Source organism: Typha latifolia, chromosome 6 (genome assembly GCF_019914945.1).
Source record: "Typha latifolia isolate L0001 chromosome 6, TyphaL0001v2, whole genome shotgun sequence".
Taxonomy (NCBI): domain Eukaryota; kingdom Viridiplantae; phylum Streptophyta; class Magnoliopsida; order Poales; family Typhaceae; genus Typha; species Typha latifolia.
Genome location: NC_133091.1, coordinates 9,528,717 through 9,600,805, shown reverse-complemented (window position 1 = coordinate 9,600,805; position 72,089 = coordinate 9,528,717). Strand labels below are relative to the sequence as shown.

Here is a 72,089-nt window from a genome sequence, read left to right as displayed (position 1 = left end):
TAATAATAATTTATTATTATTGGTTAATTTTTTATAGATATCTATAAAAAAAAAAACTAAGTGTTATGTATAACAAAAAATCTCATCTTCAGAAGATATACATAAACAAAGGATTTTAGAAAGGAATATATGCACACAAAGAAAGATATTTATTAAACCGGAATATTGTGATTAAGACATGGTGAAAACTTAAAACATTAAGATAAGATTAAAATCAACTTCTCTATCAATTTACTTAAATATTTTAGAGAAATAAAGGACTTAAGATGGTGCAAATTAAAGAATATGTTACATGAGGTACCTAATTTGGATGCCGGCGAACATGTATATTAATCTCTACCTGTGTTATTCAATCCCAGATCTTTTATTTATTATAATGTCTTAAGCTCATGGACGCTGTGGCCTTAGGATATAAATCAGATTGGCCGCTCTCTCTGTTAATAAAAGTTATAGAAAATTTGCATATAATATTATGTCTTTTAATAAAATTATAGTTTACATCCTATATTTTTATTATTTATAAATTAAACTCTATAATTTATATCCTGTCGTTAAATCAGTTAGTTAAACTTAATTAAGTTTCTGAGTTAAATTAACTATACTAAAAAATTATGAAAATACCCTCAACCAAATCATACTAAGGGCATTTTAGTCATTTTAAAAATAAAATACCTCTATTTTACGGAATATTCTCAAGGTATTAGTTCAAATCTAACACATGGTGTTTTCTACATATATTCGTTCAATTATAGGACTCAATTTATAAATAGTGAAAATATAGGATGTAAATCATAATTACATTATAAAGCAGGATGTTATATACAAATTTTTCTAAAGTTATATGCTTATGATAATTTAAAGGAATTTTTGCGTGTTTATATATACACCCTGAAAATTATAAAGTTAAGTCTTAATTATTTAATAGACAAAACACAAACTACACTTAACTAAGAGAAATATATAAAAATTAGAATAAGTATATTTTTATTTTTTATATTTAAATTGTGTAAATTTTAATAGTTCATTAATTGTATGGGATATTTATGCAAAAGATAAGGGTTTTAAAATGTGTATATATGAAAATCGTGTGTTTTGAGCGTATAGATGCTACCAAAGTTAAAGTAAGTATTATTACTATTTAACAATAATTTCCTTCGATTTTTTTAATTATTATTATTTTTTATGTATACTTTCTGAACTCTTTTATTACTCATATTCACCCTTCTGAACTAATAAAATATCTACATATACTATTTGAACCAAGTAAATGAGTACTTATAAAGACCTCTAAATAAAAAATAAATTAGTTCGGAAAGTATATGCGATAAAAAAAATATTTAGAAAATATATGTATAAAATAGTGACCATTCTGAAATTTTAAGTGAAATTATTCATACTATTTAACCATCTCAGTAGAATTTGAGGGCCTTTTAAAGCTAATCATAGCAATATGATTGATCTAACTAGCATTTAATATAGTAATATTAATGTTCTTTCAAGGAATACTTTTTTTCTTTTTTAACTCAATGAATTTTTCATGAAAATCAAGGCGAGTAAAGTAACCTTTGCTTATATATCATTTTATATAGCATGACAAGGCTCCTGCGGATTCATTAAGCTGCATCAAATGAGAGTTGGACATAGTAATTTCTAAATATCTAAATCAATGTGGAACAAATCCTAGAAGCATTGAAATCCTAAAGCCAGTATCAAAACTAGACCTAGCAGAAATTGGACACTGATCTGTTTTATAGCCCCGATCACTTGTAGAATAAGAATAAGGTTGGAATAGGGCTAATACTAGTATAAGCTATTATGATATTTAGTTTAATACTAGTATATGGAGTGATAATTACATTTAATATAACATAAAGTTAATATTAAAGTACTCAAGAATAATGAATTTGTATTAAGAATTAGTGATATTTTATACCAAATAATGAGATTATCCTTAAGTATATGTTAAAGTAGTAGTAGTAAATAGTATTTTTTTTAAATAATATTATTTTTTATTAAAATTGTGGATTTAAAATACTTTATATAACCAATAACTATGCACTGCGCAGATAATGCAGAGTTATAAGTCCGCACTACGGAAAAATAACTTCACACTCTTTATATAAAATAACCATGCACTAGATAAAGAGGCACTACAGGTTAATACAATGTAATAAGACTGTACTACGGTGTAACACAAGGTTACAAGCCTGCAATACATGTAATGCGAGGTTATGGGCCCGCACTTAATATAAAATAACCATACACTAAAAGAAATAAATGGGCATTGCGGGTTAAAACAGGGTTGTAAGTCTGCACTGCGGTGTAATGGTGAGGTTATAACTCGCACTGCAGTGTATTGCGAGGTTATAAGCCCATATTATAGGAAAAGTATGCGGGCTTGATATTTTTTATTTTTATTTTTTTAGAATTTACTAGTTCGAAAAAAATAAAATCTCAACTATAGATGAGATGACTAATTTTTAAAAGAAGAGATAGATGGAAGAGAAAATATAAACTATAGTTAAGATGACCGATATTTAATATAAGAGATAGTGGAGAGAGAGAATTTCAACTATAGCTGAGATGATGTGTAATTAAATATTATCTAATCTATACAAAAAATAGTAATTATATGTTATTATTAAATTATTTTTTTAAAATTGTATGGAATAAGATGAAAGAAAATAGTGGAAAACTATGCTAGAATAAGGTAAGATGTTGTTTAGTTATAATACTAAAATAAGATGCTTCTTATTCTAGAAGAAGGAGGGCTTAATATTCAATGTTCGATGTGAATATTCATTTTACCTTGGGTCTCACATCAAGTGAGATTTATTTGAGAAACTCGTATACATATTTTGTTAGTTAAATGATTCTTATATGTTATATAGATAATCTCTAACTAATCCATTTATCCCTTTAGTGGTCCATTGTCTCATGTTCATTGAACCTGATTGATTTGAGTCAGCTCCAAATTTTTAATCTATTGGAGATATTTATATATCACATCAATAGTAATTATGCCCGATGAAATAGGTAAAGGGGAAGAAGCTTAGTAATCAATAGTGCTTATAGATCTAAGATATGGAGACAATCACTTTTGCATAAAAAAATTAGCGTAGATCGACATTCTATCTATCATGTTGATACGTAAGTCTTTGATCTGTAGAAAAAATTATATTTTCTTGTGATGTATTTTGGGATTTCCTTCATCTTGTTTGTATAGATTTATCACATATAGAGATTCTTAATTTTATTTCAATATATTTCGTTTAGATTGAATTTATTTATTATGGGTTCTTATTTGTCTTATCATGCATATCTCCATATATGAACTTCATAATTTTCGGATAGTTATTCTAAGGAGATCTAAGTAATATATTTATGAAAAAGATTCAAATCTAGAAGTCTTTGCCGTGAATATTTTTTCTAAATGGTAGATGCACAATTATATTTGTCATAAGTTATTACATTATGATAGGCTCTGATACCACTTAATAAGCACTGATACCAATTGATAGACTACGCAATGATTCCTTCAAGATCTAGATGTATTATGCAACTTTCGTATTTATGCCCTTCGTAGATTCGAACTGTAAAAGGGGTAAAATTACAGAGTAACGTGGGTGATGGTAGTGGTGACGGGTGGAGTGGATATTAGGGTTATGGATGGGTATGGAGATGAAGATGGATTGTGGAAGTGGTTAAAGAATGTAGACGAAGAGGACGAAGTTGGTGAGATCTCAAAGAAGAGGGGTGTCTCGACAGTCGAGGGAGATTAAAAGTTAGGTACTCCACTTATGGTACTCCCCATAGGCACTTGGACTTCTTGATCTTCAATTGGTTTTGCTTCAACAAATTCAGCACATCCTCCAAATACCGCCAATGCTCCAATTCAGTCCTGCTATACACCAAAATGTCGTCAAAAAATACCAAGACATACATTCGCAAGAGAGGCCAAAATATATCATTCATGAGACCAAAAGGCATCACTCAGAACTTGTAATGCCCATCCGAAGTCCGAAATGCAGTTTTGTGCACATCCACCGGGTGAACTCTAATTTGATGATACCCAGCCCTCAAGTCAAGCTTGCTGAATATAGTCACCCCTGCAATCTCGTCCAGCAACTCCTCGATAACTAGAATAGGATACCGGTCCTTAACGGTAATAGTGTTTAGTGCCTGATAGTCAACACAGAAATGTTATATCCCGTCCTTTTTTCTCACCAATAGCACAGGAGATAAGTATGAGCTATGACTTGGTTGAATGAGACCTTGCTCTAACATCTCGGCAACCATCTTTGAGATAACTTCTTTTTGCACATGTGGATATCGATATGGCCTCACGTTCGTCGGTGCAATTCCGGGTACAATCTCTATGCGATGGTCCGCCGCTCTCCTCGGTGGCAACTCTTGTGGCTCAATCTAGAAAAGTTATCTAATAAATTAAATAATTCAATGGTAGTATCTGAACTACTTTGAGGCTCATCTCCTACTGGTCCTAACTAAAGAAGATAGGCCAAATCATACGCACAAGACAGCCCCATCATAGGCTACATCACAGGAATCGGCGAAGACCGAACACCATCAAGCCGCATATCTTTGTTTCCTTATTTATATTTCATCCATATGTTGCAGAAATCAAATGTGACGGGTTACAAACTTTATGACCATTGAGCACCAAGGACAATGTCCGCTCCTCATAGCACCAACGGATACAAGTCCATAATGATGTCATGTCCTTGTACCCGTATACTAACCCGGCGACACAAGCTCTCTGCCTTAAGCTTCGTGCCGTCTCCAATAGCAATGTCAAATTCCGTGGTCGGTTTGGGATCCAAACCCAATCTTCTCACTAACCTCTCATTTAGAAAGTTGTGTGTACTCCTCGAATCGATGAGGATGTGCACACAATGCTTTCTAACGAGTTCGTCTATTCGTAACGTCCTCGGCGTAAAAGTACCCGAATATGCATGCATCGATATTTCAGCTTGGATATCTTCCTCCAGGCCCTCCTCAATGGTATCCTCATAGACCTCCTATGGACACTATCCATCATCAACAACCTCATCATCCTCCTCAATACTATCGATAAGCATCACACTCTCGATCGATTTAGAACACCGATGACCATGGGTGAAACGCTCATCACATCGAAAGCAAAGGCTCTTCGCTCTTCTCTCCTCCAACTGGTAGGTGTGAGAGTTCGAATGGTGGGTCTTGTGCCTCCTCTAACATTGGAAGGTCTCAAAGATGGTCGTGGTCTAGTACTCGCAGCCGCTGTTTTTGAAATCGTAGAATTTCCAGCCAGCGTTCTAGGTGCAAACTGCCCATCTCGGTTGCCCTAATTTATTTTCACAGCCATATTTAGAGCTTTATGCTTTTGTTCCATCCTCAAAGTCTTCTCAAAGGCCTCCTCAAGAGTAGTAGGACATAGAGCACGAACATCCGCTTGTATCTCGTCCCGCAACCTTGAAATAAATGTACTTATGAATATCCGTTCGGGCCAAGGTGACTCACAACGACTACTAACTCTCTCAAACTCAGCTTGGTACTCCAATACGGTCGTCCTTTGAACCATCTTGCTTAATGTGTCAGCAAAATCTTCATATGCCGCAGTCCCTTGTTGGTGTACTCTCTATATGTCTCCTTATTGATGTCATCTTCTTTATTTTAACCATTCATGGAGGTTTGAGGTTTATCTTCTCTAATACCAATTGATAAGATCTAGAACCAAAGATAAGCTACGCAACGATTACTTCAAGATCTGGATGTATTATAGAAATCACTCTGCATGAGCATGGAAAAATATTTTTCAAATATTCTCTGGTATTCATAAAATTATAAAACTAATTGGATTAGATTCATAACTTTATGATCTACAACTTTCGTATTTACGCCCTTCACAGATTCGAACTGTAGTAGGGACAAAAATATAAAATAACGTGGGTGATGATGGTGGTGACGGGTGGAGTGGATGTTAGGGTTATGGATAGGTATGGAGATAAAGGTCGATTGTAGAAATGGTTAAAGGATGTAGATCAAGAAAATGAAGTGGTCGATATCCCAAAGAAGAGGGGTGGCTCGACAATCAAGGGAGATTAGAAGTTAGGAGAAACTTTGCCAACGATAGAGGTAGAAGGATGGTGAAGAGGGAGGAGGGAGAAGTCTAGAGGGAAGATAAAAGGCAAGAAATCAATAATCCAAATTGCATAATGAATTTGACTGCCATCCATATATATATAGAGGCTAGCCAATAAGTCCTAAAACAATATGAAACCCTAATTCTAGAGGATTTTCGTAGATCACGTTCGAACGCGCTCGATCGCGTTTGAACGCACCAAAACACGTTCTCTATATGTGCGAACGCGATGTAGGCGTTCGAACTCGCCCGACTGCGTTCGAACGCACCATATGTGTTATCTGTATTTGCGAACCTGATGCAAGCGTTCGCAAGGGCGTTCGAATGCGACCCCTCCTGCGTTCGAACGCGACCTACAGGAATTTTATTTTAATGAAAATAAACACCTAATAAAATAAGGAAAGGTCCTATCTAAGTGTATCAATATCATGATAAATGAGAAGGGAGGCGACCAATAATAGACGAGCTCGAGCCCTAATAATACCCTAATGAATCGTGCTTGAGCTTTTTGTCATCAAAAAGGAAAAAAATTAGGATTATGGAGAAGAAATTAGGAGTTTTAGAAAGGTATAAAATTTCAGTTTCAGTGGAGAAGATAGTTGAGAAAAAAAATATCAAGATTGTTTAATATTTAATACGAATGAAGAGAGAGAAGTAGAAAGAAAAATTATTTTTATACTTTATAAAGGGTATGAGATCTCTGTGCATTTAGTGCGAAGAGATATTTTCAAATTTGGTGTAAAGGTACTTTTGGTATCTTGAAAAATATTGGATAAAATTGCAAAGTAAATGTAGAATGAGTAAGAGTGCAAAATCATAAATTATAATAGTTTACAGTGCAAATTGCCCTTAAATTAATGCATGTGTAAATGAATTGTTTTACATATTAATAAGACGTTGATGTTTTTTAAAATATGTCACCTATTCTATCTGCACTAAAATTTTGTTATGGTTTACCATAAGATATAAGATTTGACCATTGTGTTAAAATTTTCAAGCATAATATTAAAGAAATCATCTAGCTTTTGGTTATCGCGCATACATAAGGAAATTATTGTAAACATAAAGCTTTGTTTGTTAATGTAAATTATTGGCATGTTAGTATAAGAACATCATCAATGTACAATAGCAAAGCTAAGAAAGAATCTGATGTGTTCTTAGTAAACAAACAATGGTCATGTGCACTATATAAATCTATATGCCTAAAGTTTTGCACAGAGCTTAACATTCCATTTATGAGAAGCTTGGTTCAAACCATACAAAGACATTTTTAACAAACAGATTTCATTAGATTTTGCTTTGATATAACCTTATGGAGGCTGCATAAAAACTTCTTAATCAAGATAACCATGTAAAAAGACGTTATTAATATCTAATTAATATAAGGGCCAATTTTTTGCAGAAACAATAGCCAAAAATATCTGCAGTGTAACAAGCCTTTTGCTATCAACCTTGCTTTGTATCTATCAATTGTATCATCCGACAAATACTTTACTTTATAAATCCACTTTGACCCAATGGTCTTTTTCCATTTGGTTGAGGAACCAACTCCCATGTGTTATTAGACTCTAAAGCTTACAACTCTTTGTTCATTGCCTCAACCCACTTTTCATTTTTTTTTTCTTGCTTGATAATATGAACAAGGTTCAAGAATAGAGGACACATTGGCAAGAAAAGACATGTAAGTATTAGTGAAAATAGGTGATTTATGGTAGGGAAATGTTGGTGAGGTATATGTTGAAGAACCTGGTGAGGAAGCTATATCTGAAGCAATACCAAGAGTTGGTAAATTAGTTGGAACAACCACATTAGATGTGAAATTGTTCACCCTGTTGGTTTAAATTTTTGTCTAGTGTTGTGTCTTAAAATAGGAATCAAAATATTAAAGTTAAAGTCGAATTTCGTTGTTCAGGTGAAGATTGAATGGAATTCAAAAAGTGTATAAGATTTGAATTAATATCAATAGGTACAGAAGCAATATCAATCAAAGGAGGGACATTTAGATAATCATAAATATTCTCAACAATGTGGTTAAAAGAGTGGATGGCAAATGATTTGAGTCAAAGATAAAAGAATCATGAAAATAAATAGGTAAGGATACTTCACTGCTATCATGTGTAACATTTGCAAATGGAAATACATTCTCATGAGTCTAATGATGAGTACTGCAGTCGATCGATAGTTTTGACTCAATACTGCTATAGTACAATATGAATTTGACACAAAATATTGATATTATTAATCTGCTTGCCGGCCTACCTACTCCTTTAAGATATACTGGCGGCAATTTGCATGCTGGGATGCTATTTATGAGCAAAGAAGAAGTACAAATATATCTATAAAGAAATACAATTAGCATACATAATTCTTTTAAAGTTAAGACTTCTAAATATAATATTTTATATGTTAAGTGTAAACATGAGAATGTATGTCAATGGAGCTTACGAGCAGTGTTACGTAAGAGTCATGGAATATGTGAAATTACTAAATATAATGGTCCAGATATTTGCCTCAATTTTTTTTGAATAAAAACTACTGTCTATTGGATATAAAGTTTATCACATATAAGATTAAAAGGCTCGTCAATAACAACAAAACCATTAATACTGCTTAGTTGCAAACTCACATTCTTGAAAAGTATTTTATTATTAAATTTTATATCGAAAGATTTAGAAGGCAAAACAAAAGGCCATTGAAAATATATTTGATGGTTAGGCTGATTCTTATAGCCAATTGCCATCTTTCATGCATGAATTGCAATATAAGAATATATGTATAGTTGTGTTGTGAAAGAAATCCATTCAGATGAACTAAATTTAGAGTTATTCAAACGTATCTTTTGGTCATTTGGTCCTTCAAGTATTAAAGTCCTATACCTCTATGGCAAGTATAAAGGGAGGGACTTTGCTTATTGCAGTCGCCAACCACCATCAATGATGGTGTATTTTCTCTCGCATATACTATTGTTGAGAGTGAGAATGTTAATAGTTGGGGTTAGTTCCTTGTTACTTGCACTCTAGGTTGAGCTTTAGAGAGAAAACATATGTTTGGTTTTAGATCGTCACACTAAAATCATAACAGCAATCAATGAAGAAAGAAATGAATGGACAGAGCTGTTAGGCTATCACCATTTTTGTTTTCGACATATGATTAGCAACTTTAATAAAAAAATTCTGGGATAGAAGCTTAAAGAACTATATTCATATGACTGCTTTGCAAAATCAAATTAAAAAATTTAACTTTTACATGGGCCAGATAGCTTAGTGTAATCTAGATGCAAAAATGGGTTGATAATATACTACTGGAGAAGTAGCCTTTAGCACATGGTGATGGTCATCAATATGGCGTCAGTATTACAAACCTTTCAAAGATATTTAACAAAGCATTGGTGAAAATATATTTTTATCGTGTAGTAGGTTTCTCATATACTAGATAGAAATTGGGAGATAAAGCAATGACTAACCTAAGATTTTACTCCTTTTATCACTATAATAATGGCAAGTTCCAATGAGAATACTAGAATTCATATAGTTTACGAATTCAATCATTGTCGTGATGCTTTTAAGATTACTATTGCACTATTTAATTTGAGCAACTTGAGAGGTGAACGATGTCAAATTATTGATCTAAATAGTCAAACTTGCATATGTGACAAAATATAACAACATAAATTCTCATGCACCTATATACTTCCTATATACAAAACTATGACCTTAGATTGAAGATTATTTATTGATCATATATATACTGTGCAGACGTATGTAAGTACATGAGAGCTTTATTCTCTTCATGAAAAAGATTATTGGCCTTATTAAGGTCCAATATTATTACTTGATCTATTTACAAAGTGTGTGGGCAAAGAAAAATAAAAAATGCCAAGGTTTTATAATAAGATAGACAAGCGAGAGCCTGCCGAAAAAAAATTTATGCAGCATTTATAATCGACGTAGCTGTAAGAGTAAAAGTACTGTTGCTTGGCCTTCCTAGATCATCGGTAAAATATTAGATTATGTTACTTTTATGTTCATATGTTATGTACACTACTTACGTATATTGGTAAAAAACACTTATAATTATCTTACCTTTTACATTGAATAAAACACTTATGTTATGTATACTATTTATGTTATATAGACTTCTGATGACTGAAAATGAGGATACAAAGCCTATCGATGCATCTGTGTTGAGATTGTAGAGACACTGTAGATTTGAGACAATATGGATAGGCGAGAATTTTATCGTTGATTATGTCTACTTTTTAATTTATAGTTAACATATTTATTTTTAGGATTGTTTTATGCATACTATGAAATAGTAAGAGCCTAATCTACATTCTAGATCATACTAGATTTTACTATGTATATTAACTTTCCATAATATAAATTGATTGGGCGTTGAACCGCATTAGGATACATTTCATATGATGGTTGGAGAGGTTATTATTACGTTACAGGATGTTGCTATACTATTAAGTTTATACATCCATGGACCTGTCGTGATAAAGACCACAACTATTCAGTGGGATAATGTATGTCTAGGAGTTCTTAGGAGTTATCCTACTTCAAACAGCAAGACATGGTTCAGCATGCACTAGTTGAGAGAGATATTTGGCGCCCTTCCTACAGATGCTGATATTCAGATGATTAGCCAATACTCTAGGGTTTACATTTTGGCAATCATTGGAGGCTTAATTTTTGCAAACAAGTTTGGAGATGCAATGTAGATGATGTATCTTTTACTATTATAGGATTTAGATTAGACAATTAGACTTAGTTGGGGGAGTGACGTATTAGTAATACTTTATCGAGAGCTATGTTGTTCTAGTCAACAAGATTTACTACAAGTATTTATAAGTTGATCTCTTTTAGTAAGTATTTGCATATAATTTTATTTCTCGGTTATGCTATTAAAATAATTATATGAGCAACTACATGTAGGCAGGCCTAACAAATAGCTAGCTCCTACTAAGATTGTCGATGCTGAGCCCTAGCCATAAGAGCCCTAACTAGATCAGCCTAAGTTGGGTGATGTACTTGGGGCCAAATGGAAGTAAAAGTAAAGTTATGATCAAAATTCAGTACCACATATGTTACATTTTTATAGAGATCAACTAGACTAGCAACACGATGATTAGGATAATATTTGAAATATGTATAATTATTTCTAACATGATATATTTAACTTTTTTTACCGATGTACAGATTATATGAGAGCCATATGTAAAAGAAGTATTAGCTAGATTACCAGCAATATGTATAGCAATATATTTAACTTTTTTTACTGATGTACAGATTATATGAGAGCCATATGTAGAAGAAGTATTGGCTAGATTACCAGCAATATGTATAGCAATATATTTTAAACTTATATATTGTAAAACAAGTTAGAAATATTTAATAATTTTTAATAGAATAGAAAAATGTTTGAGAAGTGAGAACCCCCACAAGAGTCATATAAATACTAGAATATTATTTTTCTTTAGATTGTCAGTTTTCTATTTCTAAAAATTACATCAAATATTTATGCATAGAATAAATCTAGTTTTGTGTTTTGAAAAAATAAAATAAATATTATTTAATATAAATAATAATAAAAAGTTAGGAACTCAATTGTGTGAGGCACATCAAAGCATAGCTGCCCTAAAGAAAAGTGGTGCCCTCTATGTAGGGTTACCTGTCTCTCTTTCCTCTAAGGTACGACCCACGATCTTGTTTTTACGTCGCTGGATAACATAGTCCTTCGACACTTCTCTGTGAGAATTGCATTCCTCCAATTCGAATGAAATAATATATAAGAGAAAAGTGAAGGATAAAAGTAGCCAAAGCTTTTTATTTGACTTAGAATTTTATGTTGTCGTTGTATTTCTCAAGAACAAATAAGGTATTTATAAGTATTTGTGGCTTTTTAAATTTCTTCAAAACTTTTAACTCCCAAATAAATTCAGTTTATTAATCATTTCAAAATGACCGTTATGGGTGTTATAAATTTTTAAAATTCTTGTAATATTTGAGTTTTAAATTCCTTTAATTACTAATTTCAAATTTAAAAGTAATTTCAGTAAATACTGGTTTTAAACTCAAAACAATTTTTTTCCATCCAAGATAGACAAAAATAATTTTCAGAAAGTAAGGTGTGAAATAAAAATTTAGCAGATAATAGTACACAAATCTAAATTGAGTACATCAATGATATAATCAAATCTCTTTATTGAAACAAATTCACAAATATCTCCTTTTATTAAATTATTGGTTTATTTGGATTGGATTCAAATTTATTTGAATTCTGACAAGATTTAATAATCTTGTAATGACCAAATCTAAATTCAAATCCATTTTTGATCCATTAACTAGAACCTTTAAACAAACCTAAGAGAAATTTTATTTTAGGTATATGTGATCATTTATCCAATATGCTTTAATTAAAAGCATGAATGAATTTTCTCAAACTATTTTATAATAAACAATTGATAATCCCTAATTATCTAACTTCCTGATCAGAGTCATATTATTTAAACAACAACAATTTCAGTCATGTGTACATGCACAAAGAGAAAATTATAAATTTCTATCTGGCAAAAGTTTATTTTATAATTTGCTGAAAATTGTAAGGTCTAAAATGAAAAACTCTTCAATTGCAGATTTGAAAAACAATTAAAAGCAAAATTTACAGCATTAAAACAGAAACAATTTAAATTGATTTTCAAAAAAACTGAAAATTCTGTCGTTCTGTTTTTAATTCCAAATTTACAGCATTTAAAAAATTTACTATTTGACGAATAATATTTTCAACTTATATATTGTAGAACAAGTCAGAAATATTTAAAAAAATTTAATGGAATAGAAAAATGTTTAAGAAGTGAGAATCCCAGAGGAGTCATAAAAATAATTAAATACCACTTTCCTTTAGATTGTTAATTTTTTATTTCTAAAAGCTTTAACATAAAATATTATTCTCAAAATAAATCCTGTTTTGTGTTTTAAAAAAATAAAATAAATATTATTTAATATAAATAATAATAAAAAGTTAAAGAACTTTTACATACTAAAGTATAGCTGCCCTAAAGAAAAGAGGTGCACATCTCTTTCCTTTAGGGTATAGCCAAGAACCTCGTTCCTACGTCACTAGATAGCACAATCCTTCAACTCTTCTATGTGAGAACCACACTCTCCTAATTCAAATAAAATAATATATAAGAGAAAAGTGAAAGATAAAAGTAGTCAAAGCTTTCTATTTGACTTAGAATTTTATGTTGTTGTTGTTGTTGCTGTATTTCTTATGAACAAATAAGATATTTATAGATATTTGAGATTTTTTGAATTTCTTCAAAACTTGTAACTCTTAAATAAATTCAGTCCATTAATTATTTTAAAATGATCGTTATGGCCGTTACAAAACTTTTAAATTCTTGTGACGTTTGAGTTTTAAATTACTTTGATTACTAATTTCAAATTTAATTAGAATTCTAAAATTAATAACATATCCTCTGAATATTTTATTGAAACTGCACAGAAGTTAATTCAAATAAATTTAGCTAATTAGATAAACTCTAATCTTCTAAACTATATAAGCAGAACAATTAAGATAACTATAGTCGATCTATCAAACATAAATCTCCATAATGTGATCTGATTTAACCCGGATCGCATCATAATTTACCATCAAGGTTTAAATGCACTTGCCGCATGGAGTTGAAGCGGTGGTCGAGCATGGTGAGTGAGATTGTTGACATTTATATGCTCCTCCTACAATGCATTAGCTAGTGTCAGCTACTGTAGATCATTAGCTATTATCACCTCTTGTAGTTAGAGGTAGAGGTAGAAGGAGCGGTAGAAAGATAGCTATTACGGAGCAAGACAAGACAACTATACATGAGCCGACTATAGAGGAGCAAATTAGCGAGCAGACTATACTAGAGCAATTAATAAATGTAGACATGCTTACTTCACAACTTATGCAAGAGCTGTCTACATCTTATGACCCAGGGTTGCTTAAGAAAAAAAAAAAAAAAAACCATGACATTTACTATTTTATATACTAGGAGGATAGATACTTATTTTACGAACTTGAAATATTTTAATGTAAATATATTTAATTTAGTGGTTTTACTTTTGATATGGTTTAATGTGAATTTACTAGTTTTTCGTGTGTTTTGTGGATCCTCAAATATATATAGGTGTTAAGGTATCACCAAAATATCTTTATTATTGTAAATGTGTTTGAATATATTTTCCTTTAGAGTGGACTGAAAATTGTTTGGTGGTCATGAGTTTGGAAGCTTTGTTATAGTTGTTTCTCGGTAAATTTTTATTTGTAATTTTGTTTGGTATGTCTTGAGAATTATTGATGTGTTTGTAAATGTGTAAATGTGTTTATAAATGTGCTTGTAGATATTGTTCGAATCAAGTAAATCGCTTAAAAGATTAGCGTTTTGAGTTATAATGGAAGCACTTATCTCTTAAGTATTTTATATCATCTTCTAGAATACTCTAGTATACCAAAATGCTAAAATCTTCAAAGATTTCATAAAACGCCCAAGTGTTGAAGCATTTTACATAAGTTTAACTATGGTAGGTAAAACGATCTTTTACGAAAGCGCATAATGAGAAACGTTAAAATATTTAGAGTTTCGTTCTTTTAGGTAAAACGCTAATAAAATAAATGATTTCTTTGAAGGTAAATCATCAAATATTTTAACATTTTAAGTAGTACTTCATAGTCCCCCGTGAAGATAGTTCATTTTGATAAATTAAATTTGAATGAGTCTATTTTTGTCAAAAACTCCAAGTAGAGTAGGAAAAAAAAAATCCCCGACATTGCTTCAAGAGGCAGCAATCCAATCCCCTGCTGCCCCCCCACCCCTATTCGAGTTGTTGTGATTGAATGATGGCGCGCAGCGGGCGCGTGTCCAACAAAAAGCAAGGCAAAACAAAGTGGGCTGGTGGTGGTAGTGAGAGGTTGACATGCTGACGCACAGTAATTGAGTCCTTTATAGTGGTTACTTTGTCCCTCTCAGTGGAGAAGCTGACCCTTGCCCTCCCTTCTCTTTCCTCCCAGCAACAAATTTCAAGCGTTCCCCAATCCCCACTATAGCAACACGAAAAGGAAACCCATCCTCCAAGACTCCACTCAACCCACCCTCTCCTTCCCCAAAAGTTCTAGGAGTAGGAGGAGGAGGAGGAGGAGACTTTGTATGCAAACCAACACACTCTCCATTCTCCTACTTGCATGTTCTTCTTCTCTTGAGATGGATTCCTACAATCCCGGCAACTTCTCCGGCCTGCTGGATATACACGTCCACCATGCTCGCAACATCCACAACATATGCATCTACGCAAACCAAGACGTCTACGCCAAGTTCTCTCTCACTTGCAGCCCCGACGACGCGGTCTCCACCCGGGTGGTCGCCGGCGGCGGCAAGAACCCGCAGTTCGACGAGCACCTCTCGGTCAAAATCCCCCAGCCGGAGTCCGTCCTCAAGTGCGAGATCTGGATGCTGAGCAGAGTCAAGCACTTGTTGGAGGACCAGCTTCTCGGGTTCGCGCTCGTGCCGCTGTCTCTCGTCGCGGCGGCGAAGGGGAGGCTGATGCAGGAATTCACCCTCTCGTCCACTGACCTCTGCCATTCCCCGGCCGGGACAGTTCAGATGACGCTCTCTCTCGATACGTCGACCCTCCCCTTGGATTCTTCCAACACCGGCTCGTCGATTAGCTCGGAAGTCGTCCTGCTCGATCCGGTGGATTATGGTAGGATTGAGCTCCCTGACATCAATGTTGTGAAGGAAAACCAGCAGATGGTTTTGGAGTACTTCGACATGGCGTCGAACAGTTCGGTTCGCCCATCTGCTGCGCATTTCCTCTATCTTGGGGCTTCTTCTCATCAATCAATTGAGGATTATGACATGATCATGGATAACTCTAGAGAAGATGATAACAATGATGGTGGGTCTGGTTCACCTGATGATAGTATGCATAATTCGGGGCCTTTCACGGCTTCTACCACTACCAGCTTGACTGATGATAGGACTTCTATTGATTCCATGGATAAGAAGATCGTGGTGGATTCTATCAGCTCAACTGCTGAGGCTATAAGTCAGAGCAATCAGACCTCGCCGGACACTTCGACTTCGAACAGCACTCCTGCTGTTGGCGAAGTAAAGGAGACGCAAGGTGGTGTCAAAGAGAAGGATATGGGCGGTAATGTGGATTCCACTTCGGTGTTCAACTCCCCATTGGGGAACATTAATGTCGAGGCTGAGCAGATTGCGATGCAGCAGCAAATTGTTGATATGTACATGAAGAGCATGCAACAGTTTACGGAATCGCTGGCGAATATGAAGCTCCCTATGAATCTCGACAAACCGAGATCTGAAGATGGTGGGGATGTCATCCAGGGCCAGGTTAATAACAATTTGGATGTGGAAAAGAAGAAGAAGGATTGCTCCAAGGTATTCTATGGCAGCAGGGCCTTTTTCTGACCAAATTTAGTTATCTACTTCACTTCAAGGATTGAATGCTGCATGATGGAGGATACGTGAAGGGTACTCAATTAAGGTGAATGTTTCCTACTGTTACTGTCAATTAGTACCTATTTAGATGTCCTTAACTTTCATATTTATGTGACACAGATCAGGCATAACATGATCAGCTTCCTTGTCACTTGTCTCATAATAAGTTTTTCATACTTGGAGTTGAAGAGAGAGAGAGAGAGAGAGAGAGAGAGAGAGAGAGAGAGAGAGAGAGATCATCCTGTTATCCTGCAATTTTACTTATCTATATTTAATGCTTCCTATGTATTCGATGATGGTGCTTTAGCTGCAAACATGATTTAGAATATTCTAATTGCCAGTATTCTAAGCTGCGGAGTCTTACTATTGATCAACTTTTCGAGTTTTGCTTCTTGGAGAGGTCTTCTTCATGATGATCATGACTTGATATTCTTTGTGAATTCTGAAATATATATCATTCATTCTGTAAGATAAAGTGCTTCCTTCCTTGATGACCAATTACTTCAGCACTTTGTTATCCTCTGAAGCTTGTCATTGAATTAGTTTGTAGGCTATGATTATGTCAAATAAATTGAAAAAAGTGCATCTACGTATACATAAAGTGATATAAAAATCAGTTTTTAGATAATGGATCTAATTAAATATCCTTTTCCAAGAGCTAAGATGAGATCACATGCAACATCTTGAAATCCTTTTTAATTAATTGGATGTTAAAACACATTTTCTCAATCTTTAGTGTGAAGAAAAGAGGAAAAATATAAGACTTTTATATACATTGGGACCTCATGCCACATCTTGAAATATATATAACCAAATGACTCCAAGTAACTTTAATAAAACAGTTTCTTCTTTTCTAGCCCTCAATTATAGATTATAGTTACTTTGGGTGCCTTAGCAGCAAGGAGGAAGTAGGACAAGAAGATATGAGAATACTTGGTTTGAGAAAGAACCTTTAATTACTTGAAATCAAGATGAATGGAGGAAAAAGATCTATAAAATTATCTTCAAATACATACTAGAAGAGTCCAAGTGAAATAAAGTTTGATAAAAGAAATTTAAACATCAACTAAACTCGAAAGCTTAAGCTACTAGGTGATGGCCGAAAAGTCTATATAAATATTTTCTACTTTTTGCTCGTTTTCTGATGTAGGACTAAATCCTCGCATTTGATACTTGATAGATCTATACTTTGACAAAATACTGTTCATGAATTATGTAGGTTATATAGACTTGATTTAAACCTTCCAGTCTCAACTTGACTTGAGCCTTAGCTGGGACAAGTCAATGCATCTTGTAAGAAAGGAACTTGAGCATGAATATTCAACTCTATTTGGCTAATTTGCTGCTCTTATTTTGTTGGTTATGAAAGTCTTTTTGCTTGACTTTGGTATACAGCTAAGCTTTGTTTCATTTTGTTGGAGAATTATTGGAGCCTTTCTATGGAAAGATTCTTGCAATTATTAGTGGATGTTTCTTACAGTCATTCAAACATTGAAAAGTATCATCTAGTTTGTTGCATAATTTCTCTATGTGGGGACATATATGGCATCGTTTTCATGTTTGTTGCAGCACTGAAGCCGAAAATTCCGATGTAATTCGCACTCTATTTTTCAAAAATTATATTCTGATGATCCACTCTAGAATTATTAATTGGGTTCCATTTCGATTGGAATTAATCCACAACCAAACAACCAAGTCAAATGTTTCGCTTATTTGACTACATATTCACCGAAGTAGTTAGGTAGGTAGAAGTCCCAAGTAGAAGAAGCCAAGGGGTTGGTTTTATATTTGGGAATTGTATAAAAAATACTCTGTGTTTTACTTCTAGTATTATTTACATCCTATTTTAATGGATGTTTATCCTTCGATTAATCCTAAAATGACAACGAGTTAACTTTATTCAAATAGCAACAAACACAATAGAAAATATTTAAATACCTAAAATGTCTGTCATTAATTTACTTTTGAATTTGATTTGTCTTAAGTTCTGCATCTATAGTTAACTTATCCGTATATGATGTTATGAAACTAGCGGCATAATATTTTTGAGGCATTAAAAGCAAAATATATGGTTTAAACAATAAATTTCTAAATCGTAGAATGTGAATGATTATAATGAAAAATATAGGGTGTTTTTTTTTTATAAATTTTTTTTTTACTTTAGGCGCGCGTGTGTATATTTGATAGAAAGGCTCAAATGTTAGCTAGTTGGATATGAAAACAATAAGGACACAAAACAAATACCACAGCTAAATAACTATCCAAAACCTAAAATTCTCTCCAACTGACATGAAAATGATATATTTTGTATTATGATTTGTTTTGTACCCAGATATTTGAAAACAACAAGGGCACAAAACAATACCACTACTAAATAACTATCCCAAACCTAAAATCCTCTCCAAGTGACATGAAAATGATATTTTGTATTAGGATTTGTTTTGTACCTAGGTATTTGAACTAGACTAGCCAAGTTTAAAATTAGGTCACTGGGTTATTGGTTCAACTATTGAGTCACTGGGCTGGACCAATATTTATCTAAGAATACTTAAATATTTAAAAATCTATATTTGTAGTTCTAAATAATTTTCAAAACAAAAAAATCTTTAAAAAGTGAACATTGAGAACAACTAGATAACTTTAGAAACATGAACAATCCAGACAGTTTGCAGAAATTGTCCAACTTACATGGTTGATTTAGTACGTCGGTTAGTTTTAATGAATTAATCTCTTTTTTAGTCCTACAACCAAATTGAACCAAACTTATGGTTGATTTAGGGGTACACATAGTGGTGAAAATAGGTCAAATTAAGTTTGATGCAACTCACTACCCGACTCAGATTGTATCAGATAAGAATAATAAAATCCTATCCGATCCGAATAGGGATATAGATATGGATAGTCTTTTAGAAAAAAATTCAAGTTCAGATCTGAACATGGATATGAGCAAATGTAATTTTGTATGATTCGGAGTCGGATATCAGATATCAGATATTCATTTAACTACAAAATATAAATAACTAAGTTACTAGCCCGAATTGCAATACCTAATCTACCTCAAACCAATATACTAACATCAACACTAACCCTACTCGGCTACCCTTATCTTCATCTCTTTTCCGCATCTTTTAATCACCCCACCTCCAACTAGGGGTGTAAATGAGCTGAGCCTGAGCAAGTTGGCTCTCCTCTAGCTTAGGCTCAGCTCGGAATTAATTTCGAGCCTAAGGGCAAAGGTAGGTGTAACATAAAAAGTGAGTCATAGCCTCGGTTCTAAGTAAGGCTATCAAAATAAATGGGTAGCTCGGGCTCGACTCGACTGAAGCTCGAGCTCGGCTCGGCTAGAACCGGTTCACTCAGGCTGTGCTCGTTAGGCTTGGTATAAAAGGGATAAGTCAAACCCTAATAAATCCCTAATTCCCAAATCCCAATCTTCCTACCGTTGCTCCCAAATTCCCAAATCCCTCCTCTACAACGGCCCACCTCCTCCTCATCCTCCTCCTTAAGCCTCCGTCTCGTCGTCATCCTCCTCCTTCACCAAGCCACCACCTTACCTACCAATATTAATTAAAATGGCAATGGGAGCTGGACAAGGCAACGAAGGCATGGGCATGATGATGCCCCCCCACCGGCACCAACATGGAGCACGACACAAGCGGTGGCCATGGTGATGGCACCATGATGCAAATGACCTTCTCGGGGAAGCATATGCAGGTCCTGTTCGATGGCTAGCCCGGCGACCGCAGCCTCGGCATGTACTTCCTCTCCCTTGTCTTTGTTGCCGCTATAATCGAAGCCCTCTCCGCCATCTATGGCAGCCAGAGGGGCGTCTCCAATGGTGCTCTCGCCGTTGTCAATGGCATCTGGATGGGCCTCGCATACATGGCGATACTCGCCATCACGCCCTTCAACGGGGGCACGCTCATCGTCGCAGTGGTGGGCCATTTGCTGGTTCCTCCCTCTCCGAAGCTTCCAATTTAGTACTAGTGATTAAGAGACTAATTATAGAAGCACCTCCAAAATTTAGAGCAGGGTGTAAACAAGCCCATCTAGTCAAGCCTTAGCGAACTAGCTTTGACTCAAGCTCGACTTGAAATTTAAATCAGGTTTGGCTCAAGCTGAGTTGAGAAATGTCAAACCTGAGGTTCAATTGAGCCCAGCTTAAGTCGCGTATTTTATTTTGACACCTCTACCTCCAATGAAAGAAACATCAAATCCTACGTGTCACATCTATCTTTTAATCGGCGGCCTCTTCTATACGGTTACTCGATCTTCATCGGTGAAAGTTGTAGTGTTTAACTCCTTCGTCGAAATCTCAAAATCACCACCCTATTGTTGCCATCTTCAACTCACCTCTCCGATTCTACACCGCCATTGCTTCTCTGCCATCACCAAGTTCCATCATCATAATTGTGTCATTGCTTCACTAAGCTCCATCTCCTCCCTCCTCAAGCTTGCTTTTACCAAGCTCTACATCCATCACTACTCTGCCGCTTCACCAAACTCCATAGCTATCGCAAAATTAGGCTCCTCAATTTTAATATTTGGTACATGAGTTACCTTGTAAGTAGATCTTATCAATAAAACAATAATTTAGGTTATAGATTAGCAGTTCTGTTTAGATGTGTGTATCAACATGTCTCTTAATTTAAGTTAAATTATCTATATATAGGTAATTTGATAGATCATATGTGCATGTCGTCTTATAATATCCTATTCTTATGATCTTTCTTGCGAGACCCAGAAATAACAAGTATGCTAAAATTTTGTTTTATCTAGCTAATTGACTCTAAGCTTTGATGGAATCTTGAGGTTAAAATAATTTTCTTAATTTTGTTCAGTATTTACTAAAATGAAACTATTGATTTATCTTAATTTTGTTCACTATTTACTAAGATGGAACTATTGATCCATCTTAAAATAGTTTTAGTCTTTGGAATATTTTCACCCATTACTTTTTATTTTATTAATAATATTATATTATGTAGAATGTGTTATTCTTTTTTATTGTTAGTGAAGTATTCTATGTTGTTTGTAGAAATTGATTTTGCTAATTTTATATATTTTATATATTTATTAGCCACGTGATTTTTACGTAACTTTTTAGCTAATATTTTTAAACAATATACAAGAAAAAATGCCAATTTTTTTTAAAATAATATAAGCAAAAGAAGCGCACAACACCATAAGCCACAACAAGACTAAAATATATATCTATACACCACATATGCAAATGCCCCCCTTATAACAGTTACAAGCCATCTAACTTATTTTATTATAATAAAATAAATAATAATTGAATTAAAGTAATCCACACCAACTCTACAACAAAGTCACGATCATCTACTAATTTAAAAATATTTTCACCAAAAGTTGGTTAGTATAAAACTCATCAAGTATACAACTCTACAAGCTAAAAGTAGTGTAAAAAATGATGCAACACGATATATATATTAAACATGGTCACAATGATGCATTCGACAACATGCCCATATCTATAGCTTACATTTATTAATAATGGAACACATGATATACATCAATCAACCATTTCATCTATTTTAGACTAGCATAGAGCTACAACAATAAACAATATCAAATAACATTTATTGAGGAAAGAAGACAACTAACAGTAATTTTGTCCACCCTTTGCCCGTCGAAAGCATGAAAAATTGTACGCCATCCAAACTAAGAACCTTCGTCGTAAGCCTATCACATGGTCAACATCGCACATCGGTGCTGCCCACCCGAGCTCTCGATTCTAAGTCATAGCACCATATGTATGGTATAAGTGAGTCATAGCTAAACGACGCTCGACCAATACATCATGGGTACCGCTAGGTCTATGACCCCTACCTCTCAATCATAGTTTAATATTATCTAGTGTCTAGCCTTCATACTCAGCAGTGTTATGCCTGCTCTAACTAACGCACATAGTGTCTGTTGGTTCTTCTTGATCTCATGACCTGTCTTTGGTCGATAAAATATAAGTAATATATATATATATACTCTACTCTCTAACCTTGGGCTGAGCAAGTAAATATGCACTGTCGAGATAAGACTTAATTATATGGTGGTATGTGCAAGTGCTTACGTGATCAATATCATCAATCATACAATATGTACATCGAAGTTATCATGCACTATGAATGCATAAATAAGTCATGCATAATTTTGAAGTAGTAAAAATAAACATAATTATGCTGACAAGTAAATAAATATTTTGATACGATCTGACCACATAGATTAAGTCGATCAAGTCAAATTGAGTTAGTTAATTAAATTTATCTTATTACTTTAATATTTTAAATAAAATAGATAATCCACATGTTGATCTAGTTCATAATATCTGTATCAAAGTCGACATTCCTTAGACAATGATTAACACATGATCCAAGACAACGAGAAAAGAGCAACCATGGAGGACCAGAAACTCATCTACTTTCCTATAAGAGTTTCTTCGGCACTTCCATCCTAGCAATCATCGTCGATGATAAGCCACCAACTTGGGCAAAGGCAATTTTTAAAGAATTTTCTAATGAGCTCGATAAATTTACTGCAGAGAGTGCCGAGATGATTGAAAATGCTATTTAAGCCTTAATGGCAACCTTTCTAACTTAGCAAGGCCACCCCATGCTGCCAGCACCATCTATTATGGTTGAAACTAGCGAGCCGCCGCCATCAATACTCAATCATGAGGGAGGGGATGAGATGGCCCAAATTGCGATCTCAGCCCCTCCTCTAGCTACAATAGAGACCCCTCTAGCCCTATAGACCCTCTCAGATGCTGCTGCCATGTCAAAACATCCTACAATAGTGGCCGTGGAGTCGTCTTGAAGGTTTTCAATGCTAAGAAAGCAAGAAATTAAACTAAAAATATATTTGACTATAAATAAATGACCTAGTTATCGTAAGTGCAAGAAACAATCTTAATTAGCATAATAACAAAAGGAATAACATAATACCTTAGATTTGATCTTCAAATCAAATAAAGAATAGTTGTCTCGCTTATTAACTTCTTATTCCCTTCTCTTTCAACAATTGCTGTGCTTTAGCCCTTCAAATGACAAGCCTCCTTAGGTATCCTCTCAAAGATTAAAGAAATACTTGTATCTCTAAGGCTAGTGAGAGATTAACAAGTAGAGCCTTAATCGTAGTTTAAACCTTTTTATAAATTTTCTAAAATTTTATTGAAGGCTATTTCTCAACACATGAGAGGAGGAGAGAAAATATTTTCTTAAAAATCCAAACTTTGTGGATAAGAGACTGGTTTAGAGGATGGGCTTGACATCAGAGCCAATCTTAGGTTTCGACATAATGATTGGAGACGGCACGACCCTTCAAGCAAATAGCGTGTGTCGATGGGCAACCTTGAAAGTCCAAGAACATGCCTTGGAATTGGATCTTTGAGGAGCGGATGTCGTGTTAGGTATTCAATGGCTCTATGGAAGACTAGGAACTCATCTCCTTTCCTATAGGAGTTTCTTCGGCACCTCTATCCTAGCAATCATCATTGATGATAAGCCACCAACTTAGGCGAAGGTAATTTCTAAAGAATTTTCTAACAAGCATGATAGATTTATCGTAGAGAGCGTCCACCATCTACTATGGCCGAAACCATCGAGCCACCGCCATCAATACCCAATCATGAGGGAGGGGATGAGATGGCCCAAACTACGGTCTCGGGCCCTCCTCTAGCTACGATGGAGACCCCTCTTGCCCTATGAATCTCTCAGATGCTGTTGCCATGTCAGAACATCCTATAATAGTGGTCGCCGGGTCATCTTGAAGGTTTTGAAGCAAGGAATTAAACAAAAATTGTATTTGACTCTAAATAAATGATCTAGTTATCGTAAGTGCAAGAAGCAATCTTAGTTATTATAATAATAAAACGAATAACATAATACCTTAGATTCGATCTCCAAATCAAATCAAGAATAGTTTTCTTGCTTAGCAAATTCTTATTTCTGTCTCTTTCAACAATTGTTGTGCTTTAGCCTTCAAATGACAAGCCTCCTTAGATATCCTCTGAGAGATTAAAGAAATACTTGTATCTCTAAGGCTAGTGAGAGATTAACAAGTAGAGCCTTAATCCTAGTTTAAACCTTTTTCTAAATTTTCCAAAATTTTATTAAAGGCTATTTCTCAACACATGAGAGGAGAGAATACGTTTTCTTAAAAACCCCAACTTTGTGGATGATAGGCTTGTCTAGAGGATGGGCTTGACACTGGAGTCATCTTAGGCTTCGACGTGATGATTGGAGATAGCACGGCTTTTCGAGCAAATAGCGTGTGTTGACGGGAAACCTTGAAAGTCCAATAACATGCCTTGGAATTGGATCTTTGCAGAGCAGATGTTGTGTTAGGTACTCAATGGCTCTATGGCTTGGGTCCCGTTACATTTGACTTCAAGGATATGTGGCTTGAATTCAAGTTTAAAGGGCAACATGTGTAGTGGAATGGGATTCGGCAAGGTACAAGCGCCAATTTACAATCGATAATTGGGCTGCCTCAAATCAGGTGTCATGAAGACTTATTATAGATGTTTGGGCTATCACTCTGGACTTGCCATGATCATCGGCAGCTCTAGCCGAGACCATGGTGAGCACGACATTATGGTGGGTCAAGTCGAATTCGTGTCAAATCGAGTTGGCCAACTTAGCCCCTATTCTAAATCTAGATCCTCCCGATAAATCAAAGCTTAAGGGAGCTTGCTATGATAGATCAAGGGTGATTGAGCTCAACTCTAAAGGGACGCAAATGACTCGAGTTAAACTAGCAATGTTGAATTGGACTAATCTGCCTGAACTAAGTCAATAGATAATCTAATGTGATATATTGTGTCACTTCAGTTTTAAGATTCTACATAATCAATAGTACTATTAATTTGTAAAGCAACTTTGCATATCCCATTAGGTGGATTACTTGAAATCTATTCATTATCATCATGAGGTTGGACGCACAAGTTTGTCGACACATCTCCTTTATCTATTAGAGATGGATCAATAGAACCAAAGATATAAAAATTTTCTTAAAGATTCAAATTTGTTTCATTATTTAAAGATGAATTAATATAATCAATGATAGAAAATTTTTCACCAAGATTATCATTGTCATCATGGGAATTAATAACATTTGATGGGACAATATTACGAGGATCACGTACAAAAGAATGAACCTCACTATTAGATACATAATTATCTATTTAAGTCAAAAGGTTGATCAGAATGATAATTGAGACAAGAAGACCCTCCTACCCCTAAATTATTCAAGTTAATATTACTAGGATTTGGAACATTTGAAATAATAGGCTATTCATTCATCAAATTTTACATTGGGATTGTCCTAAAATAAAAATAACAACCTGAAGATGTCAAATATTAAGAAATTCACATTTTCTTAACGATAATAGTAGTTAAATTAAGAAATTTGTAACTAAATTAAGAGATTAATTAGAGATAGTGGTGAGATAATTATAATAAAGTAAGAGACCAATCCTAATTATCTCACCACTATCTTCAATTATCTAATTTTATTAATTAAAGAGCGATTAGATAGACTTGTATGGAAAAAATAAAGAATAATTTAAATGATATAATAAGAACAAAAAGAAGTAACAACACAAAAGAAGAACAATATAAAAAAACAGAAGAAGAAGAAGAAGAAAAAGGAGAAGAAAACATATTAAACACTTTCACAAATATAATAACAATTATTATTATTATTTTCTATATTATACAATTTATATATTTCACTATTATAATTTATATATAAATAAATAATAATTATGCAGAATCATGCTTTTGATAATTTAACTAATCATAATTATCTCACTACTATCTCCAATTAAGCTTTTACTTTATTAACTAAAAGCGATCAGAAAGACTTGTATAAAAAAAAAGAATAATTAGAGATAGAAGAAGAAGAACATCTTACCTTAATCATTTGTGGAATAATAATAAACTTATTCTATAATAAGCCTCCTTATTCTGGTGTTATAACTAAACAATATCTTTCTTTATTCTAGTAGAGTAATTCATCATTCTCTCTCATCTTATTTTATACAACTTCTAAAAAATAATTTAATAATAATTCATAGTTACTATTTTGCCCCTAGATTAGACAATATTTAGTTATACATCATCTCAACTATAGTTGAGATTCTCTCTCTCAACTATCTTTTCTATTAAATATCAGTCATCTATCTTTTCTTTTAAATATTAGTCATCTCACCTATAGTTAAGATTTTTTTTTTTTTGAACTAGTAAATTCTACAAAAATAAAAGTAGAAAATATTAAGCCAACAAACTTTTTCCATGATGTGGGCTTATATCTTCACAATACATTGTAGTGCGAGTTTATAACCTCGTGGGCTTATAACTCTGTATTAACCATAGTGCTTCTTTATTTTTCTAGTGTATGATTATTTTTATATAGAGTGCAAGATTATAATCTCGCATTACACTACAGTATGGTCTTATAACCTTGCATTATACCATAGTGCAAGCTTATAATATTGTATTAACTCTCAATGCCTCTTTATCTAATATAGTGGTTATTTTATATAAAGAGTGTGAAGTTATTTTTCCGCAATGCGAACTTACAATCTTGTATTACCCTAATACATAGTTAAAATACTATCATTTTAGAAAAATACTATTTACTATTACTACTTTAACACGAACTCAAATTCCTTATTTCAGTCATTTGGTATAAACACCAATTTCCAATATAAATTCATTATTCTTCAATACTTTAATATCAAATTTATATCATATCAAATATAATTATTACTCTTTATACTAGTATTGAACTAAATATTATAGTAGCTTATACTTAGTATTAGCTCTCTTTTTCTGATATTAAAAATTAGAATACTTATACGTATTCAATCCTTATTTTACAAGTGGATAGGGATTTAAGTGATAGAAGAAGAAGATACAATAACAAAAAAAAGAAAAATATTAATAATTTTAACAAATATAATAACAGCTTTTAGTGATTTTCAACAAATTTCTTTATTTTTTGCATATATTGCAAAATTTTTAACATACTTCATCATTACAAGTTATAAAAAAATAATAATCATGTCAAGTTATGTTTTTTGTTATTTAGCTAATTATAATAATTCTGTAATGTATGTAAGTTCTGTAATGTATAAAAAATAACAAAAATGATTAAAAATCAATGGAAGTTGTTATTATATTTGTAAAATTTGTTAATCAATCTCTATTTTTTTATTAATAAAGTAAGATATTAATCTGAAATAGTGGTGAGTTAATTAATATTAGTTAATTTCTTACCTTATTAATTAAAGAATAATTTGATAGACTTATATAGAAGAAAAAGAGAACAATTAAAGGATAGAAAAAGTAGATTAAGAAGAAGAAGAAGAATACGAAGAATAAGAAGAAAAACAACAATAGAAAAGAAGAAGAAGAAGAAGAAGAAAACATAATAATACTTTTTTGCAAATATAAAAATAACTTAATTCTACAAATATAATGTTACAATCCGACTATGTGGGTTAAGTCGAGTCAAGTCGAGTTGAGTCTATTTATCTTTTAATTATTTCATGATGTAAGCCTTTTAGGCAAGTTTAGTTTAGTCATGTGAGCCATTAAGGCAAGTCGAAGTAAGTCATGACAGCTCTTAAGGCAAGTCTAGTTAAGAAAATTTCAAATAACTCACGATAGCCCTTAAGGCAAGTCTAGTTAAGAAAAATCCAAATAAGTCACGACAGCCCTTAAGGCAAGTCTAGTTAAGTCAAATAAATTTTTAAGGCAAGTCCAATTAAGTCATATAAGCCTTTAAGGCAAATTCTTATTCGAGTCATGTCAGCTTTTAGGGCTAATCCTAGTGGGACTCGTTGTAACTGACCTCTATATATAGAGAGGTTGGGCTGCTTTATTAAGCATCCAATAATCAATGCATCCAAATATTGAGAGAAATCTAAGTTTAGCATGTTATTACACAGCCGTCCACTGCCACCCTTGGTCGTCTACCACCCTTCGACGACCGCCACAACGTCAGAAATTACCGTTTTGCCCTTTTTGACCCATCTCCACTATTTTATTTTTAACTTTTTATCCTGACCTCTAATTTAGGTGAAATATGAGCCATTAGAACCCAAACTCATGAGGCTATCTCTACCTAAATTTTCATAATTTTTTTATGTTCAAATTAGTCCAGATCTGGTTCATAACATTGGTATCAAAGCCAACGTTCCTCGGACAATGGTGTACACATGATCCAAAGCTAACCCAGGGGATATCGCGGTCATGGAGGACCAAGAACTCGTCTTCATCCCTGTGAAGGTTTTCTTGGCACCACCAACAACCGTCGACGATGAGCCACCGGTTGGGGCGAAGGCGATATTTAAAATTTTTTTGATCGAATCGAAGAAGAGCTCCGAGAGGATCGAGAAGGCTCTCCAAGCCTTGATGGCAACTATCTTGGCTCGTTTCGCCACCTCGCACCACCAAAGTCCCTAGCCACTATGGAACAGGCACCACTTCCACCTTCAAGTACTAATAATAGTGAAACGATGGAGACTATCCAAACCGCGGCAAGTAACTCTCCGATTGCGGTGGAGCACCATCCATCCTTGCAAATCAAGCCCTCCATCGTAACAACACCGGAGCATCCCCCAGCAATGGTCGTGATGCCATCGGTGGTGATCCCGACACTTTCGGTCATAGCCACCCTCCTTGGACGACCTGCACCTGAGCCATGGCCTAAATCGCATGTGCTAAGACCTTGGCTCGAGCCACCCACAACTAAGACAGACTATGGCTCAAAATGGTGGGCCCTAGAGCAGAACCCATCATGGGCCCCTTCTCATCGTGGTAGATGAGACTCACATAAAGATCGAGGACATAAAGTTCGAAAGCGAACGAAGGTTTTGAAACCACCATGGACACTTTGAGAACAAGGTGGTCAAAAGCGTAGTGGATTGTTACAATCCGATCATGTGGATTAAGTCGAATCAAGTCTATTTATCTTTTAATTATTTTATGATGTAAGTTTTTTAGGCAAGTCTAGTTTAGTCATGTGAACCATTAAGGCAAGTCGAAATAAGTCACGATAAGTCTAGTTAAGGCAAGTCCAAATAAGTCATGATAGTCCTTAAGATAAGTTTAGTTAGGTCAAGTAAGCCTTTAAGACAAATCTAATTAAGTCATGTAAGCCTTTAAGACAAGTCCTAATTCGAATCGTGTTAACTTTTAGGGCTAGTCCCAATGGGACTCGTTGTAATCGACCTTTATATATAGAGGGGTTATCATGATAGCATTTAGTCAAGTCTAGTTAAGGCTAGTCCAAATAAGTCACGACAGCCCTAAAGGCAAGTCTAGTTAAGTTAAGTAAGCCTTTAAGATAAGTTCAATTAAGTGGTGTAAACCTTTAAGGCAAGTCCTTATTTGAGTCGTGTCAGTTTTTAAAGCTAGTCCTAATGGGACTCGTTGTAACCGACCTCTATATATAGAGGGGTTAGACTCCTTTGTTAAACATCCAATAATCTAAGCATCTAACAATCATCGAGAGAAATCTAAGTTTACCCAGTTTTTATTTTCGTCCTTATCTTTTTACCTTAGCCGTTAGATTGTCTTTATCTTTATAAGAGTAGATTATAACTATAGATCAATTTCAAGTATTCGAACTCTAGCCACCTCCTACCTCTAGCATCCACCCTACTACACGGCCGTCCACCGCCATCCTTGACTATCCACTACCCTCTGATGACCATTATAATATCAAAAATTACTATTCTGCCCTCTCTTACTTATCCTTACTATTTTATTTTTAACTTTTTATCTCGACCTCCAATTTAGGTGAAACTTGAGCTATTAGAACTCTAACTCACGAGGCTATCTCCACCTAAATTTTCATAATTTTTTAGATCTGGGTCATAACATCTAATAACAACTTTCTCAAATATAATACCAACTATTATTTTTTTTTCTATTCACTATAAATTTATATATTTCATCATTATAATTTACATAGAAATAAATAATAATCATGTATAGTCATATTTTCAGTTAACTAATCTTAATTATCTCACCATTATTTTTTATTAATATCTTATTTTATTAATGAAAGAGCAATTGAAGAGACTTACATATAAAAAAGAGAGAAGAATTGAGAGATAGAAAATGGAGTAGAGAAAGAAGAAGAAAATGAAGATGAAGAAAAAGACTACGGGGCCATTTATCTATCTTGTAATGTCTTGCTAATATTTAATAAGGCATTAAATAACAGAAGAGTAAAGATAGGAGGAAAAGCGGGAAAAAGTTTTAGACGCAAAGGAAATCGAAAATAAACTTAACTGACAAAATAAAAACCAGGTGGATTTTTCATGCAAAAGACCCTATAATAAGCCTTTCAGAAATATAATTAATTAATAAATATGAATTAATGAGTAATATTCTCATTCTCTACCAGCATTCTGAATAAGAATTATGTTTAGAATAAAACACTTCTAAAACACTTCTAAAACACTGAACTCTTCAAAGTTTCACTCTGTTGGAACTATGAGGTTGCAGTCTTGTAGCTTGACATATCCAAAACCTGTTCAAATAAAAGTCCCGGTTAAATGATTGACCCATTATTGCTGTACAATTACAAATAAATTACTAATAAGAGACATCTCAATATCTCATAGGACAAGGTTCTCAGAAAAGAAAAGAGTCGAGAAACCCTAGCACGCGAAGGTATTGGTCGGGATTAGGTAGGCCAGCAGTTCGCATTCACTTTTTCTACTTTTGATCGATTGCAACGACTCCTTGGGGCTATCGCTCTGATTTCAAATAATTCTCCTTCGCACCTTATGGGCACCGCATCGGCTGCCACGCCACCGCCGGCTGCTGGCGAGGCCGCGCCCGACCAAGTCCAAGCACTTCTTGAGGTAAAAGTATTTTCTTGAGCAAGTTGTATGGAGTGGAAGGTTCTTGCCGTCTATTTTAGTGCCTAAGAATTCACAGGATTTAATTTAAGCAGTGATAGCTATCAATGTCACGACAGTTGTTATATACTCCTTTTCAGTTCAGTTAGGAACTAATATTGTTGAGGATCTTGATAGATCATCATGGTTAGGACAAGTGAGGGGTAGTTCTTATGGTAAGACATTAGTTTATTTGCTGCTACAAAATCAGATAAACAATATTTTATGAAATGGATGGTGGGAAAATTGCCCACAGTATGCAGGCGGTCAAGCCACCGCATAGCGCATATCCGGTATGCTGTCACATATGTAATTAAGAAGTAGTAATTAGTAAAATAGTACATATAATACATAGTATAATTGAGCTTTTATACTTTTGAGTTAATGAAAATTCTATCCAAGAATTGGATGGAACATACAGTTTATTATTATACCAAGCACCAAATATTGATAAGTTGATGAAATGAGACAATACTTAGAAATAAAAGCTAATTAGTCGTGAAGAGAAAAGGAAAAACAAATGAGACTATGGCTTGACTGTGTATAACAATTTTATAGATGTGGTTTATACAGGGCAATCCAGGGGACATATCTTGATATGCATAAACATATGCAAGTGCATGCATTGCTGCTTGGAGCAGTGCATTAAATTGGTTTTACTGTACTCTAAATCTCTAGGCATCGTTTCCTTGATTGACATTATTTCTGTCTCTTCTCTCCCCTCGGGGAAAAGGATAGATAAAACAACTTGGTAAATCATAGTTGTGGTCTCCATTATTTTTGTTGCTGCCTGTGTAAAATGTAACTTATACAACTACCAGTACATCATTGTCAGATAGCTGTTTATTGCTGCAAAACCGATATTATGCATTAAGCATCATCATTTTCTAGTACAACCATGATGATATGTTGGCTTTGTCTATCTAGTTTTGTTTTACATGATCATGGTAAATAGGATTTAGGGATTTAAGTCAACAATGATCTATCTAGTTGGCGTGGCTTGATAGCCTTGACAAAATACATGGTGTTTACTTGTGGCAAGAAAGAGGAAGAGAGGATAATGGCAAGAAGAGAGATCATTGCTAGTTTAGGCAGGGAAGAAGGGAGGGAAGGAACACCTATGCTCAAAGTCCCTCTCTCGCCCCAAATTTCGCGGGTGCTCTGGATGCCAGGTTCCATCCAGACTTGCATCAAGCAATATTGCCTAGTGCAGGGGTGATACAAAGGGTTGCCTAGGGCATGACCTTGTATTGTACTATTTCAATGAGGCTGTGATAGAACAGTATGTGCTGCGCTGCTTTGTGCCATTAGAACTTGAAAACAGGCAGCATCTATTGTGTCGATATTCAAAACTAGAAGGAATTTCCTGGAAACACAAGAACGCAGAAAGTCCCATTAATAAGAAAGTGAAACCAAGTAATAGTGATGTTATTGACAACCTCAAGATTGGCATGTAGTATTCTTCAACACCGGCAAGAATCACACCTATTAAGAAAAGTTATTGATGCCACCAATGATCTATATTTAGACACCAGAAGCATAACAAATGACAATTGCATCTCTAGATTGATTAGTTTTTTTTTTCATTTTTAATAGTATAATTTATAGTGAGAATTATTAAAACATAAAAATCTCTACAATTAGAGAGATCTTTGTTGTCGATATATTAATTTTTGGAACATCTACATTGCAGTTAATTTTTGGAACATCTACATCTATATTAGAGAGATCTCTACAATTATTTTCAGTCCTTGCCGTTCTGCTTCATAGGTTTTCTTTAGTCATATTCATTCTATGAAGTCTCCTCTAGATTGCAGTTACATGTGAAAGCTTGTGGGTGTTGATGATGATATTCTTTGCCATAGTTCTTATCATAAACAAAAAGAATTTATTAATGTTACTAGTTTTTTCGGTCCATGCTTTATTATATTAAGTCTGCATTTCCAGTGGTCAGCGACTTCATAGCAAGTTGCCAGTATTCTAGAGGGCACTATTAAAACCAATGATGGTTGTGTCGAAGGCATGGGGCGTGCCGTCGTGCATGCCAATTTACCCCTTGTTTCCCCTACCATCTTCCCACTATCCCATCTCAATACTAACCCCATTTTGGTCATGCCATCTTTTTTATCAAGTGATAAGCACCCTAGTAGGCGATAATCGGTCGGTCAGGGTTCTCGCCATTCTTCTTCTTTCTCCCATTTCTCCCCTAAAACTCCACCATGTTCTCCACTTCCTCCCTGCCACCTCTCATTTTGGCTGCGCTGCTGATTTCAATTTGTGAGAAAGACCCATCAGGTTTGATGTGTTCATGGTTTCCGACCTATACGATGTGTTTGGGGAGAGCGATATTGTTGCTCCGCAGACCCATCAGGTTCGATTTTCCATTCCTCCACTCTGTTGTTCCCGTCCCGTCTATTTTTAGGGTCTACCAATTTGCTATTGAGCGAGAGAGCAGCTGTGCTGGTTTTTTTATTTTTTATTTTTTTTTTATATATAGGTTAGTTCTTAAATCCAATCCGCTTAAAAAATCCGATCCGTTTCACTTTTACTTGCATCAGCATATTGCCGCGGGCCAAAAGCTCCGGCTCGCCTTTTGTTGGTGCCAATTTGCTTAGCGGGGGCGGCTGCCATGGTGGTCGCCACATCTGCCATTAAAAACACTGGGCATGGCCATCGCTGAGAAAAACATATACATACTTTCTTTGGGTCAAATGCTTTATGTTGTTATCAATTATACTATACTAGAGGTATCTCTTAATCATTTCTATAATTGACTTCAGTACTATTGGCTTTGAACAGGCTGCTAGGTATGATGACATAGAGGATGTTGTAAGCTTATTTTCTATGGGTGTTTCTCTAAATTGTCGAGACTCTCAAGGACGAACAGGTTTCTTCTTTAAATTTCAATTCTTAGTTCTATATCATTTGATTGTTAAACATAAATTTATTAACCTTATATCCATCTGATAACTTTATAGAAAGAACCTATTATCTCTTCTTATGTATGTTTTTTGATGCCATATATAAGTGAAACAGCACAAAGTTTTACTTTGAATACTACTAGACTGTTAGAATTCCACTTTCGACAACTTTCAATAATTTCATGACCTCAATTTTGTTAATAGCAATTTAGGATTATCCTTATTATGTTTTCTTCTTTGCTAACATTTCGTTTGCTGCAATGTTTTAAATTCAGCCATGCAATTGGGTGGGTTATCCAAAAGCTGAAACTATGATATTCATAGCCTTCTTAACATAAACAATGCACCAATTACCAAAATGTGCTCTTTCCTCATTTAAAAATGTTGCTTATAAAGATGGTATAATGCTGAACTGAAAGGGTTTTTTCAATAGACAAACTCGCTATGAAACACTGATACTCCTTTTAGCCTCCCATAGTAGAATTGATTATGTATAGGATGCAAATATGTGGCTGATTCACCCCGGATATATTCTGATACTCCATGGAAGTTTCTGAATTACAAAAATGAAGATAATTGGTCTGATACTCGGGGGATACTGCTGGATATGGGATTGGATATGATGAGATCCAATATTGGATAGAATGAGACCCGTGACAATATAGATCTATCAAAAAGGAATGAGATAGTGGATTAATGGGAGGCATATTCATGACCTAGATTTTTTCCATGTTTGCAGGATTTTGGATTGATGAGGGTGGGATCGACATTATCTGACATTCGTGTGACAAGATGGTGACTAGTGGTGTGACCGACAAGTCTTTGTCTTTCCGTCACTCTGTCCTCTTATCTCTCAGTCTCCTTGTATGTATACATATAGACACATACATATCCTCATGATTGGCTTGAAAGGGTGACATGCTAATGATTGATCGGGTTGATAGTGGGATTTCTTTTATTCCCCTTTACCTCTGTCTCTTCCTCTTCCTCTCTTCTTTTCTAAGTCATAGTTAGTTGACATGTATAGTAGTCGATGGTGGTGGCTTTGGTAGCAAGATTTGGTGGTACACTAGCCTAGAGTGAAGTTGTCGACAAAAGTCCCAACCAACTTCCACAATCTATCGCCATTTCATTGAGCGCTTACACACTTGTTGACCCACACCACCGCAGCTGCTCGATTGCCATGTCCAGGGTTGGGGGCAGGCAAGTAATGGAGCCCTCCCTAACCGACTCCTTGTCTGATAGCTTCGGTTGGAGACATAGGCAATGAAAGGAGTGAAAAGGTGAGAGAGGGAGATCGGTCTCTCCTGTCCCCTATGGGGGAGGAAGAGGGAAGAGACGGTAGTAGTATTTTGGAAATGAGGGAGATGACATTGGGGAAAAGAGAAGAGAGGAAAAGAAGATAAGAAATAAGAGATCAACCTCTCCTCTCCGCTTAGTGAAGAAGGCTAGTGTAGAGAAGGGAGGAGAAGCAGTGGCGCTTGAAACCCTACCTCCCACATCTGGTCTCTTTATCGCTAAAGTGGTTCAGCCAATTTGAGCTGTCTTTCTAACTTGGTCAAAATTAAAGATTCAATCAAAGTTAAGGATTGAATAAAGTTTTTTCTTTATTATGCTGATTTCACATTAAGCCTTTAATCGATTGATTTAACATTTAGGCACTTAATTGGCCGATTTAACATTAAGGCACTTAACTGGCCAATTTAACATTTAGGCACTCAATCGACCAATTTAACATTTAGGCTATTAATTTCTAATGCATACCACCGCAGCTCACCTTATCTCGTCTGCTAGGGTTTGAGGAGCAACCGCCATATGTTTCTTTCCCTATTTTGTGGGCTCTCTTCCTCTTTCTCTTCTCTTGCCTAAAAGGTTTTATGGACCCCCTTCCTTAACCGCAAATCCATAATCTTCTTTTAATATTGCCCTCAAGTAGTCGTCAATCCCAATTTCTCTTTTTTTTTCTTCTTGATGCTCCAATATTTAAACCTGTACCTCTGAATGAGCCTGACTGATTTTGGCAAAGGAATGAGAGAGGGAGGGAGGGAGGCAGTTACCTTTTTTGTTGTGGCGTTGCCACAAATGCTTCTACTGTTTCATCCCGAGATAAAGAACATGGCAGTAATTTTGGTTTAGGTGTTTTGAATTATGAGTGGTTATCATGAGAAAATTTTAATTAATAGGTTTTTGGATTGGTAACCTGCTATCCTATCAAAAGCCCACACTCGATAATCCATGAATGAATTTTTAACCAAATCATCGTGTCCAGCCCATGTCACTATGATATCCTTCTTGTATTCTTGTGTTTTTTAAATTATTAAAAATTTTAGATGTGTAATTCTCATGTCTTAAACAAACACGGAAGGCCAAATGGTGTGTCTGTGCTACTCAGCCTACCTCAATTGATATCTACCTCAACTGATACCCAATTGCATTCATCAAAAGCTATTGCATTGCCTCTATGTTCCTTGCTGCACTTATATTTACTCAAATATCTCAATAAGCGTCCCTGATGACTTGCTAACTAGGTGATTATCAGTTTTTTTCACTTGTACTACATTTTCAAGCCCAATCTCCTCCACTTCGCTAGAGATAAAAATATATTATATCTTTGTATTTTCCTTTTTAATTGTCAACCTTCAATAGCATAGGATCACTTTCTGTAAAAGAGCTCTTCTATGTGTCCAGCCGTTTAAATAATTATTGCACCTTTTGCCCTTCATTTGCTTTTACATAGGAGCAAGGTGGTTCTTAATATATTATAATAAAGAGGTTTAATAGTTGCCATTCTTTGTTTTCCACTCTCAAATCCTAAAGTTTCCAAAGGCATACTAGATGTACAGTGAGTTGATTCAGTAATGGGACTTGCCTAGATATGGAGTTCTTTATCCTCAACGCAGCATCCTCTACAGCTGTTATCATATCCAAGAGATGACGACTATTTACCTCAGACAACATTTGATTCTACATCCATATAACCTCACTACATGTCTTTTCACACTATAATAAGATTGATGCAAAACGTGGTGGAGGAAAAATGAAGTAGAGAAATAAGAAGGAAAGGAATGGGGTTTCACACCTCCACCCTAAGAAAAGGTTTCACACCAAAATCCTCTAGAGAACAGATCACATAAACTTTCATTAAGTTCCAAAGGAAATACAACGGGTCTATATATAGACCTACAATGGAATTAAGCAAAAGACACCCTACATAGGAAATAAACAAAAGACACCCTAAATAAATAAAAATCAGAACCAGATCCCTATAGGAGGGATCATCACCGTCGCGCGCCTCCCGCGCTGGTACACACGCCATCGCGTCCTATCAGTGATGTCCGCATCATTCTCCCCGGGTGGGAGAGAAGTCGACTCCGTCGAGTGTGCTGCTCTGCTGCTCTCATACTGCTCTAAGGTATCAGGGTGATGCATCTCCAAATCGTGACGATCAAGCCACGTATCATCAGATGTAGGTCGTCCTTTCCAACGTACCAGATACCGTTGGGATCCACCTTCTCTAGTTGAAATAATTTCATCATCTAAAATTTTATCAATTTCGTCTGCTGTGTTAGGTGGAATATTGGGAAGTGGAGGTAAAGAGGGTCTCTCAAAAACAGGCTCATAGGTAGGCTCAGTATCTAGTGGGTTATCTGGAGTAAAATCTGGGCCCTTATAAGCTACTAGATCCTCAATATTAAAAGTAGAACTGATGCCAAAATCACTAGGGAGATCTAGAACATAAGCATTATCATTAATTTTCTTGAGAATTTTAAAGGTCCGCACTTCGTGCATGCAACTTTTTGACAGTTCCAGGAGGAAACCGTTCCGGACGTATCCGAACCATCACAAAGTCTCCAACATTAAATTCTTTGAATCTCCTTCTTAGATCAGCTCGCATTTTATAATTAGTATTATTTTGAGCAATTACATTATCGATTTCTTTATGCAAGTCATGAATATGTGATGCAAATGCGAGATGCGGACTCGAGACAACCTATGATAATGGGACATAGGAATGAGATCTATAGGTTGTCTAGGTTTATAACCATATACTACCTCGGTTGGACTCGGACCTATGGATCTATTAACGTAATTATTGTATGCAAATTCAGCGGTTGCGCAGTTTTTGATCCCGTCTCTTAGATTCTCGCCGACAAGAGTTCTCGCAGGTTACCTAAGCTCCTATTGACTACTTCGGTTGCCCGTCGGTTTGTGGGTGGAAAGCAGTTGAATACTGAAGCTTAGTTCCCATCTTATGCCATAGGGTTTTCCAAAAATAACTAGTGAATTTTACATCCCTGTCTGATACAATAGTTTTTGGTAGCCCGTGCAACTTAACGATTTCGTCAAAATAGATTTTAGCAACTCGAGAGGCGTCAAAAGTTCGGGAACAGGGTATAAAGTGGGCCATCTTAGAAAATCGATCCACCACCACAAGAACGGAATCATGCTTTCGGGTAGTCTTTGGAAGTCCAAGCACGAAGTCCATACTAACATCTTGCCAAGGGCAATTAGGAACCGGTAAAGGCGTGTACAATCTCGTATTTTGCTTTCGCCGCTTAGCAAGTTGACATGCATGACATCGACTAACAAGTCTCATAACGTCTCTCTTTAAGCTTGGCCGAGAAAAATCGATGTTCCGTAGCTTCGATAGTTTTTGCATGCCCAAAATGTCCCGCTAAACCCCGGCATGCAATTCCCAAATTAAAAATTCCCTTAACGAGGTGCTAGGAATGCATAACCTTCGGGACTTAAATAGATAGCCATCCTGCACGATGAAACCATCTATTTCTCGAGTCTCTCCATTGCTTAATAAATTGTAAACTTCATGAAAATCCGGACATGATTCATATTCGTTTTGATCTTATCAAATCCTATTACTCGCGTTCATCTTTGAAAGAAGAATCATGCGACGACTCGCTGCATCATTTGCCTTGTTGTCGGCTCCGGACTTGTGTCGCAAGGTGTACGTATAGTCCGGGAGAAATTCGACCCACCTACCGTGTCCGGCATTAAGCTTTTTCTCGGGAATTAAGGTAGCGAAGAGCTTCATGGTCGAGAAGATTACGAATTCTTGAGGAAGCAAATAATGCCTCCAAAGTGGCGAAGAGATTGAACCACTGCATAAAATTCCTTATCGTAAGTGGTATATCGTTGTCTAGTTTCATTCAGCTTTTCACTAAAGTAGGCAATCGGATGACCCTCTTGGCTCGGGATTCCCCCTATACCAACTCTTTAAGCGTCACGGGTGACCTCAAAAACTTTAGTAAAATCGGGAGTCGCATAACGGGGGCTTCCACCATTTTCCTTTTGATTTCAGTGAAAGCTTTAGTAGCACTTGCTGACCACTTAAATTCACCTTTCTTGAGGCATTCTGTTATTGGAGCCATAATGGTACTAAACCCTTTGATGAACCGACGATAGAAGGTAGCGAGTCCATGAAAACTTCTCACGTCTCTTATGGTACGGGGTTCGGGCCACTCTTTGATAGCTTTGACCTTATCGGGGTCGCGAGACACTCCTTCAGATGAGACAATGAAACCCAAGAAAACAACTTTGTTTGTCAAAACGTACATTTCTTAGGGTTTGCATACAATTGCTCTCTCCTTAAGACAGCGCAGACTTGACGAAGATGATCTATATGTTGCTCCCGAGATCGACTATAGATAAGGATGTCATCAAAGTATACGACTAAAAATTGTCCTATAAAAGGTCGTAATATTTGAGTCATCACTCTCATGAAAGTACTCGGAGCATTAGTCAAGCCAAAAGGCATAACTGTCCATTCATATAACCCATCTTTTGTTTTAAACGCAGTCTTCCATTCATCGCCAGGGCGTATACGAATTTGGTGATAGCCACTTTTTAAATCTATCTTTGAAAATATTGTGGCCCCCGCCATCATGTCCAAAGATGTCATCCAGACGAGGGATGGGGAAACGGTATTTTACCGTTATTCGATTAATAGCGCGTTGTCGACGCACATACGCTGTGTTCCATCTTTCTTTGGCGTTAACAATGCGGAAAGCTGCGCAAGGGCTTAAGCTTTCCTTCGGGAAGCCTTTTCTCAATAACTCATCAACTTGTCATTTTAGTTCGGCGTGTTCGGTTGGGTTAAGTCTATAATGAGGCAAGTTAGGAAGAGATGCACCCGGACGAAATCGATAGCATGTTGAATATCTCTCATTGGTGGCGTTCATCCGGAGATCCTCTGGAAAGACATCCGAGAATTCCTCAATCACAGCAGTGGCTTCAAAAGGAATCGATTCACTAGGCTCATTTAGAATTTCTCGAGCCGCAAGAATCAGAATAGGAGCTCCTTTACTCATCTCACGTTCAATACCTCTTGCACTAATCAAGCTGACTTTATTGTCGGAGTGGATGGGATCAGACTTCTTTTCCATCTTACCACCTCTAGGCTGTGATGGAAGAATCTTGATTTTCTTACCCTCATGTTCAAACATGCAGATATTTGAACGGCCATAAATATGCACATCATTATCAAATAGCCAAGGCCTTCCAAGGATAATTTGACCCACATCCATGGTCAAAACATCGCACCAGATTTTATCCTTATAAGTCGTGAATTCAATTGGAACCAAACAACGCTCTTTTATTTCCAGCGTGGTTGAATTAATCCACGAAACCTTGTAAGGATTAGGATGGGAAACTGCTCTCAGATTTAGTTTTGAAATAATGGTGGAGGACACGGCATTTATACAACTGCCACTATCCACAATTACTTTACAATTTTTACCTCCAATTTTCGTGAACGTGTGGAAAATGGAGTTGCGCCTCCAATCATCATTGACTTTAGGTTGAGAGAGGGCACATCGAACAACATGTAACCTTGTGGAGTCTATGTGCCTCAGGCACCCTAGGGTATTTTCTTCCTCTTCATCTTCAAAATCTCCTTCTTCACCGTCTACATGGTGAACATACCCATCAAAGTCTTGCTCGGGGTCTTCTTCGAAGGGTTCCTCAATTAAACTTATTTTATATGGGCTTGCACAATTTGCAGCAACATGTCCATAGCCTTGACACTTATAGCATTTGACCCGAGGATTAATCTTAGAAAAGTCTTTCTCAATGTTTTTACCTTTGTATTCTACCTTGGGTTGTGAAGGGCTAGAGGTAGATCGATTAAAAGATTGACTAATAGATTTGGCTTGATGAGGACCTGTGGAGGATTTATGAATTTGAGTTCTTGTTTCATAATTTCTTGGGATGTGGTTAGGTCTAGACTCCTCTAAGTCTTGAACTAAGCTGTAAGCCTTTTCCAAAGTATCAACATTACGAGCAAAAAGTTTACTTCTCAATTCTTCACGTAGGCCAGCCCTAAATCTGGACAAGATTTGCATAGGGGTTTCTGATTCGATCACGCTACACCGAACAAGCAATTCATCAAAGGCCGCAATGTAATCCTTAGCGGACTTACTCCCTTGGGTAAGTCGGTTCCATCTGTCTAGAAGCTTAGGGTAATAGGAAGGTGGGAGGTATTTACGTTTTAGTTCATTTTTCATGTCAACCCAAATTTCAATTGGAAGCTCACCCCTAATCTCACGAAGAGTCTCAACGTTGGTCCAGTATTGATTTGCGTTCCCAGTCAATTTCATGGCAGCAAACCTGACTTTACGGATTTCCGACATATCATACCATTTAAAGTAACGGTCCATGTCTTTGATCCACCCAAGAAGTGTTGCGGATCTAGACGACCATCAAACATCGGGGCATCAATTTTAATGCTTCGAAGGTACCGTTCATCAGGATCTCGCTCATTCCCTTGAAAATGTTGACGAGGTAAAGGAGTGGGAGATTCGCCACGTTCAATGTCAGGGCGGTGATTATTTTGAGGAGCGGTGTGCTCACGGGGTCTTTCTACCCTATATAGTCGTTCATCGGTCACCCGTTGATACCCAAGCAAAGTATCTTGAGTATCCCTGACTTGTTGAGCTAAGGTACCTAGTTGTCCCATAATGTCGTCGAGCTTCTTACTAAGTTCGGGATCCACCGCTCTTTTTGGACTCACTAGAAATCTAAGAAGGTAAGCCTTACCTCTACGAGTTGGCATACACTAATATGCAATGAATGAGTTGTGTATTGCTTTATATTATTATTTTTTTTATTTATATATATATATCTTTTTTTTTTTTTTTTTAATCTTTTAATTTTATGCTTGCTAATTTAAATAAAATTAAATAATGTTCTAACCTAATGGAATGCAGACGTCTCCTATAGTTAATCCAAATACAAATGTTTTAATCTAAATGATATGAGATGATGCTATGCAATCAGGAAAAATTTAAAAATGAATACTTAATTGAATTTAGATTTTCTGTTCAAAAGGTTCAAAGACTATTGTCAAGACTAAATGATTTTTAAACAAAAGTCATTAATAAATGCCAAACCCTTTAAATTTCTTTCCAAAAATTAAGATAATGTTAATATTCTATTTGGCACAGTTTCATCTCTTAATATCGGGACTAAAGCGAGATAAGGTTTCTATGTAGTCTCTCCTCACTATATGTGGACAACAGGAATTGATAACAGTTTAGAGATGATACTAGAAAAGAATGACCCAAAAATATTTAATACATTGAAAGATCACGTACCTGACCATCTGAAAAAGAATTGAAATTAACTAATTTGTCTTCACCGTATCGGCGACGTCGGCGGCAAAGTCCGAGACAGTGGTGGTCGTCGTTGACTACGGCAGGGAACGAGGCACGGGAGATCACGGCGCGGGCGTCGGCGTCGGCGTCGTCAGTGATGGCTGCAGACGTCAAAGGAAAGGCGTCGTCAGGTGGCTGCAGACGTCAGGCGGCGTCGTCGGGCGGGGGCGGCCGGGCGGCGTCGTCGGGCGGGCGAGCCGGGCGGCGCGTGTCGGGTGGAGTGACGGCGTCGTCGGGGTGAGGCAGGGGTCGGGCAGCGTCGTCGGGTGGAGCAACGGCGTCGGGTGGCGTCGTCGGAGCTGCGCTAAATCAGGGTGGCGTTGAGGCAGCGCCGGGGCGACGTCGTCGGATGGAGCGATGGCGTCGGGTGGCGTTGTCGGGCGGGCGTAACCGGGCGGCGTCGTCGGGCGAGGCTGAGCCGGGGCGGCGTCGTCGGGCGAGGCAGAGCCGGGGGCGGCGTTGGGGCGGCAGCGACGGCGTCGGGTTAGGATTTTGGTGTGAGGGATGAAGTCGGGTAACGGGTTGGGAGGAAATGATTAAGGGGTTGTGGGTTTAGTCTAATAAAGTTTGGGTTTTGGGCTAATGGGTTTTGGGTTTAGGTCTGATGGGTTTAATGGGGTTGGGTTGGTTTTAAGTTAGGGAGGGAATTTGAAAATTGGAAATATTGGAGGGATGAAAATTAGGATAGATAGGATTTGTTGGGGTGTTAGAGAATAAATAGGAAATTTGGTAGGAGGTTTAGGGGAAGAAGGAATTGGTTGGGATTTAATAGAATTAAAAGCAAAAATGAAATTTTCGAAAATTTGAAACACTGATTTTTTTTTTTTTTTTTTTTTTTTTTTTTTCACAAAGCAAAGATACGTGCTGTTTTCTTCTTTTTTTTTTTTTTTTTTTTTCTAAAAACAAATAAAAATAACGATGGAAACTAGATAATGCAACAACAATCAAATTTTTTAAGGATTTGGAATCTTACACGGTAGCGATTCCTCTATGACAGCAGATTTTTGTTGTTTCTCGTCGACGGTAATTTCTTTGCTCGTTGTACGCCGGATTTCTTGACGTTTCGGTGTTCGTGGAGCGATTGGTCGTGCGAAGAACAAATGTGGAGCGGCGTAGAACCCGGGAGGAGGGGCGTCCATAAACTAGGAACCTGGCTCTGATACCAAAAATGATGCAAAACGTGGTGGAGGAAAAATGAAGTAGAGAAATAAGAAGGAAAGGAATGGGGTTTCACACCTCCACCCTAAGAAAAGGTTTCACACCAAAATCCTCTAGAGAACAGATCACATAAACTTTCATTAAGTTCCAAAGGAAATACAACGGGTCTATATATAGACCTACAATGGAATTAAGCAAAAGACACCCTACATAGGAAATAAACAAAAGACACCCTAAATAAATAAAAATCAGAACCAGATCCCTATAGGAGGGATCATCAGCTGTCGGCGCCTCCTGCGCTGGTACACACGCCATCGCGTCCTATCAGTGATGTCCGCATCAAAGATCCCTTGAAATTTGTTGATATTGATTACATTAGTGCTTTTCTCCACCTTCTCTCATTCTCTAATTGGTTACATTGGGAGGGGCATTATCTTCTGAACAGAAATTACTACTACTTCTAGTGGAACTTATAATCTCAGTTGTTTTTCTTTGTAATAACTTCAAAAATATTTTAACATTCCAATTTGAATGAACGCATGTATATACTCTCTAACTAAAAACTATCACAAGGTTTCAATTGTAAGTAATCTTCAAAAGGGTATTTTTATATTGTTTGTTATTAAGCACAGATATGAATATTGATGCCTAGGGAATGTGCTCTCATGGCATTCGGCTTTGGGCACCATCGGTGTCATATACAATATAAGGATGAGATACGCTTAGGACATGTAGCTCATATATGTCTATATATATATCTGCACATATTAGTGAATTTGTGTACTTGCATTTTTTTAAATTGAGGAACTATATAGTATTATTAAATAAACAAGTGACCTCAAAGTAAAAGATAAACCTTACGGATCTTATAAGAATAATAGTCTCCAATTTGACCCATAGATTGGAACCTTGGAAGTATCCAATAAGTACTCGAGGAGTATTCAAGAAATATCCACAACATTTTTATTTGTAAAAAATAAGATACTTAAGTATTTGATTTGTATCTTGAAGTATTTGATAGGTGTTTTATCCGATACAAATACAAAAGAGTATGAAAATATCCATGTTTCAAAGGTTGATAGAATCATTTGGTCAAACTCCCAAATAGCAGTAGCCCTAATCCATGCAATCACTCAGTCAAGCTCTCTGTAATAGATAAAATACTAAAAATGTTAGTGATAATGTAGAGAAAAAATTGTAAGAAACAACAACAAAATGGGCATTGGATGCCATAACGAAAGAGAGTGAGGTTAACCATAAAAAATAATTGGACTTGCAAAAAAAGAAGAACAAGAAGAGAGGGAATGAGAGAGTGATTGAAAGAGACCAATGCACCACCATAGGGTAGCTTCATCGTAGAAGACTAATAACCCCAATAGAGAAAAGAGAGGGACAGAGAGAGATCATTGACAAGTTGGACAATGAAATATGAATATGGTAGAAGGATAGGAAGCATTTGGACATAATCAAACAATATGGTTCATTACACCGAGCACTCTATAGATCCGACCTATGACCTATATTTTGCCTATATCTTTTCAGTATCCACCTTGTATTTGTACATATTACATAATCAAAATGAGCCGAGCCAAGCTAGGCCCAGCTCGGCTCATTTACGCCCCTAATACTGGGTGCATATCCATTTCCAATACATATCATATATGCACACAATATTCAATTTGGAGTACTCGTGTTTCATAATGTTAAGTCACCAACTATTCTAAAAGATTAAGTTGATAAATAGTAGTGATTTGATTCTTCTATGATCTAACACTCTCACTTTTGGCCTCGAGACATTTTTAATATACCTAAGAAATGGGCTTGGCTTTGTTATTTCACCAATTAATCTAAAAGATTAAGCTATTAGCCTGTTAGAGAACTATGGTTTTTTTATCTTTTATATTCAACACTTCTCTTCACTTTTGAGCTTGAAACATTTTTTTATAGACCTAATAAGTAGACTTGACTTAAGTAAGTGGATTTTATTTATATAATTAACACCGAGCACTCTATAGACCCAACCATGACCTATATCTTTTTGGCATCCACCTTGTATTTGTACATATTACATATCCAAAGTGGGCTTGATTTTGTTAATTCACCAATTAATCTAAAAGATTAAGCTGTCAGAGAAGTATAGGTTTTAATCAAGGTTCCAAAATTCGGTATCGAGATCGGGATCGGCCATCCGGAAAAACGATACGTATTGGCTGTATCGACCATATCGGCCGTATCGGCCGCCTGTATTGGATCAGACTATTTTAATTAAACAAAATTCTAAATATTATTAAAAATGTTGAGAAATTTTTAAAAATTTAGAAAAAATTATAAAAAAAGAAATAATAATTACTCACATATAAAACTTAAAAAGTAAAAATTTCTTTTCCTCCCTCTCTTCTTTCCTATCTCTCTAACTAGTCTGAAGTATCCATTCTCGCCCACATTCTTTTTTTTCTATCTTTCTCTCTCTCTCTCTCACCCTCTTTTTTTTTATCTTTCCCTCTCCCTCACTCTCTCTTCCTTTTTCCTTCTCTCTCTCGTACCCTTTTTTTAATCTTTCCCTCTCCCTCACTCTCTCTCGTACCCTTTTTTTTTTATCTTTCCCTCTCCCTCACTCTCTCTTCCTTTTTCCCTCTCTCTTTCTCTCATACCCTCTTTTTTTTTTATCTTTCCCTCTCCCTCAGTCTCTCTTTCTCTTTCTCTCTTTCTAGCTGCAGCTAGGCTAGCAGCAGACAGCTGCCTGCTGCTGGCCTGGCGATCTGTTTCGGCCGATCCCACTCGGGATCTACCGAAACTGGAAACTATAGTTTTAATCTTTTATATTCAACACTTTCCTTCACTTTTGAACTTGAGACATTTTTAATAAATCTACGAAGTAGACTTGACTTAAATAAGTGGATTTTAACAATGTAAGTCTGACGGGATTCGAGCCTAGGACTTCTTAGTTTAATACCATATTAACTCACCAATTATTTTAAAAGCTTAGGTGGTTAGAAAACAATCATTTTTTTATCTTTTATATTCTAACTGACTTAAATAGGTAGGGTTATTTTATTTAATTCGCAAATTAAGGTTGTCGGGATTTGAACTCAGGACCTCCTGCTATAATATCATGTTAATTTCCTAACTACAATAAAAGCTTAAGCTGATCACAAATGGTGGTTTTATCTTTGTATACTTGAACACATAAATATCCTTTAATCAAGTAGCCTTGGGTTCATCTATAGATTCTTTTCTTCCATTCATCTCTATTCAATCTAGGGTTCTTTCTTAGACAAATTCTGTCGTGTCTTTTCTTATTACTACTGATACCAGTTTTAGTTTTCCCTTCATCTCATGGCACTTTCTACTTCAATAAAACTACCTATATTATTGGTGCATTATGTGGTCTCATTTGAATGTTGGCCCAACTCTATAATTTGAGGCTTAGTGCTTTGAGAAGGACAAACAAAAGTGAGAAATGTCAAGTTTATTTGATGGATGTGTGTGTTCAGTTGTTTATGTTAAGAAGTGGATGTGTGTGTTCAGTTGTGTTCAGTTGTCAGGTTAACTTGAACAGCCTGGCCTGTTGACATCTACTCTTCCTTCTTTAGAAAAATTTTCCATTCCTACATCAATTAACCTGAATAGTCAGGCTTCACATCAATTAAAGAGATCGCTCTATTCTTAAACTTTATTTCAGTAGTTGACTAATATATCATGAGAGCGAAATAGTATTTATGCTAAAACAGAATTGTATTCGTCAATTCTAATTCAAATAACTATGACAGAAAGAAATTAATGCATCTATCAATTTTAGTCTCAATTCTGGCCAACTATGATTGATATTATTACAGTCCTTCATCAGATGTTACTTTCTTCTTGAATAGATTTTATTTTTCCATCCTATTGTTAGTCTTATCCATTCCTAAAACCTCTTCTTTCATTGACATGGCTTCCTTGCAGAAGCCTCAAGAATTTGCTTTTCCTGTGACATGTTCTTCATTTTTTGTCCACTTTGTTATTTGTTCATTAAGTTGCACAAAGTTGTCTCTTGTTCTTGTTCATAATATATTGATTCAATATGAAAGGGTAAATATTTGTGCTATGGACTTCCTATCGTTACATTATGGAGAATCTGAGAATGTTTCTTTTCCTCCTACTTTAAAATCTACTGTAAATGCTCCCCGTTCTGTATGTATTGTCCTTATCAACTGCTCTTACTGTTTAGATGCTCTTCAACCTCCTCTTGTTATTTTATCTCTATTTCCCATAACAAAATGTTGCACTGAAGCAACTATTGCATGGTGCATATTTAAAAGTCTCATTTTGAATGTCAAATAATTTTTTCCATGTGGACAACTAGACTTACATGAGTATTTTCTATGTTGATAAGGTAATGTATATTTTGTCTTATTTCTTCTTCATTACTTCTTATGCACATTTTCAATGTATTATGATGAGTTTTGTGTGTGTGTGTGTGTGTGGTTTCTTTATCCATATCAATCTAGAAGGTGCCAACTAATATCATTTTTTATGCTGAACATAAGGAATCTGGTTTGCTTTTTTCCGGTGGTTTCCACTTGATAGAATATAAAAGATGTAGTTCTATCTTCATGAATCAAATTTAAATTCAAAAGTAATTTGAATCAATATTTTGCATGTATTGTATTGACCCAAGTAATAATTTGTTTTGGTCTAAAGATGTACTTACTGCTTGTTCTCTTTTTGCTGTATTGACCCAAGTATGACTTGAGGGACTATGAAGATATTTTTATATTTTATCTTATGTGCCACGATATGTTCTAGGTGATGTAATTTATATAATGATTCACAACTTTTGAGAGGGATATTAGGTATTACTTGTAGTAAATCTATGTTTGATTTGCATTGGATGGTTCGTGTACAATGTTTATTCATGTTGCTGTTACAAGATCTTTAGAAGAGATCAGTTTGTAAAGTAATTACTTTTCATCTTTTGCATTACCAGCACTTCATATGGCTGCTGCTAATGGGCATCTCGCTATTGTGGACTACCTAATACATAATGGAGCGGTAAGGAAGCAATTACATAAAAATGTCCTCATGGATTCATATATGATAGATATCAGAAAAAGGACACATTGATTTATGAGCATTGAGCATTGAGCATTGAGTGGATTTGTAATGTTTATTTTTTGGTTTTCAAATATTGACACCGAGTATTCATGGAGTTTACTAGATGTGATCATTTCATAATTTAACATGTTATTATGCTTTTAACAAAGTAAAGTTATTTGGTTTTGTTTTGTTATGTTTTTTTTTCTTTTTCGTTCTCTTCAATAGAATCTTAAAAATGGAACAATGATTGTGTTACTCCCCTAACAACATGACATAACCCAAAGGCACTAAACAATTTCCATATATGCCTTCTTTTTTTACTTTGTGCACTAAATCTCCTAAATGTCTATTAAAATCAAGGTTCTTAGTTTCGGCCGATCTCAATCTTGGTTGGCCAGTTTCAGTTGGGGCATCGGCCATTTTACTCAATTCTTTTTAGATGGGACGATCCCGATCTTGGTTGGTTGGTTTCGGTGGCCGATACGATTGATCCCGCTCGAAACTGGTGGAAACGGGTGTGATCCGACCTGGACCCCACTCCCACCCCCACCCGCCGCCTCTCCAACCTGCCTCTCTTTCTCTCTTTTTCTCACTTCTTCCACCAGCGACTGAGTAGATCTCCAGTGACCTCAACCTTTGGCGATATTCTTTGATGAAGATCTGACGACCTCAACCTTCGACAACTTTGGATGAGTTTTTTTATTTATTTTTTTAGTTTTTAATTCCTCTCATTCCCTCTCTCTTACTCTTTCTTGCACTGAGTAGATCTGATGACCTCTATTGTTGCTGCGGTAGTGAAGTAGCAGCACCAGTTGTTGAGAGCCTAAGAGAGAGAGGGGGAAGGGAGAGGGGGGAAGAACTGCAGAAAAAATAGGAACCTTGTTTATGTGAGTAATTTTTGAGTAAATTTAATTTTGAGGAGAGGGGATAGAGAGCTTGATATTCGTCAAAATTTTAAATTTTAAGTAAGTTAATATATTTTTTAAGTTTTTAGGCTTCATATGTGAATAATTTTTATTTTTTTGTTTTCCTCATTTTTTCTAAATTTTTAGAAATTTTTCTGTATTTTTAAATAATATTTAAAATTTTATATAATTAAAAAATAGTTCGATCCGATACAAGTAGCCGATACGGTCAATACGTATCGCTTTTCCGGACGACCGATACCTATTCCAATTCCGATACTAGGAACCTTGATTAAAACTCAAATTTTCTTGCCAATGTTTGATAAGGCAGTGTTAGATCAAAATATGCCAAATCGGTAAATCTCATAAATATGGTACAAGTAGATTGAAATTTAGCCACTGATAAGAACAAGAAGCTGCCAATAGGATTGTGCGAAGGTGGTTAAAGGACATACTTTAGGTTAAAAGTTCTGTTATGTTTATTCACAGTAGGTTCTGAATATTTGTTTATTACATTGCTATATTCTCTTTATGCTTGTAGAACTTGTTCTCAAATACCCCATTACCACTCCTAGAGGTCCTTACAGTTGAGCGGTGGTACTTCACTGAATCTTTATGTAGAAGAATGACTTTGTTGTGCCATTTCGTTCTGTTCATTTTGTTGCTCCTGAATAGAGTATTTCAGTTCTCCAGTTGAAAACGTTCTTCGGTGATCATGTCTTTCTTGCACATTTATAGGATCCACAATTATTTCTATACCATTTGATGATTAATTTGTTTTCTAGCCTTATATATTTAGGATGGCTTTCTTTGTGCTACAATTCTGTGATGCAGGATGTTAATGTTATGAACTTGGAAAATAATACTCCGCTTCATTGGGCTTGCCTTAATGGCCATATAGAGGTAAAGCAGATGCTTTTACATCGAATGATCTTCTAACATAAGACTCTATGAAGCTTTCTATTAAATGAGAACTTAATTCAGGTAATCAAGTCTTTGATCTGTGCTGGAGCTAGTGTAAGTGCACTTAACAGGTACTTATATTGTTAATAGAATCATTTGGGATGTTTACTGAGTTTTCTTCTTTTGAACTCTGTACTTTACATTTGATTGATTCTTATAATATTTGTGATTTTATAGCTATGAGCGAACTCCAATGGATGAAGCAGTAAACAAGGGAAAGATGGAGGTAGTTGATGCAATCAGTGCTGCAGTCGCTCAAGTTGAACTTGACAACGTTAGCGTTTCGTAACATATGAAGCCTCTATTTCTTAGAAGTAATCTCTCTGCTGCTCAAGGTTGGTGAATTTTCTTTGGTTACACGAGTTCCTTACATGAAACGAAGTTTGATCATTTTCCTCCAATGTCGTCCGTGACAGTAGATAGAAGAGTATCAGATTAGTTATGATTATGTGCTAGACTAGTTCAAGATGGTGAAAAGATAGTGAGATATACTGATAATTTTACCTGGATGGTGTTAGTCTGAGTTCCTGGATCTCATAAAAACCTCTACTGCTGTGCTGTTGTAGATCGTAATCAACTAATAATATGTATGTGTATTACAAGCTATATATAAATATATTCCAAGTGTTTAGGGTTATTTTTAGTTTGAAAACTGATTGTATAACTTGTTTGGGTCATTTGTACTGAATTAAAAATGTTGTCTTTTTGGTAGGTTGTACCTACTTTTGGTTTCACTTTGCAGAACTATCCAAATTCTGTTTTGCTGTTCCTAGTAGACAAAGGAGGCTGTATAGTCGGTTACCTATAGTTAAATTGAGTGAGCCTAGAGATATATTTTTCATGTTAATTGTTTTAATTTCCTGGCACTATTACGTTTGATCTATTGACGTACGTAATTGTAAAGCTTTAATATTGGGATAGGTTCTTTCTTTTCCTTTTCTTTTCTTTTTTATAAATATTAGAATAGGTTAGTTTGAAAACTTTGTAAGGTTAATTACATTTAGACTCTGTAGACTTCACCCTTTTTTTTATATACTTATCTTGAATTTCTCCTTGTGACAGATAGACTTCCTGAACTTTGGAAATATCTAAAACATTTCTTCTGTTAAGTTTCCATTGTGCAAGTTGGGTGAGCAACCATATTATATGTTTGTTTTTATATTGAAGAAGAAAAAAGAAAGCAATTTTAATTTATTAAAAAAAATTAGGAAAAGTGCGTGAAAAATACTCGTCCAATTTCTCCATCGTAAACTTAAAATTGCAGTTAAACTGATCGATCGCAGTAAATTCTATGTTAATAATTAATACTTGGCACATTAAAGCAACCGCTATCGTTGGTAGGATGTGTGGGCCCGTGATTGCGTCCACAGGGACACTGGCACGTGGACTGTCCTCGGAGCAAATGGGAATTGAAAATGGTCCACGACGTGGGATCCTCGACAGGCTTGATTCCAATCATTAAAGCCTGCTGGCCTAGGATAAGGACTCATGCTTGCAATATTCCTTCCTGAACTTACAATCTGTCCCCCTTCAAACCATTTCTTCATACATGCTGCTATCTTTAGCGTACCTTTGACCTATTTGCTCCACTATAGTGTAATGGTTGTTTGTACCAAAATAAGGGACACCAAATAGTTAATTATCATAGTTATTTTCCTTAGCTTTTGATATTCATACAAAAACTAAGAAGGTCTTTGGCTGGTTAGAGGATCGGTCCTTAACCTCATTAAGTGAAAGCTTGACTTCTGTCCCCATGAAGAGATGATTACTACGACTGGTGCCTAAATTCATGGATCTTCAAGATGAGTACCAAAAATCGAATATTTTTATTAGTGTTACTATCTTGGCCGGAAGACCTTTGCGCATAGATGACACCACCATGATGTGTGGAGGAGCTCAGCAATTATGTTAGGGTTTGTATGAAGCTAGATCTCACCAAGCCCACTAAGAGGGGATTTCTCTTTGGAGCTAATCAAGTTTATCAAGCTGATGCTTACGAAATATCCTTTGACTTTGTTTTATGTATGGCATAGTTGGTCATAGAGTGATAGATATTCCCTTCGCAAGATGATGATCATTGATTGCCCTAAGCAGGTTGTTTCTCATAACAATAGGGAAGAGTCTTCTCTTATGAAGATTTCAAATCCCCTAACTCAAGTGGCGGCTCAGAGCTAGGGCACTAAGGGCAACTCTTCGCCCCCATTTGTACCTTTCGATCGAGTCCTTCTGACCATCAGTGCCATTGATGAGAACTAGGCCTATGGGACATAAATACTAGTCAATAGGCACTCAGCTATAGGTGGTCTAGATGGCTGAGGGAGTGCTTTAGCCAAGCAGCAAATTGGTGGACGATTATTAGAGACTGGTCACCGACTCTTGTCTTGGTAGGACTAGGCCATGTCAACAGGAACTTGACTCGATGGACCATGTTGAGAAGAATGTGGCTATTATAAATCATGATGGGATCGCAAGCAATTTATCAAGTCTCAAGCTATGCACCATCAGTTCAACCAGACAATGGGTATTATTACCAAAGACTTGATCGATGTTCCCTTAACAAAATTGCCAAACAAATTTGAGATTTAAATATGTTGGTTCTTGGATCTCCTTCAATGGTAATTGAATCAAAGATGATTGGCTTAATAAAGGGATAAACCTTCCTAAAGAAAAACGTAATATGATTATGGCTATTATAGCTAATTCATTTTGGTAATTGTGGAAATTTAGAAATCATTGTAAGTTTAATTCCTCGCATATATCTATTTATAGCTCCAGGAGGAAGATGGTCATAATGATGATGAATTATTTACAGCCGACTCTTAAAAGTATTAATCTATAAATCAACCTCCACCTTATATTAGATGGACACCATTAGATGATGGTTGAATTAAACTAAACTGTGACCGTTCGATGGATCAACCATCTAATAGGGTTGGAGACTGGATCTCCAAAGATACTAATTCGAATATTTTCTTAGCAAGTGGGCCGCCTATTGGATGCAAAAGTGCCATTGTTGTAGAGACATGGGTCATAAGAGAGGCTCTCAATTAGGCGAGGAGCTTGGGAATTAAAAATCTTTTTTATTAAAAAGACTCACAAGTTCTTTTAAACATTATCAAAAATGGCGAAGATAGTTGAGCCTTGAGGAACTTGATAGCAGATATGAAGAATTTTCTTGCTATGTACACCAATATGGTATCAAACATAATTATAGAGAAGCTAATATGGTAGCCAACTGGCTAGCTAATTGTACTAGTCTACTTCGACTAATTTTTTTTTGGAGAGGCTTAGATTTTCTAGGTATACTTCAATTTTGTGTAAAGATACCTCAAGCCCATGTATAAAGGCATGAAAGCAATTTATAACTTTTTGGACTTCTTGCTGAAAAAGAGAGAGAGAGATTCTACAAATCATTTATTAGCTGTGTTAAACACATTTTGCACTCAATTAGACATATTAGAATTTTATTAATAGTATTAATTCTTTTCTTCTCATTCCTCCAGCCAAAGGGGACAACATATTGGACATGCAAATACACTGTATTAATAAAAATTAATTTCTTCTTTCTTCAGCCAAAATGAAAAATATAATAACTACTTAATACATTTGTTTTCTCTTATAGTTCGCGGATATTATTCTAAATGCAAAATTTATTTAGGGATTTTATTTTTTGTACTATTTTAACCAGCAAATAGTTTATTAGTTTTGTAATTTGCAATTCCAAGTTGGCCGTTAATTAATAATTTTCATAATTAACAATTTTTTCGTGATCATTGAGTATAATTCGTAGTTATTATTTAATATATGTTAATTTAACACTCGTATTTGCAAAGTTTTATTACGTAATTTGTAGTTATTAAATACTTTCTTATTATGTTTATTATGACGTAATTCACAGTGATTCAACACTTGTTTTTACGATTACAGTTATGCACACTTTATTTTTATGAGTTTCATTGTTTTATAATGTTTGTTTTACAAGAATAGTTTTATAACATAATTATTATTTTTTTATTTCATAGTTTTACTATACAATTTGTAGTTATTGAATACATGAATTTTTATTTCTTAATTTTATATTGTAATTTGGAGTTAACTTGAATTATTTTTTGCAAATTCCATAGTTTGTTTAATTAGTTCCTGATTTATACTGGTATGGATCATAGACAATTTATGTAATTCTTAGTTTTACCTATATTAATTAATAAACATTTATTACTACCCTCATCTTTTGGAGGCAAAAGTAACATACTAGTTATTTCACATATTACATAAATATATATAAAATATAGAACAAACATATTTTATGCGTGAAGTAATGCAATTTATGAAAAAAAATTTAGACTATATTAAATGTATAATAAGTTTTTCCTTCTTTATGATTCAATAAGAGCAAAGTTGAAAGAAAAGAAGTAAATTGACTCACAAAATAAATAAAAAACTCATCATATTTTGGTTGGAAATTCTCCAAAGAAGAAGAGAGAGTTGTATAATTCATTTATTTACTATATTAAATGTATTTTACCATTGATTAGATATGCAGGTACTACATTAATTATTCATTACTTTCTCTTGTAAAACTAAAAGAGAGAAATTATATAATATGGATAATAATTGTGGATCAGGAAATAACTAAAATAAAAAACTATGGAACAATAAAGAACTAAAACAAAGAAACTAAATTATATGTAAAATAACTTAAAAATAGGAAAAAAAAAACTAAAAGAGATATATATATATATATATATATATATATATATATATATATATATATATATATATATATATAATGTAATATGTGAAATAACTACGGAACAAAAAATATAACGAAATACAGGTTCCATGTATTAGTTCAAATAACTGACGAATACTTTCTAATAACAAACATAATACTTTATAATAACTATAGAAATACCTTCTAATAAAGATAAAAGGTCTCTATAACAATAGCATATTACCTTCTATTTGGGCAAATTAGATAGCATCATCCATGAAAAAGTATATGTAATACAATGTAGAAAAGATAAAGTCAATTTTGAGAATTTATTAGATATATTCATAGTCAAATCAATGCAAAATGTGGGTAGTTTGATTCTTAAAAACATTCTGTAATATGTTGTAGAAAGGATAAAATCATCTTCTGATAAATGCTTAACTAATTTGTTATATATTTAAATCATGTAATATGTGAATATAGATAACATGATCCGTAGAATAATTATGTGATACGGGTTAGGGAGACAACTAATATAATGATCAATTTATTAATTCAACTCATTTGTGGAAATCATGAGAACAAAATATTTTAGAGAGCAACTAATAACGTAGTAATACGTGAAATAACTATGAAAAATGAAGGTATAACTATGAAATAAAAGAGAGAAATCATGTAATAAATGAAATAACTACGAAACAAGAAAGTATAACTCTCTAACTAAAAGAGAGAAACAACTTGATACATAAAATAATTGTGGAACAAGAAAATATAACTATAGAATTAAATAAATGGAATATCGTGAAATTAAAAGAGAGAAATAATGTAATACATGAAATAACTGCGGAATACATTCTAATAACAACCTAATACATTCTAGTAACTATGAAATACTTTATAATAAAATTAAAATACCTTCTAACAATAGCTTCTATTTGGATGAATCAGATAGCATGATTCATGAAAAAAAATTGTAATGCCATGCGGAAGAGATAAATTAATCTTCTAATGAGTATTTATCAAAATAAATTTATTCTGTATTTAAAACAATGTAATATGTGAATGTATGTGGATATCATGATCCGTTAAAAAATATTATGTAAATACATTGTGGAAAAGATAAAAGTTATCTTATAATAAATGTTTACCTGATTTATTCAACTTTTAAATGCGTCATATGAGATTGTAAATAGTATGATCAATAAAAAAAAATTATGTGATATATTGTGTATTACGGTCTAGAAAACAATTGATAGCATGATCAATTTGTTAATTCAATTGTTTAAAGACAATGATAGCATGATCAATTATGGATTAGATAAACAATCACTAGGAAATAACTTTACTTTTTCTGTAGCTTATTACAATTTGTTTTTATGGATCATGCTATCTAATCGACCCAAATAAAATATATTACGCTATTGTTGGAAGCTATTTCACTTTTATTAGAAGATATTTTATAGTTGTTAGAACATATTACTTTGTTATTAGAAGGTATTTCATTGCTATTTCATGTATCACATTGTTTCTTTCATATAATTCCATAGTTATATCTTTCTTTCCACAAATACTTCCGTATTTCATAGTTTCTCTTTTAGTTCTTTCAAACCTAGTTGTTTTACACATTACGTAGTTTCTCTCATTTAATTCTTTAATGGTCCGCGTATTATGTAGTTTTTCTCTTTTTAGTTCTTTTCCATTCTTCAGTTATTTTAAGTATTGTATAGTTTTTCTCTTTTAGTTTGTTCCAGTTCCATAGTTATTTTACATATTATAGTTTTTCTCTTTTAATTTTTCAAAATAATATAGAGTACATGTATATCCAATCAACTACCAAGTACATTGAATATAGCTAATAAAGAGATAATTCTCTTTTTACCTCCTGAACTATTTTTTAGTATAAAATAATCCTCTGAACTATCAGAAATACTACAACCCTTTATCGCCATAGACAAAATTAGAGAATTAACCAAATTGTGGTGGGGACACAACTTTTTGTTGCGTTTATTCTCGTAAGCACAAAAGGACTGCACCCGTGGCCCTTTGGCTTAACGAGGGTTGTGACTAGTCACCTTCTAGGGCTATTTTTCATCTTATCTTTTAGTCACCTTCTAGAACTATTTTCGTCTTTTATCTTTTACTTTATTTGGCCTAAAGGCTTGTAATCATCTTTTATGAGTTAATGAATATTTTGAGAGCTTTTGCCTATTGAGTGTTTGTTGGTGGATTCCAACGTCAGTGGATTCCGACACTCCGATTGGTAGATTCCTCGGGTTTGATTATTTCTTCCTACTTTTTCTTCTCAACTCTACAATCAAAACGTTGTTCTGCATCAACTTTGGTATCAGAGCGGATCGTTTCCTAGTTTATGGACGCTCCACCGCCTGGATTCTATGCAGCGCCTCATCTTTTCTTCGTCAGATCAATCGCTCCACGAACACCAGATCGCTACGAGATCTGTCGCTCGATAACATTCGGATCCGGATCCGAGTTACGCGAGGAGATCACCCTCAGGAGGAAAACAATAAACCATTACCATCACAAGGAGATAATCACAAGTAAGCTTTATTCAATAGATTTTCTTTCCCCGTTTTAGATTAAAAAAAAAGAAAGAAAGAGCTCTCTAAAAAAACGAGAGAAAAGAAAGAGCTCTCTGTGAAAAAAAAAAAGAAAAAAAAATCCGAAATTCAGTTTATTTGTTTCATCTTTATCTTTAATTTTAGATTTCGAAATTAATTTTAGAAGATATTTTTTCTTATTTTTTCTTATTTGCCTTTTTCCATAATTTTAGGAATTAGTTTCCAAAATTTTAGGGATTAGTTTTCATAATTTTTGAAAATTAGTTTCCTAATTTTAAGATAAATATCTATCTTATCCACTTCCCTAACTTAATCCCAACCAACCCAATCCAAACCCATCTTCATCTTCCTCCTCTTTAGCCCTAGCCGTCACTCACATCCATCCTCTATTCGCCGACCTCCACGGATGACGCCACCGTCGATTTCCACGGCCCTTGCTCTGCCATGCCACCATCTTCACCACCTTCACCATCTACTACTGTTGTCGCTGTAGCCCCTGCGCGGGCCTGCCACTGCTTCATCGCAGTCGTCGCTGCCATTCTTGCAGCTCCCTGCCATCGCAGCCGCCGCCGTTGTCCCTACCACCGCAGCCGTTGCCACAGTCGCTGTTATTGGATTCCGGCCACCGTTATCACGACCACCATCTACAGTGGACGTGCAACATTCAGTAACATCCATCCTTTCTTTACTGTTATTTGTTAGTCTTAAAATAGCAACCGTCTTTCTGTTGGTGTGGATCATAAACATATTAAGCTTGTTATTGCCTGCTATTGCCTACCTATTTACATTGCTTAATTCATTTGTTTTATTTTAACAAGCGCTTGAGCCTGATATTGCCACCTACTTCTTTTTGTTTGTTACAAAAAAAAAACAATTAATATTAACGGTAGAACTAGCTAGGTTAGAGGGAAAGTCTTGACATAGCTGCAATTCCCGTCTCGATCTCGGGAGCTTGTACTATTGGTTTGCAATTTTTCTGCTGAGTCTGACTGGCTCTTACTAAAAACTTCATAAGTGGCTGTGGGTTATTCTGATTATTACTCTCTTATTGTTCACTGTGATTTCTTAGCTTGCATATCATCATTCATTTATTGCATTTATTTCTTTAGTGGTAGAGACACTTTATATGAACCTTCGTAGTGGTAAGAAAATATCTCACCCTTCATCCCAGTCTGTCATGGAACCCAATACCATGGAAGATTTTTGTTGATTTTTACAAGAGTCCATTGAAACCATTACTACCAGATTGGACGACTTCAATGCTCGTCTTGAGGCTATTGAGATGGGTCGTGACCAACATGAGACTAGGAGTGACATCGGTGCGTCCAATACGGGTGCCACGCGTGTCGCTCCTAATGTCGAGACCCATCGACAGGCTCCATACTACCTTCACCATGAGAGAGGTCCTAAGAGAGAACCCCATAGGCAAAATTATCGTGAAGATACATTTGATTTTCAAAATAATAGGGGGTTTAGAGGCAATGTCACCTTTAGAGAATCTCAAAACCATGACAATCAAATTATAAAAAATATTAAGGTGGATGCCCTAACTTTTGACAGTCGCTTAGATCCTGCTATATTTACTGACTAGCTATGTGAGATAGACCATTTCTTTGAGTGGTATGATCTACCAGAAAACCAACGTGTTAGATTTGCCCAAATGAAACTAGTCGGCTGGGCCAAACTGTTTTGGCAAAGTATAGAACAACTATTAGTGCGACGAAACCAACCTCCCATAATTCATTGGCCTGAAATGAAAGAAAAATTAAAAGAAAAATATTTGCCACATTCTTATCTTGGTGACCTTTTGGATCAATGGAATAATTTTAAACAAGGAAATAGGCCTGTGAGCGATTATGTCTCCCAATTTGAGGAATATATGCTGAGGTGTAATGTTGTGGAGGATGAGAGGATGACACTGAGTCGTTTTAGGCGTGGCCTTAACGATGACATTCGAAGAGAGTTAGTTTTTCGGGAGGTTACCTCCTTGGACCAAGCTTACACTCTTGTGTTGAACTATGAGATGGTTAATAGGCAACAATTGCCTAGGCAACCAATTGGGCGCACCCCTTCCAGTTACGCACCTATTGGCGTAAAAGCTCCACCACCATTGGTACCTATCAGAACTACCCAAACTGCCGCACTTGCCCAACCTGACAAAGGGAAGGGGCCCCTCCATGAAACTGCACCTGTTAATGACCCCCGTCGATGTTACATATGCCGACAAGTTGGTAATGTAGCCTCAAACTGTCCTCGAAAGACCCTTTATCTTGGGGAACAGGATGACATTATCGGAGAAAATGAGCTCGATGAACAAGTTTATGAACCTGACTCTGATGATGTCCAAGATAGTGATGAAGATCGTAATTATGGAGACCATACTATTGGTGTTGTTCGTTGCGCTTTGACGCAACCCCGGGAGATTGATGATTGGTGAAGGAATGCAATATTCTACACTTACATTAAATGTGGGACTAAAGATTGCAAAGTCATCATCGACAGTGGGAGTTGTATTAACGCCGTCTCTTCTAACGTTATATCTCGCCTGGCATTAAAGTCTACACCTCATCTGAATCCTTATAAGGTATCTTGGGTAAATGATTCTTCCATTGCTATAAATGAGAGATGCCTCGTTCCTATCACTTTCCTTTCTTATAAGGAAGATGTGTGGTTCGACATTGTGCCGATGGATGTAGGGCATATTATTTTAGGCCGCCCTTGGTTATTTGATCATGATGTAACTATTTTTGGGCATTCCAACTCGTGCTCTTTCAATTTTGAAGGCAAAAAGATTACGATAAATCCTATGCGCCCTAAAATAATTAATAAAGATAACAAGAAAAATGCTCCAAGTAAAAATGGTTTGCATATAATAAATTCTAAAGAATTTGAAAAGGAAGCAAACCAAGGCTCTATTATGTTTGCATTGGTGGCTCGTGAAGTTGGGAGCACTACCCTCACTCCATCATCCGACGAATCTGCTCCTATACTAAATGAGTCTCAAGATGTGTTTCCGGATGATCTGCCGGACCAATTGCCTCATTTACGCGATATCCAACATGCAATTGACTTTGTCCCCGGAGCGTCCCTCCCAAACTTGCCACACTATCGAATGAGCCCCAACGAACATGCTGAACTGCAACATCAGGTAAATGAACTTCTTATGAAGGGTTTCATCCGCGAGAGCCTAAGCCCTTGTGATGTGCCTGCCTTGCTCACGCCAAAGAAGGATGGGTCCTGGCGTATGTGTGTTGATAGTCGAGCCATCAATAGAATAACAGTCAAATATCATTTTCCCATTCCACGACTTGATGATATGCTTGATATGATGGCGGGAGCTTCAATTTTCTCTAAGATCGATCTTAAAAGTGGTTATCACCAAATATGAATTCGCCTAGGCGATGAATGGAAAACTGCTTTTAAGACGAAAGACGAGTTGTATGAATGGTTGGTAATGCCTTTCGATTTATCAAATGCCCCAAGCACTTTCATGCGTGTTATGACACAAGTGCTTCGCCCATTCATGGGCAAATTTCTTGTGGTGTATTTTGATGACATTTTGATTTATAGTCGATCAAAAGAGCTTCATTTGGACCATTTGCGTCAAGTCTGTCTAGCGCTTCGTGCTGCTCAACTCTATGGCAATAGGAAGAAGTGTTCTTTTCTTGTTGATCAAGTCATCTTCTTAGGATTTGTGGTTACTTCAGAAGGAGTCCGCGCTGACCCTGAGAAGGTCAAGGCAATTGTTGATTGGCCGAAACCACGAAATATTTATGATGTGCGTAGCTTTCATGGCCTTACTACTTTTTATCGCCGCTTCATTCGAGGGTTTAGTACTATCATGTCGCCGATCACTGCTTGCTTAAAGAAACGAGAGTTTCATTGGAGTAAGGCAGCAGATAAAGCTTTTGAAGAGATTAAGAAGAAAATGACAATAGCGCCTGTAATGTGTCTTCCTAACTTTTCTAAAGCTTTCGAGGTGGAATGTGATGCCTCAGGCATCGGGATCGGCGGTGTCCTTAGCCAGGAACGCCATCCTATTGCCTATTTCAGCGAAAAACTAAATGAGGCTAAGAAAAAGTACTCCACTTACGATAAGAAATTTTATGCGGTTATTCAAGCTTTACGCTATTGGCGCCATTATTTACTTTCGCATGAATTCGTGCTTTATTCCGACCACGAAGCTCTTCGATTCCTAAATTCTCAGAAGAAACTAAATTCGAGACATGCTCATTGGATCGAGTTCTTACAGAAGTATACTTTTGTACTCAAACATAGAGCTGGGGTTGAGAATAAGGCGGCTGATGCGCTTAGCCGAAGGGTTTACCTTTTGTCTGTCATTAGCATCAAAGTCATTGGGTTTGACAAAATGAAGGAAGATTATACAACTTGTTCGGACTTTGGCGAAATCGTTCTCACTTTGCTGACTGATCCGAACTTAGCTTTGGACAGTTATTCCCTCCAAGATGGTTACTTGTTTAAGGCTAACAAGCTTTGTGTTCCCCATAAGTCCGTGCGTGACTTCCTTGTTTGGGAGATCCATGCCGGCGATCTATCAGGTCATTTTGGACGTGATAAGACCATTGAGGAAGTGGAGCGCCAATTCTACTGGCCAAGTCTCAAACGTGACGTCGCAAAATTAGTTGGTCAATGTAGGACTTGTCAGTTAGCAAAGCACAGAAAATAAAACACTGGACTTTACACTCCGTTACCTGTGTCTGATCACCCATGGCAGGACGTTAGTATGGATTTTATCCTGGGCTTGCCTCGCACATTTAGAAAACATGATTCAATCCTCGTGGTTGTGGATCGCTTCTCTAAGATGGCCCATTTTATTCCTTGTACTAAGACCTCTGATGCGTCACAAGTAGCCAAATTGTACTTTGCCCATATTGTTAAGTTATATGGTTTTCCAAAAACTATTGTTTCCGACCGGGATGTTCGCTTTATGAGCTATTTTTGGAAAACCTTATGGCACATGGTTGGCACAAAATTAAAATTTTCTATTGCCTATCATCCTCAAACCGATGGTCAAATTTTTTATTGGTCCGGCAGATCATCCGGAAACACATCTTGAAACTCATTTAGTATAGGAGCAGATTCGTCAGATGATGGAGTGAGGGTAGTGCTCCCAACTTCACGAGCCACCAATGCAAACATAATAGAGCTTTGGTTTGCTTCCTTTTCAAATTCTTTAGAATTTATTATATGCAAACCCTTTTTACTTGGAGCATTTTTCTTGTTATCTTTATTAATTATTTTAGGGCGCATAGGATTTATCGTAATCTTTTTGCCTTCAAAATTGAAAGAGCACGAGTTGGAATGCCCAAAAATAGTTACATCATGATCAAATAACCAAGGGCGGCCTAAAATAATATGCCCTACATCCATCGGCACAATGTCGCACCACACATCTTCCTTATAAGAAAGGAAAGTGATAGGAACGAGGCATCTCTCATTTATAGCAATGGAAGAATCATTTACCCAAGATACCTTATAAGGATTCAGATGAGGTGTAGACTTTAACGACAGGCGAGATATAACGTTAGAAGAGACGGCGTTAATACAACTCCCACTGTCGATGATGACTTTGCAATCTTTAGTCCCACATTTAATGTAAGTGTGGAATATTGCATTCCTTCGCCAATCATCGATCTCCCGGGGTTGCGTCAAAGCGCAACGAACAACACCAACAGTATGGTCTCCATAATCACGATCTTCATCACTATCTTGGACATCATCAGGGTCAGGTTCATAAACTTGTTCATCGAGCTCATTTTCCCCGATAATGTCATCATGTTCCCCAAGATAAAGGGTCTTTCGAGGACAGTTTGAGGCTACATGACCAACTTGGCGGCATTTGTAATATCGACGGGGGTCATTAACAGGTGTAGTTTCATGGAGGGGCCCCTTCCCTTTGTCAGTTTGGGCAGGTGCGACAGTTTGGGTAGTTTTGGTAGGTACCAATGGTGGTGGAGCTTTTACGCCAGTAGGTGCGTAACTGGGAGGGGTGCGCCCAATTGGTCGCCTAGGCAATTGTTGCCCATTAACCATCTCGTAGTTCAACGCAAGATTGTAAGCTTGGTCCAAGGAGGTAACCTGCCGGAAAACTAACTCTCTTCGAATGTCGTCGTTAAGGCCACGCCTAAAACGACTCAGTGTCATCCTCCACAACATTACACCTCAGCATATATTCCTCAAATTGGGAGACATAATCGCTCACAGGCCTATTCCCTTGTTTAAAATTATTCCATTGATCCAAAAGGTCACCAAGATAAGAATGTGGCAAATATTTTTCTTTTAATTTTTCTTTCATTTCATGCCAATGAATTATGGGAGGTTGGTTTCGTTGCACTAGTAGTTGTTCTATACTTTGCCAAAACAGTTTGGCCCGGCCGACTAGTTTCATTTGGGCAAATCTAACGCGTTGGTTTTCTGGTAGATCATACCACTCAAAGAAATGGTCCATCTCACGGAGCCAGTCAGTAAATACAGTAGGATCTAAACGACCGTCAAAAGTTGGGGCATCCACCTTAATATTTTTTATAATTTGATTGTCATGGTTTTAAGATTCTCTAAAGGCGACATTGCCTCTAAACCCCCTATTATTTTGAAAATCAAATGTTTCTTCACGATAATTTTGCCTATGGGGTTCTTTCTCAGGACCTCTCTCATGGTGAGGGTAGTATGGAGCCTGTCGATGGGTCTCGACATTAGGAGCGGCACGCGTGGCACCCGTGTTGGACGCACCGACATCACTCCTAGTCTCATGTTGGTCACGACCCATCTCAATAGCCTCAAGACGAGCATTGAAGTCGTCCAATCTGGTAGTAATGGTTTCAATGGACTCTTGTAAAAATCGACGAAAATCTTCTATGGTATTGGGTTCCATAACAGACTGGGATGAAGGGTGAGATACTCTCCTACCACTACGAAGGTTCATATAAAGTGTCTCTACCACTAAAGAAATAAATACAATAAATGAATGATGATATGCAAGCTAAGAGATCACAGCGAACAATAAAGGAGTAATAACCAAAATAACCTACAGCCACTTATGAAGTTTTCAGTACGAGCCAGTCAGACTCAGCAGAAAAATTGCAAACCAGTAGTACAAGCTCCCGAGATCGAAACGGGGACTACAGATATGTCAAGACTTTCCCTCTAACCTAGCTAGTTCTACCGTTAATATTAATTGTTTTTTTTTTGTAACAAACAAAAAGAAGTAGGTAAGCAATATCAGGCTCAAGCGCTTGTTGAAATAAAACAAATGAATTAAGCAATGTAAATAGGTAGGCAATAGCAGACAATAACAGGCTCAATATGTTTATGATCCACACCAACAGAAAGACAGTTGCTATTTTAAGACTAACAAATAACAGTAAAGAAAAGACGGATGTTACCGAATGTGGTGACGGCTGCGGTGGTAGGGACAGCAGCGGCGGCTGCGATGGCAGGGAGCTGCAAGAAAGGCAGCGACGACTGCGATGAAGCAGTGATAGGCCCGCGCAGGGGCTGCAGCGACGGCAGTAGTAGAGCGGCGGCGGCGGTGAAGATGGGCTGTGCCACGGGCGGTGGAAGTGGCAGTAGTGGTCGTAGCAGCAAAGATGGCTGCGGATGGGCGGCTGCGGCTGGAAATTGCAGCAGCGAGTGGCTGCGGTAGCGGCGGCCGCGACAAGGGCTGTAGGGGCAGCAGTGGTGGTGAAGATGGTGGCACGGCAGAGCAAGGGCCGTGGAAATCGACGGTGGCGTCGTCCGTGGAGGTCGGCGGCAACGTCGGCGAACAGAGGAAGATGGGATGAAAGATGTTAGTGACGGCTGGGGCTAAAAAGGAGGAAGATGACGATGGGTTTGGATTGGGTTGGTTGGGATTAAGTTAGGGAAGTAGATAAGATAGGTATTTATCTTAATATTAAGGAACTAATTTTCAAAAATTATGGAAACTAATCCCTAAAATTATGGAAACTAATCTCTAAAATTATGGAAACTAATCCCTAAAATTATGGAAACTAATCCCTAAAATTTTGGAAACTAATCCCTAAAATTATGGAAACTAATCCCTAAAATTATGGAAACTAATCCCTAAAATTATGGAAACTAATCCCCAAAATTATGGAAATTAATCCCAAAATTATAGAAACTAATTTCCTAAAATTAAGGAAAGGTAAATAAGAAAAAGAAGAAAAAAAATATCTTCTAAAATTAATTTCGAAATTTTTGAAATCTAAAGTTAATAAAGATGAAACAAAATTAATTTCGGATTTTTTTTTCTCTCTCTCTCTCTCTCTTTTTCTTCAGAGAGCTCTTTCTTTCTTTCTTTTTTTCTCTCTTCTTTTTTTTTTCAGAGAGCTCTTTCCTTTTTTTCTCTTTTTTTTTTTTTTTAAAATCTAAAACGGGGAAGAAAATCTATTGAATAAAGCTTACTTGTGATTATCTCCTTGTGATGATAATGGTTTATTGTTTTCCTCCTTGAGGGTGATCTCCTCGCGTAACTCGGATCCGGATCCTAATGTTATCGGGCGACGGATCTCGTAGCGATCTGGTGTTCGTGGAGCGATTGATCTGACGAAGAAAAGATGAGGCGCTACGTAGAATCCAGGCGGTGGAGCGTCCATAAACTAGGAAACGATCCGCTCTGATACCAAAGCTGATGCAGAACAACGTCTTGATTGTAGAGTTGAGAAGAAAAAGTAGGGAGAAATAATCAAACCCGAGGAATCCACCAATCGGGGTGTCGGAATCCACCGACATGGGAATTCACCAACAAACACTCAATAGGCAAAAGCTCTCAAAATATTCATTAACCCATAAAAGATGATTACAAGCCTTTATATAGGCCAAATAAAGTAAAAGATAAAAGACGAAAATAGCCCTAGAAGGTGACTAAAAGACAAGATGAAAAAAATAGCCCTAGAAGGTGACTAGTCACAACCCTCGTTAAGCCAAAGGGCCACGGGTGCAGCCCTTTTGTGCTTACGAGAATAAACGTGACAAAAAGTGGTGTCCCCACCAGGAGATCATGTTATGATTCGTCTTAGACCCGAACGGTTCCCTTCGGGAGCTATCCGGAAGTTGCATGCCCGTAGTGCAGGACCTTTCCAAGTTCTGAAACGTGTTGGTGCTAATGCTTATGTCATTGATATTTCCCTTGATTATGGCATTAGTTGTACTTTTAATATTGAGGATCTAGCAGTCTACCATCCACCTATGCACATCCCCACCGAACCCTATGCTACATCTACTACCCTTCCAGACATCCCTACTGTGCCACCTACCACTTCTCCGTTCCCATCCACATCACAAGAAAAGATAGACACTATTTTAGATGATCAAATAACATCTACTGCAAAAGGAGGGGTTCACCGTTTTCTCGTTCGATGGCACGGGCAACCAGAGTCTGATTGTACGTGGATCACTCGCGAGGAGTTACAGCAACTTGACCCTGACATTTTGGAGTACTATCAGAGCCACTCGACTGGGTCGAGTTTCTTCCACCCCGGGAGAGTTGGTGGGGACACCACTTTTTGTCACGTTTATTCTCGTAAGCACAAAAGGGCTGCACCCGTGGCCCTTTGGCTTAACGAGAGTTGTGACTAGTCACCTTCCAGGGCTATTTTTGTCTTTTATCTTTTTTACTTTATTTGGCCTATATAAAGGCTTGTAATCATCTTTTATGGGTTAATGAATATTTTGAGAGCTTTTGCCTATTGAGTGTTTGTTGGTGGATTCCAACGACGGTGGATTCCGACACCCCGATTGGTGGATTCCTCGGGTTTGATTATTTCTCCCTACTTTTTCTTCTCAACTCTACAATCAAGACGTTGTTCTGCATCAGGTAGCCTCACGTGTTAGGATTATTTTGGTTCTCGTTTTAGTAGATTTGCAGTTAGGACCAAGAAGTTATGGCTAAAAAGGTAATGGAAGATTAGGATCGAGGCTGAAATAGATTATCTGATGTTGTGGCGGTCATCAGAGGGTGGAAGATAGCCAAAAGATAGTGGAGTCGGCTGAAAGGTCGAGTGGCTCATGAGGGGAGGTATGGATTAGTGTTTGGAAGCTTGGTACGGTCTCTAAGGTTAAGATCAACTCTTAGAAAATTAAACAGCGATGATTAAAAGATAAAGTTAAGATAAATAAATTAACAACTTAATATTCAGTCCACGACAATAATTAACCGATGACCTCTCCTATTTATAGGAGTACAGTTATAATGAGTGGGATCTGATTGGCCTTTATGAATTGATCGTTCTAGACCTGGTTCGCAATAATGATATTAGCACCACATTTTCTTGGTTGATGGTGAACACACACTCCAAGGCAAATTCGAGGAAGATTATTGTCACAAAGGATCGAAAACTCATCTCCATCCCTATGAATAGGGGTGTAAACGAGCCGAGCCTGAGCGAGCCGGCTCTGGCTCAGGCTCGGCTCGAAATTAGTTTCGAGCCTCATAATGTTGCTCAGGCTCGACTCAGCTCAACCCGAGCCGAGCTCGAGCTGAGCCTAACTAAGCCCGAGCCGAGCCCGAGCAAAGCTCGAGCTCGATTAGAGGCGGTGGCGACGTGGGCGGTGGCGACATGGACAGCGGCTTGCCGAAGGAGTCGGAGACGGATGGAGGAGGCCAACGACGGAGGAGGAAGAGGAGGAGGAGGAGGCCGACGGCGAAGGAGGAGGAGGAGGAGGAGGAGACGGATGGAGGAGGCTGACGGCGAAGGAGGAGGAGGAGGAGGCCGACGGAGGAGGCCGACGGAGGAGGCCGACGGAGGAGGAGGCCGACGGAGGAGGAGGCCGACGGAGGAGGAGACCGACGGAGAGGAAGGCGTGGCGCCGTGGTAGTGGCTTGCCGTTGTTGCCGATGGAGGCCGACGGGGAGGGAAGAGTGAAGGTGATCAGGTGGATGAGGGTGAGAGTGAAGATGAGGGTGGGGTGGGGGAATTGAGGATGGGGAAGGTGGTGATGGGAAAGGTGAAGTAATTAATGAGGGTGGGGTATGTGAGGGTGGGGTAGGTGAGGGTGATGAATATTGTGTTACGGGTGAGAATGAGTTAGTGAGGGACACGTGGCAATATTTCTTTATGCCACGTGTCCTTAGTCATATGGAGTCAGGCTATCGAGCCTATCGAGCCTATCGAGCCGAGCCTGAGCGAGCCGGCTCCAGCTCAGGCTCGGCTCGATATTAATTTCGAGCCTATTATGATGGCTCGGGCTCGGGCTCGGCTCAGCTCTGATCGAGCCGAGCCGGACTCGAGCTTCACCCGAGCCAAGCCCGAGCCGAGCCCGAGCTGCTCTTTAGCACCACCACCACCACTAGCCATCATAGTCAATGAACCACCCGCGTGGGTGAAAGCAATACTTGAGTCCGTGGACACATTAAAATATTTATCGAAGGAGGTTGCTACATCCATGAAATATTCGCTTTAATTTAAAACTAAAAGCAATAAACAAAATAAGCTAACTAGACTTGATTTAACTCAACCTAACTAACTTGTTTCTCATGGTGGGATTGTAACAATTCACCATGCTTCCTACACCTTGTTCTCAAGGTGACTAATCCCTAACGTTCTTGTACTCATTGAGTTGATCGTGCTAATCAAAGGACTCAGGTTCATGCTCTTCGAGACCACCTAGAAACATGATATGGGCTGGCCTGTGCTTGCATTTATGACCAGGGTAAAACAGTTATCATAGGAAAAACACAAGCCCTTTCTTCTATGCTCCAAAGTCACTAGGTATAAAGCGGCGTGTAACCTACTAGTATATAGCTAGGGAGAAGGTCTCATCAGAAGTAGTGGGCCATAGAGTCTTGACTCAGCATGTATATTATGTCTGAGCTCACTGATGAAAGCACTCTTCATGGCCAAGTTTGATAGTGGCTGGGTGGTGGATAATCGAGGGATGGTGGAGGGTGGTGGATAATCGAGGGATGGTGGAGGTCGGCCGTAGGGTAGGGTGGCTCGTGAGGGTAGGTATGAATTATAGTTTTGTAGCTTTGTAGTGTTTCTAAGGTTAAGATCTACTCTTAGAAAACTAGATGGCTATGATTAAAATATCAAGGCAAGATAAATAAATTAGCTAAACTCAATATTCATTCCACGATGATAATTAACCCATGACCTCTCCTATTTATAGGAGTAGATTTATAGCGTGTCGAATCCAATTCGCCATATTAGGCTTCCACTGTAGAATATCCACTTAAATTTAAAATTAAAAGTAATAAACAAACTCAGCTAACTAGATTCAACGCAATTCAACTTAACAAACTTTAACTCTCGTGGTCGAATCATGACATAATTTTTAAATTTGAAAAACCTCTTAGTGCATCTATAGGAAAAAATCACGGATCCTCCCAAATTGGATTAATCTATATCATATCATTTGCAGAAATAAGTACTTATAACCCGCTAGATAGTCCATCATCTAAGTGTTGAAGTTTTTATCTTTTGTTTGGGTCCATCGCGGTTAACTACTCAATGATTATATTACCTCCACGTATAGTTCCTAGTACATTACTTTCTTCATGTCAGTGGTGGTAGTTGATGTAGACTCAGTTTACTTCCTCCGATGTATTATGACATCTCCTAATAAATCTCAGCACTCAGACATGTATAGAAGCTCTCTTCACAATATTTAGGAATTTAACTCTACGAGGAAATTAGAGAACTCTTCTAAGTTGAGACTAAAAATTTATAGAATTCTCATTTGGATTGGTAAATTGATCTCTAGCTTTGGGCTCCTTAAATAAAGGTTAGAAACATCTAAATTTCGTAATAGGACAGGACAAACTGCCAAAAAAAAAAAAAATCTTCAAAACCATTTCTAAATCTAAAATTATCTTCACTATCCTATGCACATTATCTGGACACGAGTTAAATTCTCTTAAGTGATTGCATTCCGACACTCCAGACGCTCCCGTAGTCTCGTCTAAATGAGGTTTTGATACATTACTTTATGAATCAATTTTTACATTAATTGACATAAAATCTTCACATGTTTTGCTCTTTCATAAGCTATGTAACTAGACTATACATTTAAATCTCATTTATACAAGTCAAATAAATATAATTTGTCCACAAATTTCCCATTACAAAAATATTGACCTTGTACTCCCTCTAACATCTGGTCCAACCCCTTCGAAGTGCTACAATATGTATTTGGTGTTTGGCTAGCACTCAGAGTAAGCTCCTCACAAAATAATAAAAAGTAAAGGTTCTTCAAGAGAGGGATCTTTGGATGAAATGATTGGTTTTGTTTTGCCTCTAGATCCCTTTCATAGAATGTGAGGAACCTCTTCAATTCGTACTAGGAGACTCATAAAAGGAAACACCAATTTTTATTATATTTTTGAACTTTTATTTGTTGTTTTAGTGTGGAATTTGTTCCACAGTTTGAACTAACTAAGGTTAATTCACACCCTTTTTTCATAGAATGCTAGATTTGTCATATTCTTTGATGCAACCTGGTGGTTGGGGTAAATCAGATCTAAGCTAGGTCAAGGCCCAAGGGGATGAGTCCTT

At 36.4% G+C, this 72,089-nt stretch overlaps 2 protein-coding genes across 3 annotated transcripts; both read left to right on the top strand.

Moving 5' to 3' along the window:
- Nucleotides 1-15,178: 15,178 nt before the first annotated feature.
- On the top strand, nucleotides 15,179-16,995 carry LOC140790114 (uncharacterized). Its single transcript, XM_073140043.1, has 2 exons — nucleotides 15,179-16,692; nucleotides 16,767-16,995. The coding sequence occupies exon 1, from the start codon at nucleotides 15,333-15,335 to the stop codon at nucleotides 16,614-16,616; it is 1,284 nt and encodes a 427-aa protein (XP_072996144.1). The 5' UTR covers nucleotides 15,179-15,332; the 3' UTR covers nucleotides 16,617-16,692; nucleotides 16,767-16,995.
- A 14,258-nt stretch (nucleotides 16,996-31,253) lies between these two features.
- Nucleotides 31,254-52,391, top strand: LOC140791473 (uncharacterized). Of its 2 annotated transcripts, XM_073142067.1 has the most exons (7): nucleotides 31,254-31,551; nucleotides 34,387-34,474; nucleotides 49,305-49,369; nucleotides 51,154-51,222; nucleotides 51,304-51,353; nucleotides 51,460-51,617; nucleotides 51,995-52,391. In XM_073142067.1, the coding sequence occupies exons 1-6, from the start codon at nucleotides 31,474-31,476 to the stop codon at nucleotides 51,569-51,571; spliced, it is 462 nt and encodes a 153-aa protein (XP_072998168.1). In that variant the 5' UTR covers nucleotides 31,254-31,473; the 3' UTR covers nucleotides 51,572-51,617; nucleotides 51,995-52,391. The 2 variants fall into 2 exon arrangements, with proteins under 2 accessions (XP_072998168.1, XP_072998166.1); XM_073142065.1 differs by lacking the exon at nucleotides 51,995-52,391 and having other exon boundaries at nucleotides 51,460-51,934.
- The last annotated feature ends 19,698 nt before the right edge of the window (nucleotides 52,392-72,089 follow it).

Coding starts and splice junctions, on each gene's coding strand:
- LOC140791473 (XM_073142067.1), top strand. CDS start 31,474: ATGGGCACCGCATCGGCTGCCACGCCACCGCCGGCTGCTGGCGAGGCC. Junction 31,552..34,386: donor AAGTCCAAGCACTTCTTGAG/GTAAAAGTATTT, acceptor GGCTTTGAACAG/GCTGCTAGGTATGATGACAT. Junction 51,354..51,459: donor AGTGTAAGTGCACTTAACAG/GTACTTATATTG, acceptor GTGATTTTATAG/CTATGAGCGAACTCCAATGG.
- LOC140790114 (XM_073140043.1), top strand. CDS start 15,333: ATGCAAACCAACACACTCTCCATTCTCCTACTTGCATGTTCTTCTTCT.